We start from the raw sequence: 72089 nt of genomic DNA on the forward strand, positions 1-72089 counted from the left end.
TTTCATTTATTCTGTTGTTATCTTTTATTATTTTCTTTCTAGTGTTACTTGTTGGATCAGTTTGTTTATTTTTGTAGTTCTTTGAGGCATATATTTAGTATATTTATTTAAGGGTTTATTTTTTTGATTTAGGCATGTTTTTTGCTATGTATTTTCTTCTTAGAACTGTTTTTGCTGCATCCTATAGATTTTGATATGCTGTGTTTCCATTGCCATTTTTCCCAAATTTGTCTCAAATATTTAACATTTTTCTGTTGATTTTTCTTTGACCTATAATGTTGTAAAGGATCACATTGATTAATCTCCACCTATTTCTGAATTTTCCAAGATTTACTGTGTACTTTTATATGGTTGTGGTCAAAAGAGACATTTGATATGATTTCAATGTTCTTAGTTTGTTAAGAATGCTTTGTGGCCTAACAGATGATCTATCCTCTTCCAAGTTCACTAGACAAAAAAAATATTCTGCTGCTGCTGGGAGGAAAGTTCCATATATGTCTGTTTGGTCCATTTGGCTTAAAGTACAGTTCAAGATGAGTATTTTCTAATTAAAGTTCTCTCTGGATTCCTCTTAAAGTTCTGTCTGGTTCTAGAAGGTGAGGCATTGTCATCCCCACTGTGGCTATTGTGTTGTTATCTATTTCTTCCCTCATATGTATAAATAGTTGCTTTATATGTCTAAGTACAGTGGGGTTGGGTACGTATGTAGTTACAATAGTTATTGCCTTTTGATAAATTGATTCCTTCATTATTAAATAAGGACTCTCTTTGCCTGTTGTGACAGTTTTTGATGTGAAGTCTATTGTTTTTTCTGATATAAGTGTAGGTACCCTTGCTCTCTCTTGACTGTTATTTGCATGTGATGTCTTCTACAGTATCTTTGCATATACCATCTTCCCCTCCATGATCAGTCTGAAGCCTACAGGATCTTCTCCTTAAGAGGAAAACATAAGCAGAAGACCCCAATCAACCTCCATCACAAACACTGACTCCTTCAGGAAGTCCCCACAGGCCTGAAACCTAGTTTCAGGAGTTGCCTGGAACTTATGTGACAGCATTGCCCCCAGTGCAGGTGCCGATATTGTGCACCCCTTGCCTCCTGAGACCTAAGCTGCTATAGCATAACACCACCTGGGAACCAGAGTTTTTTTTAAATGTGCTCTGCTCTGGGGTCCAGTGCCACCATACCTCTACACCTCTGAGGCTTGGCCATCATGCTACCATGTTCACATGAGTGGCTGCAGTGTCACAGCTCCAGGTGTTCAGAGCCCAGGCCCAGACTATGGCTATGACAATGGCACCCAAGCCCACATTTCCCTCTGTTTCCCAAAGAACAGTCTGGCACAGCTTCAAGGCAAAACCCAGGCCAAATTAGCCAACATGCATGCATACCTCTGGCTGCAGAAGCAGCGTGGCAGATCCACAACTGGTGTAATAGGCAGTTCAGCCAACCCATCCTCCATGAAGAAGCCCCAGACCCAGCCTAGCCATTACATACATGCTTATGTGGCACCAACCTGAGAAGCAGCCTAGCAGACATACCCCTGGTGAGTCCTCCCAGCTGCCAGGTATGTACATCCCTGGCTTGAGAAGCAGCCTGACACACTGGCCCCAGCAAGCCTGTCCCTAAATCAGCTTGGCTGCAGTGTATGCATACCACTGAGAATGGTAGCTCTACCTAATGGCAGCCCTGCTCCTAAACTGACTCATTTTTTTAATGTGCACCACCCCACTACTACCTAGAAACCAGCCTGGCAGCCCTGCTCCCAGAAGCCTGCCCCTGAGCAAGCCGACCCACCATGTATGCACACATTTTGACCTAAGAACCAACCCAACACCATGTCCCCAACAAAGCTGTGCAATCACTGCCAGAAACTCCTTGCAGCCTGGGCAACAGAGGTGCTTGCAGACATCAACAGCCTGGGTTACAGCTAAAGAAAATGAATGTAAGCTACACTGTTGCACCCACCCGTAACCAAAGCTAACACACTCTACACAACTGACACCCTAGGGCCCACTTAAGGAAAACTTCTTTTTTCATGAAAATAAAAAAAAACAAAACAAAACTTTTTCCACAAAAAACTACTCCATAAAGTTAGAACCAGTGACTGTTCCACCAGCTGTGTGCATGTAAAAGTAAGGACACAGGAAGATGAACAAAAAAAAAAAAAAACAAAAAAACAAAGAAACAGTTTCTCAAAAGGACCACAATAACTCTCCAGCAACAGATCTCAAACAAAAGGAAATTCACAAAAAGCCTGATAAGAAATTCAAATCATAATCTTAAGAAAACTCAGTCAGGGCCGGGTGCGGTGGCTCTTGCCTGTAATTCTAGCACTCTGGGAGGCCGAGGCAGGTGGATCATTTGAGCTCAGGAGTTTGAGACCAGCCTGAGCAAGAGCAAGACCCCATATCTACTAAAAAAATAGAAAGAAATTAGCTGGACATCTAAAAATATATATAGAAAAACTCAGCCAGGCATGGTGGCACATGCCTGTAGTCCCAGCTACTCGGGAGGCTGAGGCAGGAGGATCGCTTGAGCCCAGCAGTTGGAGGTTGCTGTGAGCTAGGCTGATAACAAAGCACTCTAGCCTGGGCAACAGAGTTCAGACTCTGCCTCAAAGAAAAAAAAAGAAAGAAAGAAAGAAAAGAAAAGGAAAGAAAGAAAAGAAAAGAAGAGAAAAGTAAAGAAAACTCCGTGAGATGTCACAGAATACAGATAAATAATCCAACAAAATCAGGAAAAGAATTGATGACCAAGAAGAGAAATTCAACAGAGATAGATACCATTTAAAAAGAATAAAAAAAAAATCTTTCAACTAAAAATTCAACAAGTAAAATAAAAAATACAACCAAGGACTTCAATATCACACTACATGAAGCAGGAGAAAAAATTTCTGAACTTAAAGACAGGTTGTTAAAAATAACCCAACCGGGGAAAAGTATAAGAATAAAAAAAAAATGAAGAAAGCCTACAAGACACATGGGACACTATTAAGCAAACAAGAGTTCACAATTTTAAAGTTCCAGAGGAAGAAGAGATGAAGAAAGTTACAGAAGACATATTTAATATTTACCAAAATAATTGCTGAAAACTACTGAAGGCTTAAGAAAAATATGGACAGACACTAGGAAGCTCAACCCCCTAAATAGTTTCAACCCAAAAAGTTTCTCTAAAAGGCACATTATAACCAAGCTATGAAAAGTCAAGACAAAGACAAAATTAAAAAAGCACCAACTCACACATACGCATTAGACTACCTGGCCTCTCCTCACAGACCAGGAGAGAAGGGGATGATATATTCAATATGCCAGAAGAAAATAACCCCACCAGCCGGGAACACTACCCTCAGCAAGGCTAGCCTTCAGAAATGAAGGATAAACTAAGTTTCTCTCAGACACTAAAAAGCTGAGGGAATTTTTCACCAGCAGACTGGTTTTACAAAAAGTGCTAAAGTAAATGCTACAACTGAAAGCAGAAGGATAATTAGTAATATCATGAAAACGTGAAACGATAAAACTCACTAGCAGCCTTAATATCATAATCAAACTCAGAATACTCCTGTACAGTGATGGTGCTATGTTAGTCTTTCAAATATCTAATGTGAAGGTTAAAAGTCTTTGACTTTAGTCAAAATAACCACAGCTGCAGTCAGTTGCTAAGAAACACACAATAAATAAAGACAGAAATTAAGAAAACAAAAAGAGAACTTGTTAGTGTATTTTAATGCAACCAAAAGTAAATTGTTGTTAGCATAAAATGGTCTACTATAACTGCAAGATTATTTATGTTAGTTCCAGGATAACCACATAGAAAGAAATTTCAGCAGACATACAAACAACAAAGAGAAAGAAATCAAAACTTAACACCATAGAAAGCCATCAAAATCACAAAGTAAACAACAAGAGAAAAAGAGAGGAACCAATCATGTAAAAAGGGGGGAAAATTAACAAAACGGTCAGGGAAATTCTTATCTAACAATCATAACCTTCATTGTAAATGATTGAATTGCCCAATTAAAAGACATAGGGTGGCTGAATGAATAAAGATGAAGACTCAATGATATGCTGGCTACAAGAGACTCACTTCACCTGTAAGGACATATATAAACTAAAAGTAAAGGGAAGGAAGAAAGCTATTCCAAGCAAACACAAATCAGAAAGAAGTAGGAGTTGCTACACTTACATTAGATAAAATAAACTTTAAGTCAGGAACTATAAAACAAAACAAAGGAGGTCTTTACAAAATAATTTAAAGATAAATTCAGCAAGAGCTTATAGCAATTCTAAACATATGTGCACCCAACACAGCAGAACACCCAAATCTGTTAATGTAAAGCAAATATAACTAGACTTAGAGGAACAGATAAACTGCTATAGCATATTAGTAGGGGACTGCAACACCACACTGTCAACAAAGGACAGATAATATAGGCAGATTATCAACAAGGAAACATTAAATTTAAACTACATTCTAAACATAATGGACTTGACAGCCATTTATGGGCATTCCATTCAACTGGAGAATAGATATTTTTCTCAACTACACACAGAACATTCTCCTAGATATATCATATGTTAGACCACAAAACCCTCTTAGCACATTTTAAAAGGTAAAGATCACATCAAGTATTTCTTTTTTTTTTTTTTTTTGAGACAGAGTCTCACTTTGTTACCCGGGCTAGAGTGAGTGCCGTGGCATCAGCCTAGCTCACAGCAACCTCAAACTCCTGGGCTTAAGCGATCCTACTGCCTCAGCCTCCCGAGTAGCTGGGACTACAGGCATGAGCCACCATGCCCGGCTAATTTTTTTGTATATATATTTTTAGTTGGCCAGATAATTTCTTTCTATTTTTAGTAGAGACGAGGTCTCACTCTTGCTCAGGCTGGTCTCGAACTCCTGACCTCGAGCGATCCACTCGCCCCGGCCTCCCAGAGCTAGGATTACAGGCGTGAGCCACCGTGCCCGGCCAAGTATTTCTTTGGATCACAATAATATGAAACTAGAAATCAGGAACAGGAAAAAGTGCAGAAACTTTACAAGTACATGGGAATTAAATAATATGCTCCTAAATAATCAATGGACCAATTAAGAATTAAAAAAAGAAATTTAAAACTTTTATTAGATCAAGGATAATTTAAAAAATGGCATTATCCTATGTGGTACAGCAAAAACAGTCCTTAGAGGAAAGTTTATAGCAATAAACACCTACATCACAAAAACAGATTTCAAATAAGCAATCTAACCTCGCACCTCCATAAACTAGGAACACAAGAACAAAGTAAGCTAAAAATTGGTAGAAGAAAAGGAGTAATACAGAATATAGCAGAAATATACAGAACACAGTAAAAAAAATTCAACAAAACAAAAAGTGATTTTTTTATTTTGGAAGATAAAATCGTCAGCACATTAATTAGAATAACTACTAAATGAGAGATGACTCAAGTAAAATCACAAGTAAGAGAGGAGACATTTCAAATGTTACCACAGGAATACAAAAGTTCATGAATGGCTCTTATCAACAATTAACTCCAAGAAATTTGATAAGCTAGAAAACATGAATAAATTCCTGGACAAATAAAACCTATCAAGATTGACATATGGAGAAATAAAATAATCTGATCGGATCAGTAGTAACAAGTGAGGATATTGAACAGGAATAAAACATCTTTCATCAAAGAAAAACAGCACCTATCGTCTTCACTGCTGAATTCTACTAAACTTAAAAGAACTAATTCCAGATAATTAAACAATAAAGAATATTTCCAAACTCATTCTACAATGCTAGCGTTACTGTAATACAAAAGCCAAACACAAACATCATCAAATAACAAAACTGCAGGTCAGTATCTCTGATTAACACAGATTCAAAAATTCTCAACAAAATAATAGCAGGGCTGGGAACGATGACTCAAGCCTGTGATTGCGGCACTTTGGAAGCCTGAGGTGTGAGGATTGCTTGGGGGCAGGAGTTCAAGACCAGCCTGGGCAACGTAGTAAGACCCCCATTTCAACCTGGATGACAGAGTGAGTCTCTGTCTCAAAAACAAACAAACAAAAAACAAACAAACCAAAGAAAAGACAAAAGAAAAAGAAAAGCAAGCAATTCAAAATCATGTTAAAGAGATAATTCACTATGACCAAGTGGGATTCATCCCAGGGATGCAAGAATGACTTCACACATGCAAATAAAGAAATGTGTTACTTAAAATTAACAGTAAAAAAGAAAATGCAATATTTGACTAGATGAAGATAAAGCATTTGACAAAATACAGCATCCCTTTATGATAAAACTTTCAACAAATTAAGTATAGAAGCTACACCAGCAACACAGTAAAGGTCATATATGACAAGCAGAGAGGTAGCATCATAACATACAAGGAAATGTTGAAAGCATTTTCTTTAAAATGTGAAATAAAACAAGAATTTCTACTTTCACCATTTTTATTCTACATAGCTCTGATACTGCTATCCAAACCGATTAGGTAAAAGAAGGAAATAACAGGCATCCAAATAGTGTACAGGAAAGTCAACTTATTCCTATTTGCAGATATGATATTACATATAGAAAACTCTTAAGATTACCATAAAAACCTGTTATAATTAATAACAGTTAATTAAATTCAGTAATGTTGTAGGATACCAAATCAACATACAAATATCAGTAGAGTTTCTATACACTGATAGTGAACTATTCAAAAAAGAATTAAAAAGAAAATAATCCCATTTACAATAGCTACAAAACATAAGATCTCTAGAAATAAATTTAACAAAGAGTTGAAAGTAGATATTTCATGTTGGTTAATAGAAATATCTAATACTGCTAAAATGTCCACCCTCCCCAAAGTGAATTATAGATTCAATGCAATACTTTGCAAAATACCAATGACATTATTAACATAAATAAATAAAAACAATTTTAACGCAAATATGAACCACAAAAGACACTGAAAAGCTAAAGCAATCTTGGGGGAACAAAACTGGGGGCATCAAACTATCTGACTTCAAAATCTACTTCAAAGCTACAGTAAGGAAAATAGATAGCATGGTCTAGAAATAACAGACTATGAACAGAATAGACAGCCAGGATATAAACCCACACAGCTACAATCAGCAGATTTTTGTCAAAACTTCAAGAAACACACACTGGGAGAACGACAGTCACTTTAGTAAATGGTGCTAGAAAAATTGGATATTCACATGCGGAAGAATGAAACTGGACCCTTATATTTCACTGTGTACAAAAATCAACTCAAAATGAATTAAACATTTAAATGTAAGATGCAAAAACATAAAATCACTATAAGAAAACATAGGTGAAAAAGTCATAACATTGTCCTGAGCAAATTGTTTTTTGGATAAAACATCAAAAGCACAAGCAACAAAAGCAAAGGTAGACAAATGAGGTTATATCAAATCAAAAAGCAAGGAAAATAACAGAATAAAGTAATAAACTTCAGAATGGGAGAAAATATTTGCACACCATACATCTGACAAGTAGTTAATGTCCAGAATTAACACAAGCACGAATAACTCAATAGCAAACAAAAATAAAGAATCTTATTTTAAAATGAGCATAATTCCTTAGCAGAATGTCTCAGAAGACAGGCAAATGTCCAACAGGTATATAAAAACACTCTTCAGGGAAAAGTCTTGCTTCTGAAAACTCAGCAAATTTGATTTAATTTTTTTTTTTTTTTTTTTTTCGGAATAGACCTTATCCAAGTAGCACACTATGCCATTTTCAGGATATCAAAGGATATTGTGTTTTTAGTATAATAGTGACAATCTTCCTTTCAAAATGTTTTACTAATCAACCCATATTGCTGCAGACTGTGTCATCAATTGAATATTGTCTACCTTTTTTCACATGTATTTACTTCTCTTATTTTAATATAATTAATATGGCTGTTAGCCCAACCCTTTGTTCTTTATTATACGAATTGAAAATCTTATGTGTGGTTTCAAAACATAAGTATTGTCAATTTTTGATGCCTCATGTTGTTCAATAAATGTTATTTAACTAAAAAAAGAACCCCAAAAAAGAAAAAAAAATAACACCATTAATTATCAGGAAAATACAAATGAAAGGCACAGTGAGATATCACCTCTATCACTCCAGCTAGAATGGCTAATACTAAAAATTTTAAAAAGGTAAGTGTTGGCAAGGTTGTAGAGAAAAGGCAACACTAACACACTGTTGTTGGGAATACAAATTAGTATGGCCATTATGAAAATCATCGAGGAGTGTCCCCAAAACATTAAAAATAGAACTATCATTTGACTTAGCAATCCCACTACTTAGCATATTGCCAATGGAATTGACATTAGTATGTTCCTCTAATTTCATCCTTAAAGCAATATTTGCTGCTATGTATATTGCAGTAGCATTTACAATAGCCAAGATATAGAATAACATTAAGTGTCCATCAATAGACGAATGGATAAACAAAATATGGTAGACACACACACACAATGAAATAGTATTCAGCCACAAAACAGAATAAAATCCTCTCATTTGTGACAGGCTGGATGAAACTGGAGTGCATCATGTTAAGTGAAATAAGCCAGACACAGAAAGACATATGCCACATGTTCTCACTCCTATGTGGAAGCTAAAAGAGTTGGTCTCATAGGAGTAGGAAATACAACAGTGGTTACAAAGGACTAGAGAGGAAAGGGAAAGGTATGGATGGGGAGAGGATGGTCAGTGGGTGCAAGATTACCATTACAAAGGAAGAATAATTTCTGGTGTCTTATTGCATAGTAGAGTGACTACAGTCAATAATAAGATCCTGCATGCCTCAAAATAGCTAAATGAGAGGGTTTTGTGTGTTTCCATACACACACACACACACACAAGGTTTGAGGTGATTTATATATTAATTCCCCTGAATTGATCATTATACTCTGCATATATGTGTCAAGAATCAGCATTATACCCCGTAAATATGTACAATTATTATGCATCAGTCAAATTTATTTTTAAAGTTGTTCTCAATTGGTACAGAAAAAAAGCATTTAACAAATTTCAGAGTCTTTTTTCTTTTTCTTTTAATAAAAACTCTTAGCAGTTTAGGTATAGAGAGAAGTTCCGTAAGATAATAAAGGCCATCGGTGAAAAACGCATGGAAACATTTTAATCAACAGGGAACAACTGAAATATTTTCCACTAGGATATAACATAAGGCGGAGATGCCCACTTTCTCAACTTCTATTCAAAATTGTACTGGAAACACTAGAAAAAGCAAACAGACAAGAAAAAAGAACTAGTAGTTATCCAAACCAGAAAGCAGGAAGTAAAATTGTCTCTGTTTGCCAGTGACATGATCCTAAATGTAAAAAGCCCCAGACCCAACAAAAAAGAAAACTGTTAGAACTAATAAATGCAGTAATGTTGCAAGATACAAAATCAGCATACACAATTTTGTACCATTTCCATGCACAAATAATGATCTAGTTAAAAAACAAATAAAACCATTCCATTTATCATAGCATCAAAAAGTAATAACTAAATTTAACCAAGGAGATAAAAGATATTCACATTGAAAATTATACAACATGGTTGAAAGAAATTGAATAAGACACACTAAATGGAAAGATATCTGATGCCCATGGATCAGAAGAATTAACATTGTTAAAATGCCCATACTACCAAAAGCAATATACAGACTCAATGCAATTACTATCAAAATTTCAATGGCATTTTTCATAGAAATAGTAAAACATCCTAAAATTTGTATGGAACCACAAATAACCTTAAATATATAGAACAATAATGGAAATAAAAAATTGAAGACATCAATCACACATCCTAATCTACAACTGCATTACCAAGTTATTATATTCAAACCAGTATGCCGCTTGCATGAAAATAGAAACAAATCAATGGAACAGACTAGAAAGCCAAAAGTGAAATCCAAGCATTTGTGGTCAACTAATTTTTGATAAGCACTGGGAAAACTGGATTTCTCCATGAAAAAAAAAATTGACATTTACCCTGTAGCATACTCAAAAATAAACGCAAAGTGAATAAAAGACCTAAACCCTAAAACTCCCAGAAAAGAACACAGGAGAAGAGCTCCTGGACATTGGCTATGGCAATAATTACTTTGCTATCCTGCCAAAAGCTCAGGCTACAAAAGCAAAAATGAATAAATGGACTACATCCCACTAAAAGCCTTCTGTAGAAAAAGGAAAAAATGGAAAGGCAGAGTAACAACTGGCAAGAAATATTTTCCAGCCACGTATCTGTTATGGGCTTAATATTCAAAATGTATGAAAATCTCTTATAACTCAAGAGTAGAAAACAAATAACTGATTTTAAAAAAGGACCAGAACAGTCATTTCTCCAAGATATACATTAAAGAAATTGCCTCACCCATATATGAAAAGGTGCTCAACATTACTAATCATCAGGAAAACTCAAAACCACGATGAGAAACCCAGAATAGATAAAAAATGTTGGTGAGGGTGTGTCAAAAAAGGAATTCTCTTATACTGTTGGTGGCAATGTAGATTGGTTTAACTATTTTGAAAAACAGTATGGATATTCCTAAAGAAATTAAAAGTAGAAGTACCATATAACCCAGCAACCCCGTGGTTGCGTGTATACACAAAAGAGACAAAAATCACCACTTCATAAAGACATCTACACTTCCATGTTTACTCCAGCATTATTCACAATAGCCAAAATATGGAAGCAACCTATGTGGTCATCAACAAATGAAGGGATAAAGAAAATGTTGCATATATATATAAATGCATACATGCCTTAAAAGAGAAGAAGATTCTATCATTTGTATAACAAGGATGGACTAAAGGACATTATGATAAGTGAAATAGAACAGAACAGAAAGAAAATATCGTTATGATCTCACATGTGAAATCTGAAAAAAAAAAAGAAAAAGAAAGCAAAAAATAAAATGTCAAATATGCACAGAGAGAATAAAGTAGTGTTTACCAATGGTGAGTAAGTGAGAAAAGAAGAGGGGGAGATGTAGAGCAAAGGAGAGAAATTAGTAGATATGTAGAATAAACAAGACTAGAGATCTTATGTACAACATACAGACTATAGTTAATAAAATCATATCCTGTTAGGGATTTTTTGTTAAATAAGTAGATTTAGCTGCTTTTGTCACAAAAATAACTATGTGAGATATGTTAATTTGTTTCATGGACTAACCATTTTTACTATCTATATGTATCCCATAATGTCATGTTGTAAGCCTCAAATATACACAACAGAATAAAGAATAAAACAAAGAAACAAAAATAAACTAAAACAAAATAATAACCATCATAATGGCCATAAAAGTGGGAATCTCATTGTGGTTTTGATTTGCAAAGTTCTAGTGAATAGTAATGTGGAATATCTTTTTTTTTATTTTCAGCTTATCATGAGGGTACAAAAGTTCAGGTTATATATATTGCCCATGCCCCTCCCATCCCCCCGAGTCAGAACTTCAAATGTGTCCATTCCCCAGACAGTGCACATCACACTCATCATGTAGGTATACACCTATCCCCTCGCCCCACCCCCCACCTCTGTCTGATACCCAATTGGTGTTATTCCCAAATGTGCACTTAGGTGATGATCAGGGAAACTAATTTGCTGGTGAGTACATGTGGTGCTTATTTTTCCATTCTCGGGATGCTTCACTTAATAGAATGGGTTCCAACTCTCTCCAGGAGAACAAAAGAGATGCCATATCACCATTATTTCTTATAGCTGAGTTAGCAAGAATCCATTTAGAACTCAGGAAAATCAGTAAGAAAAAATCAAACAACCCTATCAAAACGTGGGCAAAGGATAGGAATAGAAATTTTTCAAAAGAAGATATAAGAATGGCTAACAAACATATGAAAAAATGTTTGACATCTCTAATCATCAGGGAAATGCAAATCAAAACCACAATGAGATGTCACTTAACTCCAGTGAGAATGCCCTTTATCAAAAAGTCCCAAAACAATATATGTTGGCGTGGATGCGGAGACACAGGAACACTCACACACTGCTGGTGAGACTGGAAACTAGTGCAACCGCTGTAGAAAGCAATATGGAGATACCTTAAACAGATTCAAGTAGACCTACCACTCAATCCAGCAATCGCATTATTGGGTATCTACCCAAAAGAACAAAAGTCATTCTATAAAAAAGACACCTGCACCCGAATGTTTATAGCAACACAATTCACAATTGCAAAGATGTGGAATGTCTTTATATGCACTGTTGGCCATTTGTATTTCTTCTCTGGAGAAATGGCTATTCAAGTTTTTTGCCTATGTCCAATTTAGGCTGTGTCCTTTCTTAGCGAAAGGAGTTCTCCAGATATACTGGATATTACTCCTTTATCAGATTTATGATTTTCAAATATTTTCTCCCATTCTGTGGATTGCCTTTTTCTATGTTGAGAGGGCCCTTTGATGAGCAAAACTTCAAAATTTTTACAAAGCCAAGTTTGTACTTTTTATTTTGTAGTTTGTTCCTTTGATGTCATATCTAGGCAACCATTGACAAATTTAATGTCATGCAGCACTTGCCTTAAGTTTTATTCCAAAAATATTATACTTGCAGGTCTTACATTTAAGACATGGATTTCATTTTCATTTAATTTTTGACTGTCAAGTAATAATTACATATATTTATGGAAACAATATGATGTTTTGATATAGGTATACCTTATGCAAGGATTATATTGAGCTAATTAACATATTGATCACCTCACATACTTATCGTCTTTTGACAGCGAGACTATTTAAATCTATCCTTTTAGTAATTTTGAAATATACAGACATTATTATTAACTGTGGTCATCATGCTGTGCAATACAGCTCAATGATTTATGCCTCCTGTCTAAAACTTTGTCCCCTTTGGTCGACATCTGCCCCTTCACTACTATCAGCCTTAGATTCTGGTAACCACCATCTTACTCTCCACTTCTAGAAGTTTGACATTTTTAGATTTTACATATAAGTGAAATTTCTGGGCCGGTCTTTTAGAATAATCTCCTCTCAGTTCATCCATGTTGTGGCAAATGACAGGATTTTCCTGCCTTTTAGTGATGAATAGTGTTCCACATATGTATCAAGTATATAGTCCACATTTGCTTTGAAAGACACTCAGATCAATTCCATCTTTTGGCTATCATGAATAATGCTGTAATAAACATGGGGAGAATATATGTCTTTCAGATACTGATTTCAATTTTGAGGGCCATATACCACACCCACAGGGGGGTTTGTGATCACACAGTAATGCTATTTTTTAGTTTTCTTGAGGAACCTCTATACTGGTTTCCATACGAATGTACTAGTTTACATTTCCACCACCAACGCATGAAAATTCTGTCTCCTTGCCCACACTTGCTGTCTTTTGTCTTTTTCATAATAGCCATTCTAATATGTGTGAAATAATCGCTCAGGATATTTCCTGGATGATTACTGAGACGAAACATTTCATTTTTAAATAAACCTGTTGTTGGCTGCTGGCATTCTTCTTTTCAGTGTCTTTGCCCATTCTTTAATTACATTACTGGTTTTCTTGCTATTGAATTATTTTAGTTTCGTGTATATTCTGGATATCAATCCTTGTCAGATGTAGGGTGGGCAAATATTTTCTTCCTCTCTATAGATTGTATTTTCACACTGGGTTTTTTTTTGTCTGTTCCCCCCTGCCCTCTCTGCGGTGCAGAAGCTTTTCAGTTTGATGCAATCTTATTTATCTCTTTTAGCCATTGGTGACAATACCACAGACCGATGTCAAGGTTTTTTCCTACCTTTTTTTTTGTAATTTTATACTTTACGCCTATCAACTGTGAGCTGATTTTTTTTTATCATAGTGTGATTCAATCCCGTTGTTCTGCATGTGGATATACATTTTTCCCAAAATTACTCATTACATACTTTTCTTTCTTCACTGTATGTCTAGAAATCACTGTTGACAATCAGTTGAACAAAAGTAAGAGGGTTTATTAACTTTCTTCCAATTCGTTGGTCAATGTGTATGCTTTTGCCACTTTTGATTGCTGTTTTGATTACCATAGCTTTGTAGTTTACTTTGGAATCAGACAGTGTGATGCCTCAGCCTTGTTCTATTTGTTCACATTTGCTTTGGCTATTCAAGGTCATTTGCGTTCCATAGGCATTTTAAGGTTGTTTTTTTCTATTCCTGTGAAAAATGCCAATATAATTTTGGTAAGAATTGCATTGTGTTTGTTTGTGTCTGTAGTATGGAAATTTTAACAATTTTAATTCTTCATAATATGGGCCACATTTTGAATTATTTACGTACATTCGATTTTTCTCATCAATAATTTATAGTTTCTAGTGTGGGTATCTTTCACCTCCTCAGTTAAATTTACTTCTCTTTTATTTTTATTAATTTTTATGCTATTTGTCATGGAACTGTTGTCTTAATTCCTTTTTTTTTTGATTTTTAAAAATTTCATGTTTTTATTTTTATTTGTTTTTTCCCTTTTTATTTTATTTCAGCTTATTATGGGGGTACAAAAGTTCAGGTTATAGATATTGCCCATGCCCCTCCCATTCCCCCAAGTCTGAGCTTCAAGTGTGCCCATTCCCCAGACAGTGCACATCGCACTCATCATGTAGGTGTACACCCATCCCCTCCCCCCACCCCCATCGCCCTGAGTCAGAACTTCAAGTGTGTCTATTCCCCAGACAGTGCGCATCTTTTTTTTTTTTGATAGTACAATTTTATTGCATAGAACTGCTACCGATCTTTAATTGATTTGGTATCCTGCAACTATAGTGAACTTACCAGTTCTAACAGAGTTTTTGGTAGAGTCACTAGGGAATTTTAGAAATAAAACCAGTTCATTAGGAACCAGAGACAATTTAAGGTTTTATTGGTTTTGTTTTGTTTTTAATTTAGATGCCTTGTTTCCTTTCTCTTGTCCAGTTTCTCCAGCTAGGACTTCTAGAACAGATATGGTGAGAGTGAATACCCTTGTCTTGTCCCTGATCTTACTGGAAAAGCTTTCAACTTTTCACAGTGGAGTATGATGTTAGATGTGGGCTCTTCATATATGTCCTTTCTTGTATTGAGGCACATTTCTTCTGTACATATATTTTTAGAGGTATGGGTTTCTTTTAAGTGTTAAGAGGATGTTAGATTTTTCAAATTTTTTTCTGCGTGCATCTATTGACATGTAGGTTTTGTTTTTCATTTTGTTAATAATGATGTATCACATTTATTGACTTATGAATGGTGAGTCATTCTTGCATACATGGAATAAATTCCCCTTTATCATGATAAATAATACTTTTAATGTGTCGGAGTTACCACAACGCAATAAAAATCATGTATGACAAAGTCAGAGATAAGATCATAATAAACAAGGAAATGTTGAAAACATTTCCTCCAAGATTTGGAATAGGACAAGGATGCTCATTTTCACCACTTCTTAATCTAGATCGCACTGGAAGTGCTAGCTCAAGCAACCAGGCAAGAGAAAAAGGCAACAAATGGGAAAGGAGGAATCAAATTGTCCCTGCTTCCAGACGATGTTATATGTAGAAAACCCGAGACGTCAGCAAGAAGCTATTAGAACGGATAAAAAAAAAAAAAATCAGTAAAACTGCAGGGTACAAAATCAACTTACAAAAAATCCTATTTGTTTCTATGTGTTAATACTGAACTATCTGAAAAAAGAATTCAAATCAACAATCACATTTACAATGGATTCAAAAAAATAAGATACTACTATCCAGAGATAAATTTAACGAATGATGTATCTCTACACTGAATACTATAAAACTTTGACAAATGAAATTGAAGAAGACACAGATAAATTTTAAAATATTTCATGTTCATGAATCAGAATCAATATTGTTGTTCTTCTTCATTCTGCTAATGTGGTGTGTCACAATTGTAGACTTGCATATGTTGCATATGTTAACCATCCCTGCAGTCCTTAGTTCAATTCCATGTGATGACAGTGTATTATTCTTTAATGTGTTGTTGACTTGCTAGAACTTTGTTAACAATTTCTATGTTTTCTATGTATCTATGTTTTCTCAGGGACATTGGCCTGTAATTTTATTTTCTCGCAGTGACCATGTTTCGCTTTGATATTAGGAAAATTCTGGCCTTGTAAAACGAGTCTGTAAGTATCTCCTCCCTTGAATTTTGGGATGATTTTGAGAAGGATTGGTATTCATTCATTTTTAAACGTTGAGTAGAATTCCACTGTGACACCACCAGGTACTTGGCATCTCTTCAATGGAAGATATTACTACTGATTCCAGCTTCTTATTTTTTATTGGCCCGCTCAAATGTTTCATTTATTCAAGATTCAGTTTGGTAGCTTCCATTTCTTTTAGAATATCTAATTTATAGGCATATATTTCTTCATAGTATTTCCTATGATCTTTTGTATTCCTGTGTTGTCAGTGTATTTCTTTTGTTTTTGTTTTTGAATTTATTTTAGTCTTCTAGCTCTTTATCTTGAGCTAAAGATTTGTCAGTTTTTTTATCTTTAAAAACAACCAGCTGATTGCTTCTTGGCCTTTTGGCTAAGATGAAGCGTAACAATAACCAGCTGTTAGTTTCATTGATCTGTTCTGTGGTTTTTCTATTTTATATTTGCCCTTTCTCTGTCTGATCTTTATTACGTCCTTCCTTGTAATCACTTTGTGCTTTGTTCTTCTTTTGCTAGTTCCCTGACATGTAACATTAGATTATTTGAAATCTTTCTTTTCTCTTTATGTATGCATTTATGGCTGTGAACTTCCCTCATTCACTGATTTTGCTGCATTCCATGAATGCATTCCACTTTGAAGAAGTATCTATTCAAGTGACCTTGTCCATTTGAAACTCAGACTCATTTTGTTGTTGATTTGTAAGACTTCTTTACGAATTCTGGAAGCTAAGTCTTTATCAGATATGGACCTGAAAATATTTTCTTCCCCTTGTATTTTTTTTTTTAATAGCCTGTACTTTTAGAGCAATTGTAGGTTGACAGCAAGAATGGTGGGAAAGTACAGCAGAAATAATCCATTGTTCTGAGAGCTCCCTGCTGAACTGAAGTTCCAGTACAGGCTTGGCTAGCAACCCTGCCCTAAAGGAAACGAAGAAGAGCCAATCAGGGTGTTTTCAGTGTGCCTTTTATGGGATACTTATTTTACCTGGCAGATGGCCTATGCCTAATTGTCCAACCCACAGCCACGAGGTCTCTCACATGAGACATTTGTTTAAACTGGCAGGCAGCCTTGTGGCTCTTGTTTGAACCTTGTCCAATTTATGCCTGCCTGACCTGGCCATCAATCCGGCACCGGGAGCCCAATCCCGTGTTCTCCCTGGTATTCTGGGGAAAACCCATGCTCAGGAACTCTAGGTGTTCACATGGAAGGCACCATCTCTCTAACAAAAAAGTTCAAAGAGTTTTACTCATACATCTTCAGAATGGAGGGTGTAAGGAGGCAGAAGGGCTGTCTTTTGTCCCCAAGTCATAACTTGCTGTGATGTTTATTGGGATTGGATTGAATCTACAGGTTGAATTAAGAAGAAATTAAATCTTGACAATATTGAGTCTTCCTAGCAATGAATGTAAAATAGCTCTCAATTTAGTTCTTTTTTAGTTTTTTCATCAGTAGATTCTGTACACTTTTTAAAAAGATTTATACCTATTTCATTGTGGGGGTGGGGGCAGGGGATACCCATATAGATAGTATTGTGTTTGAAATTTTTAAAATTCCACTTATTCATTGCTGGTATAGAGGAAAATCATTCACCTTTCTTTAATCCTGTAACCTCGCTATAATTACCTATTAGTTACAGGATTTTTTTCTTTTTTACTCTTTTTGTGTTTTCTGCATGGAGAATCAGATCATCTACAAACAAAGACAACTTTATTTCTTCCATCCCATAAATAACCCTTTTATTTTCTTTCCTTATCTTATTGCACTAGCAAGAATTTCCAGCACTATGTTGAAAAGGAGTGGTGAGAGGAGACACCTTTGTCTTGTTTCTGATCCTATCAGAAAAACTCCTAGGCTCTCACTGTTAAGTATAATGTTAGCTGTAGGGTTTTTGTAGGTGTTCTTTAACAAGTTGAGGATGTCTACCTCTAACCCTAGTTGGCTGAGTGTTTTTAACATGAATAGGTGTTGGATTTTCTCAAATACTTCTCCTCCATCTGTGACAATGTGACTTTTCTCCTGTAACCTGTTTAGGTGAGGGGGTGTATAACTGAATTCCAAATGTTGAACCATCCTTATATTCCTGGAATAAATCCCACTTGCTATGGTATACAATTTTTTTTTTTTTTTGGTATGTTCTTGGATTCATTCAGCTAATATCTTTTTGAGGATTTTTTTCATGTACGTCTATGATAGATATTGGTCCATTTTCTTTGTTTTTTTTTTCCCGCAATATGTTTGGTTTTGATACCAGGATGCTGCTGCCTTCCGAGAGGAATTTTGAAATATTGACTTTGATTCTACATTCTGGAAAAGATTCTAAAAAAAATGGTACAAATTCTTGATTGTATGTTGGTAGAATTCTCCAATGACCCATTTAGGTTTGATGCTTCTGCTTGGGAAAATTATTAATTGTGTTTAAATTTCTTTATTAAAAGTAAGTTATTGAAATTATTGTCTATTTCTTCTTGTGTGAGTATGGGGACAGTGTATGTTCAAGGAATCTCCCTTCTACAGAGATTATCCAATTAATGTGAATACATTTATTTAAAATATTCCTTTATTTTATTTTTAATATGCATTGGACCTGCCCTGATACTCTCTCTTTTAAATCTGAGATTAATAATTGTGACCTCTCCTTATTTTTTCAAACATAAATATTTTCAAATTTTTAAGTGCTTTCATTTTTATTTATTATAGGTACATAAGTAGTACTTATTTTTTATTTTTATTAATTATTTTATGTTTGTTTATTGTAGATATGTAAGAGTTGGACATATTTATGAAGTGCATGTTATATTTTGATTCGAGCAAGGAAGGTGTACTAATGAAATCAAAGAAACTGGTTTATCCATCATTTCGGTTTTTCATTAAATCTTATGTTGAGAGCATTTTCATTTCACTCCTATTGTCTTGAACTATACAATAAATTGTTAAGTATAGTTATTCTACTGTAATACTGAAGACTAGAACCCTTTTTCCACCCCCTGATCTACGTGGACTTCACTATAGGCCTTACAGCTTTGGCATTGTTTCAACTGACGATGGTAAGGAATGTTGGGCCTGTGCCCTCTAGTCCCCTAGGATTCTCTCCCCCCTTTTTTTGACTTTTATTTCAGCATATTAACGGAGTACAAATGCTTAGGTTACGTATATTGCCGTTGCCCCACCCGAGGCAGAGCTTCAAGCATGTCCATCCCCCAGACGGACCCATTAGGTGTCTCTCTCTCCCTTTTTAAAACTTTTTTACTTTTTGAAGTCTGTCATTTGATTATTGAAGCCAGTATGAGAAATTTCTATGCGTGTTTGGTTACCTAATCTGGGACAAAACTTTACAAAACCAAGACTTTCTGCCACTGCCTTTTTTATTAAACTACATGTTCCCCTCCATTTTGTTTGCTTCCCAGCACCTTCAGGGACTTGTTTATCATCAGAAAGAATGTCACTACAGCACTTGATTTTTCACTAAAAGGAATCCCAAGAGCTCTAAAACGTTAGGCAATGCTTGCATGTTTCTGACCCCTAAGATGACTGCAGGGGGTTGAAGCCTCCGCTTACGTCGTCCAACAGTTAGTTCTCTTTCCGATCCCCGTGCCGGAAGTATGGTAAAACGTCACTTCCTGTCTTTGGCTTCTAGAAGTGTAGGAGGTGTACGGCGACTGTGATGGCGGCGGCTGAGGACAGTACCGCCGAGGCGGACTCAGTAGACCGGGAGCCTCAGGAATCAGCGCCAACTTTGGCAAGCCAGTGGCGACGAGTAGAAAACTGTGAGGAAGGTCGAGAGCGGCCTCTGCGTCCTGGAGAGAGCTGGTGAGGCAGGAAGTCTGGCCTGTACAGGGACCAAGTCAATATTGAGGAAAAGGGGCAACTGGGGTTTTGATCCGGAGCATAAGAAAACATGACGGTGTTTGTCGCGGGATTGGAGTTGGGGGGTAGGTGGTGTGTGTGCCGGCAACCGAGGGACGGGGGAATATGTGACATTAAGTTGGGGACCGGGTGGGGAGGCAGTGGCCTTGGTAAGCGAGAGGGTGCCTATTAAGAAATCACGTTTCCAAGGAGCCTAGAGACCTTTGGAATCACCTAGGAATTAGGCTAGGTTTGGGAAGTAAGTGAGAGGAAATGGGTTTGTTTGGTAGAATTTGGTGCCTAAGAATAGAGCGGGATTTATTATGTAATGGGAAGTGGTCTGGGGTGGGAAAAGATGAGGGTTTTTGCTGACTGGGGTCTTCAGACTATATATTTGGAGTGTTGCTGTGAGATGGCATGGGCTCTCTTGTTACTCCCGCGAAATAAAGATCGAGAGTTCGGGTCTAGAATGTGGAAATGAACTCAGGAGCTGGGGCTTCAGTGAGGTGGCAAACCTTATGAATGGGGCAGCCTGTTGGAGGAGTCCGAAGTAGCTTCAGTCTGGGACCATGATTTGTCAGAAGGTTTGAGCGTGGGTAGCAGCTTTGAACAAACGTAGGCAGCATCTTTTAGGATTAGTTGTTTACATTCTTATTTCTACTGTGTGGTCATTTGCCTATCGTTAGTGTGAATTACAATGATTTGCTAATAGCAGACCTCTCAAATTATGGGGTTTAAACTACTTTGGTCTTTTTAAATATGTTGTCAAATTTATTTCGTAAAAATTAGGTTAGGACTTTTGCATGGATAGCTGTGATGTCTCCCTGTAATTGTTACAGGACTATCATGTAACTGTCTTCTGGTTTTTGGTATCAAAGATATGATGGCCACATAGAATGACTAATAGAATGGTCTTTATATTTTCCTAATGCAAGATTTTAATCATATTTTTTCTCAGAAGTTTGACAGAAAGTTCTTTTAAGGAACATTTGAACAGTACTTACAATAAATTGACAGCATTACTGTCATTACTTCAGATTGTTTTGTGCATTCTTTTGAATTACCTATTGTAGATTCACAAAATTTGTGAAGAACAATTTTGTGTCTTTAAGATCCATTTTTTCCTTACATCGTTGTACTATCTAGGGCATTCATTCAATGTAAGATAATAAGTGTAATAGTGGTTATTTGGATCTGTTCCTGACTTTAACAGAACTGTCTTAAAATTTCATCTCCAACTGTATCATTTCCTATGTGTTAGAGCCCTTAGGTAAGGAAAAGGCAAGCAAAAGTCACTTCTGTTCCCAGTTTATTAACAGGCTTTTATAAGGTTATGGTTTGTGCTTTAATTGTTTTTATATAAATTTAATTGTATTTAATTTTATAGATGAATTTTTCTGCAGTTATTGAGCTAATCCCATGATTTTTTTAATCCATTGATTCACAAAGTTTAATTATATTGAGAATATTTTGCTTAATTTCATAATTATTTTGAAACTTTAGAAAAAAGTTGGAGAAAATTTTAAGCATAACGTAACATCCAATATATTTAAGAAGTAAGTGAGCTCTTTTCATGTTTGCCTCACTTTGGTAAAATGTAAAACCTTGTAAATATGGTCTTACAGTATGAAGATGTCAAAATTTATTTGTGCAGTGTATTATCTATTTGTGTAGTCTAATAGAATCTTGTACTTCCTAATAGAAAATATAGTTGGCAAGCAGGATATCCAAAATATAGTAGTCAAAATATTTATGGAGTAATTTAAAAAATGCTACCCTCAATGTTTTTCTGATTGTGTTTTGGTTATACACACACACGAGCATTTCTGTTTGGTAACTACCTAGGAGTGGAATTTCAAGGTTACAGGGTGTTTATATGTTCAATTATTAATGTCAGAGACATCCAAAAAGTTTTCCACTTGCTAGGAACACTGTTATTGATTATTTAACACTCTTACTAAGTTTTATCTAGTAACCTTTCTGAATTTTCTTGTTGATTGTAGTAGTTTATAAAACCTCTTATGGTATTTATGTAGATAGTCATGTTTTTTGCTTTTTGGTAATACTTGTCAGTATTCTTGTCTTACAGCCTGGTTGATATTCTAGTTATTTTAATGTATTAACTGTGAGATAATGGCACATTCCACTCCGTACCTTTTTTAACTTAGAACGAATGGTGTTTTTACCTATCTCCTACAGTTTTTATAACTATTATAAGTTAGTGATCTAGAAAGTTTTTAGAATAGTGATAACCACATGGTAAAATAATTAGTGTCAATTGAATTGTTATCATTTTGTTACTCATTATTTGTGAGTAGTTATTTCATCATACTGATTAGTTCTCTAATGTAGATTATAGGGAGAGTAGAAATCTTTGACTAATTTCTCACTTTAGTGAGATTACTACTGAAGTTATTTTCCATTAAATATGATTTTTTCTGAACATTATTTGTTATTGGTAAGTTCATTTTGTAGGAGATTTACTTTGCATTATGTTGATAAGTTTGATAAAGAAATGATCCCTCAGAAACATTGTAAGTACATAATGAAAGGAGTCAAGTTAATGGTAGATCAGTGTTTGGTGGAAATTGATTTCATGAATTCTTGGTCATTGTGGTATTTTTCTTGTTTGGGTGACATTTGCCCATCTGCAATTAATAATGACAAGGAGTCACACAACTGACCGCCAGATAACCAGAGACCTTTGTTACCTGTCTGGACTACAGGTTCCTTGTAGAGCAGCACTGGTATAAACAGTGGGAAATGTATGTGCAAGGAGGGAACCAGGACTCTAGCACCTTCCCAGGCTGCATCAACAATGCTGAACTCTTTGAAGGTACCTGTGCTTCCTTATGATAACCTGCACAAATTCTGGACTTTTGTTTATCTCTATGAATGGTCACAAGCCAATCTTTTAGGCCATTGGTGGGTACGTGGAGTTCCCAAAATTATTCTGCAGACTTCCTACCCTTCTTCTTCTCTGTGGTCCCCAAAGATCAGGTGAACTGGCGCCTTAAAGAGTGGCTGGTGGAAGGTGAGGACTATGTGCTTCTCCCAGAGGCTGCTTGGCACCAGCTAGTGAGTTGGTATGGTCTGAAGCATGATCAACCACCTATTGAACGCAAGGTACAGTGGGTAGAGAGGGTATTTTGGGAGGATTGTTTGGAAGGTGTGGGAGGTGGTAGGCCCAGGGTGGGACCACACTTGTGTATATGTCACTGTAAATGCTGTGTGTAGAGATACATTTATACTTATTACTCTCTACTCTCACATATTTTTGTGGTTTTGTAGATGTGGTTACGTCTGTGTATATATGCTGTAAGACAGATACACGTGTGTACCTCTCTCCCCTTAACAGGTCGTGGAGCTTGCCAGCATGCGAAAGGTTGAGGTTTACCCATTAGAGCTTCTTCTTGTCCATCACAGTGACATGAACACACTTCATGAAGCTCAGTTTAGCCACACAGACACTGTTGGTGAGTCTAGGAAATGGGCCTTGATGACTTGGCTCAGGAGACACAGATTCAGACATAATTCCCAAAAGTGGGCTCAAGAATATGTTGGTTGGGTTGTAGAAGCCTGAAAGGGTATTAGCCAGATTTCAGAGAAGTGAAGAAACACTGGTGACAGTTGATGGTGGTGGCAATGGGGCCACTGATGAAATATAGGCTACTATATTTTGTTCCCTATGGGTACAAAACAAAGTACTAAAAATTGGGTGGCTTAACACAACAGAAATTTATTCCTTTAACAGTTCTGGAGGCTGGAATTCTGCCCCCTTTTACCACTACCTCCCCTAATTCATGTCTGGCCCCCCAAAATAATAGGTTCATCCTGTCTCAGCACATAAAGAAGTCTCTTCCACTGTGAACTCTTAAGTTCAAACTGTTATACAAATATCAATTCAGAAAGTCCCAGATGTAATCGTTGGAATTGTCTATATCCGGTATGAGTGAGACTCCGGCTTTGATTCATTCTGGGACAAAATTCCCCTTCATTTGTGAACCTGTGAAATGAGAAAACAAGCTATCTACTTTTAAAATACAGTAGTATTCTGAAAGGTGGAAATTGGAAGGAATAAGGGGATTACTTGTCTCAAACTCAGCAGCGCAAATTCTGTTAGTTCTCAGTGCTTGAGAATAATCCTCTCTGGCTCATTGCTCTGCCTCTGGGCTTGCAGAGACCACATTAGGCCTGGCCTCTGGGCCATTGCTTTGTCGTCTTTGGTTTCTGCATTTGTGGTTCTGCTCTTGGAGGCATTCTTTCTTCATTTTATCCTGTCTTTGTCTTTTTAAAGACAATGTTTCTACTTGTATAAAATTCTCAAATCTTTGTCAGTATTTCATGGATGTCAAGTGTATTTACACCGTCAGACAAAAGGGTCCTCCACAGATCTTCTTGGGATAAATACATCTCTATTCTGGTTTCTGTAGAGATGGCTGATTGTGTCAATGAGTCACATGTCTAGCATCTTTGACCAACTTTTATCCTGTCAGACTCTTGGTCCTATCTTCAGAACAAACTGCCTGGGTAGGCTGAGAAATTTTCAAATCATCAAGTGCTTGTTCCTTTTTGCTTTTGTGCTTAACAATCCTTTCCTCGATTTATGTCTTTAATTTTTTTTTTTTTTTTACTATAAGCTCCAAGGGTAAACCAGGGCACACCTTCGACACTTTGCTTAGAAATCCTCTCAGCTGAATGTGTAAATTTATCACTTACAAGTGCAATTAGTACTTCCTCCCAGCAGCAGAACAAAATCCAGCCAAGTTTTGTGCCACTTTATAACAAAGGTCACCTTTTATGGAGTATCCACTAACATATTCCTCACTTCCTTTGAAACTCTCATCAGAAGTACCTTTAATGTTTGTATTTCTGCCAGCATTCGGTTTGTGTTAACTTGTGTACTGTATTCTCTAAAATGATAGCATTTTCTCTACTGTGACTCATAATGTGTTTCTTACTCTCTTAGATCTGAGACCTCATGAGAATTGCCTTTAATATTCATATTTCTAGCAACAGTCTATTTGAGGCAATCTGGATTTTTACTACTGTGCACCTCACAACTCTTCTACTCATTACTCATACATCCAGTTGCACATTTTCATTTTATTTATTTATGTATTCATTTATTTTACAGCAGCAACCCACTTACTACTGCCAGGATTTGTATTAGTCTTTCTATGGTGTGAATGTGTCTTAATTGCCAATATGGTAGGATTAAGAAATGGAGGCTTTAGGAAGTGATGAATTCATGAGAGCACCCTCATGAATGGGATTAGCACCTTTATGAAATACATACAGGTGAGCTTGTTTACCTCTTCCAATGTTTGAAGATGCAACAAGAGACACTATTTCTGAAGCAGAGAGCGGCCTTCACCAGATACTGAATTTTCTGGTACCGTGCTCTTAGACGTCTCAGCTGTCAGAAATGCAAGGAATAAACGTTGTTTATAAATTACCCAGTCTCAGTTATTTTGTTATATACCAGATGGACTAAGACAGTCTTCTAAGGCTGCTGTAACAATGTACCACAAACTAGGTGTTTTAAAACAATAGAAACTTGTTCTCTTCGTTGTTCTGAAGGCCAGAAGCCTGAACTAAAGTTGTTGGCAGGCTCATGCTCTGTCTGAAACCTGGAGGAGAAATTGCCTTGCCTCTTTCTAATTTCTGTTGGTTGCCAACAACCTCTGGCATTTCTTGGCGTATGAATTCATCACGCCAATCTTTGCCTTCATCGTATGGTGTTCTGTCTGTATGTGGGTATATGTCTGTAATTAGGACTAGTATCCTTATAAGATCATGGAGAGACATAGACATACACACATAGACATACTATGACACTAATCCAGTGTTACCTCATTTTAACCTGACTATATCTGCAAAGACCCTATTTCCAAATGAGGTCACATTCATAGGTGCCAAGGATGTAGCGCTCAGAATTAACCCCAACCCAGTCTCCTGCTTAAAATAAACTCCAGCCTGGACAATAAACACAGTTTCCAAATATCCAGGTAACTTTATCTCTTGATAAGAGTGGTCCTAACCTTAACCTTCTATGCATCTACCCCAAATCTTGTTTTCCCCTTGCCTCAGGAACCAACCCTTACTCTTATTTCCTTCCTACTATGGCATTGTCAATAAGAGGTCGCTCTTCCCAGTGTGATGTGTCTTTACAGACAGTGAGGTGACATAGTCTTAGACTGAATATCTTTAGATGTTTTATTCCTTGTTAAGAGATAAAGGCTACCGATTTATATATATTTTGTTCCACACCTACCAAGTGCCTTGTGCACCAGATGCTGACGTGAACTTATTTATCTATATTTCTCAAGAACAGAAAGTGTGTTTTTTGAAATAGCACTAATCACTATGGATTTCAAAAACTTCAACATACCATTTTTGAGGACACAATTCAACCCACAGCTACTGTAACCCTTAGTCCCTAGAACATGTGAGCTGTATTTCTGTGGCTAAGGTGGCGTGGCACATCTATGGCATTCCAAGAGGGTCTCATATTTTAAGTGTGAATTAGTTGTTTGAAGACTTACGGTACCCAAATTTAGATATTAAGTATGTAGGCAGTGGGGAAGAGTCAGCAGTTTGATGCTGAGATTGGTCAGTCATTCTGGGTCCCAGGAAAACCTTGAATTTGCTCCATTGCCCTCTCTAGACCTTGTATTGCGCACAGCTCGGGAGCAGTTTCTTGTGGACCCTGAGGAAGAGACGCGACTGTGGATCAAGAACTCGGATGGCTCTTTTGAACATTTGCACAATACACATGACACTGTGCTTGACATCTGCCTCAGGCCTAGGCAGGTAAGTGTTAAGAAGGGCTTTTCTGCTCAGAGGAACTGGTACCTAGACTTAACTGGAAGTGGTTGGGTTGGGGACGTGAGGCCCCTGTGCCAAAAGGCCCCATTAGTACCTTTTTTCCTCTTTCCTTCCCTGGAACCCAGGTAGTGATCATGGAGACCCGAGACAAAGATGGCACTTGGCCTAGTGAAAAGCTGCACTGCATGTGAGTCCCTGGGCCTGGGTGTTTGACCCAGGGTGGGGTCTCAGTAGGAAGGAGGACTGAGCCCGTGAGCACATTTCATCCACATGTAGTAGGCCCTCAGCTAATACAATTTCTCATCCAACTCCAGGAGGAGCATTTTGGAGGATGATGAGGACTTTGAGGGCCAGCCAGGTGTCTGTGGCCTCACCAATCTGGGCAACACATGCTTCATGAATTCGGCCCTGCAGGTTAGGCTGTTGGGACTGTGTCTGGCAACTGCAATGGAATTCAAGAGCTGGGGGTTGGGAATAGAGGTAGGGGACTAGATGGCATGGCAGGGCAACAGATGAGATGGGGAGCTAGGACCTCACAGGTCTGGAATGGCATTGCCTACCCCATTTCTTCCTGAAATATTAATACCTTTAACTCTATCATTCACTCTTTCTTTTTCCTTCCTTTGTTACTACTACATTCTTCTAAAATATTGCTATCTTCTCTCCTCAACCTCCTGCCACTTCTCTTTCTCTTCCCCTTTTGTTCTTCTCAGTTTCTTTTCTGTGTTCTCACCTGGGCCATCTTCTCCCTCCTTTGCCTTATTCACGTGTCATCTGCTTCCTGCAGTGCCTCAGCAATGTACCACAGCTCACTGAGTACTTCCTCAACAACCGGTACCTGGAGGAGCTCAACTTCTGCAACCCTCTGGGCATGAAAGGTGAGATCGCACAGGCCTATGCAGACCTGGTGAAGCAGGCATGGTCAGGCCACCACCGCTCCATCGTACCCCACATATTCAAGGTATGACTCAGCCTTCCATGTCTCCTTCCCCTGTAACATACATGGATACATTTCTTTTGACTCTCCTGACTTCCTGTTTGATGGCCCAATTCTCCTTCTAGTCCAAGGTTGGACATTTTGCATCCCAGTTTCTGGGATACCAGCAACATGATTTACAGGAGTTCCTATCTTTTCTCCTGGATGGGCTGCATGAGGACCTCAATCGGGTCAAGAAGAAGGAATATGTGGAACTATGTGATGCCTCTGGGCGGTCAGATCAGGTAAACTACTCCTGAAAATCTTCCATACGGAAAGCCCACTGAAGTCACCAGAGCCTCTGCCTCAGAGATTCTCTGGCCTCCCTAGGAAATCCAGCACATTATTGTTCTGATAATTTATTCATGCTGATCTCAGCTCTAACCTTAGTCTCAAGTTTAGCTCCAACAGTACATCTACCCCACACTAAACTCAGAATTAACCCCAACACAGTCTCCTGCTCAAAATAAACTCCAGCCTGGACAGTAAACACAGTTTCCAAATATCCAGGTAACTTTATCTCTTGATAAGAGTGTCCTAACCTTAAACGTCTATGCATCTACCCCAAATCTTGTTTTCCCCTTGCCTCAGGAACCAACCCCTACCTCTTATTTCCTTCCTACTATGGCATTGTCAACAGGAGGCTGCTCAGGAGGCCTGGCAAAACCACAAACGGTGGAATGATTCAGTGATTGTGGACACTTTCCATGGCCTCTTCAAGTCCACACTGGTGTGCCCTGATTGTGGCAATGTGTCCGTGACCTTTGATCCCTTCTGCTACCTCAGTGTCCCACTGCCTGTCAGCCATGACAGGATCCTGGAGGTCTTCTTTGTATCCATGGATCCGAAGCTCAGACCAGAGCAGGTATGGGGAAATGGGCACATTATGAAGGACATATGGGCAGCCTTTTATTAATCTCTCACACTTCAGGGTTTCCTATATTAACCCACCGCATGCCTTTCTTATCCTTTGTGGATGCTTTTTCTTTCTCAGCACCAGCTTGCGGTTCCCAAGAAAGGCAAAATCTTTGATCTGTGTGTGGCTCTCTCCGAACACATAGGTGTCTCTCCAGGCAGGGTGAGAATCTGCAGAGGAAGAAAAGGATTGGATTCAGGGGAAGGGGGTGGAAGGGCATAGGGAGACCTTGTAGACTGATCATCCACTTTTCTGCATTCCATTTCCAGATGATGGTAGCCAATGTTTTCCGTCACCGTTTTTACAAAATTTACCAGGTAGAGGAATCTCTGAGTGGCATCCTAGACCGAGATGATATCTTCATGTGAGCAAGGCAACAAGAAACCTCCTGTTTCCTGCTATATGACACCAGCTAGGCCACCTTCTCTCTTTCTTTCCTCACCTTATTCACCTGGCACTCCCCAGTGTGATGTGTCTTTACAGACAGTGGGGTGACATAGTCTTAGACTGAATATCTTTAGATGTTTTCTTCTTTGTTAAGACACAAAGGCTACCAATTTATATGTATTTTGTTCCACACCTACTAAGTGCCTTGTGTACCAGATGCTGACCCAAACTTATTTATTTATATTTCTTAAGAACAAAAAGTGTGTTTTTTGAAATAGTACTAATCATAATGAGCTTCAAAAACTTCAGAACATATAAGACCTTTTAGAAAAACGGGGGTAAATTTTGGGGGTAATCAAACATTAAAATAGATCTTCGCAAATTGTGTAATTTTTTTTCAGTTATGTAATCTTTCCCAGTACCCTTATCATGCCAAAGCACTTTTTAGAACGATTATATAAACACCAAAGTACTGTGTAAAATTACCTAACACTTTGTGAAGCACAATGCATTTGGTGACCTTTCAGGTCCTTTAAAACTATTTTTAAGCTGTGAGTGTGTGAAATAGCTGGAAGAGAGCCAGGCAATCTTCATTTGAATGTCCTGATTGGACCTGGCCTGATTTCCAAACTCCCCTGCTTCACAGATACGAGGTGTCAGATAGGCCTGGGAAAAGTGAGGGCACGGAAGAGGACATTGTACTTCCTGTCTACCTGCGGGAACGCACTCCAGCCCAGGACTATGATGACTCTTACCATGGCCTAATGCTCTTTGGGTATCCACTCCTGGTGTCAGTGCCCCGGGACCAACTCACCTGGGATAGCTTGTATCACATTCTACTGCATCGGCTCTCGTGAGTGTGTCCTTTCTGTGTAGGGGGGGAAAGATGACGCCTGAACTCTGACCTGAATAACCGGTTGTTTGATACTTATCTTTCAACATCCAAAAGACATACCAAACTTAATGTGTATTGTATTTTCCTGTCTAAACCTCCAGCTGTACCACTTCCCCACTTTGTTGTTGAGGGTACAGAAATGAGCAAAAATCAAATACAGGCAACTTAAGCTTGTATGTAGTTGTCCTTAGAGAAGCGTGGTTAGTTGTGTTTTTACCAGTAGACTTTTGTCAGACTTAAATTTCAGAATCTTTTCCATGAGTAACAAAGCAGTACATTATACGGTTACTGGTTGTACATTAATCTCTCCTCCATCATTCTGTATTTTAGTGCCACTACTCAGAGTTGTTTCCTAATTGAAATGTGTAGCAATTTGTGTTTATTTACCACTGGCTTATTATAATACCTAAAGTGCATACTCCTGTAGCATACATTGTCATGTCATTGCTGATGTGCTTGCCTTCCGTGTGTTTGTATGTTAGTTCCTTGGAACTTCTAGGTGCATAATTAACACCTGGTTGTGCGTAGGCTGACCTCCTATAATAAGTCCTGGATTCTTTCTCTGCCCGTGTGCCCCTGTCTCAAGAGTGTCCTTCTCTCTGCTGGCAGACGCTATGTGACGAGGCCCAACTCAGATGATGAGGACAGTGGAGATGAGAAAGGTGAAGAAGAGGAAGGAGAGAGCATTGACAAGGACAAGGGCCTTTACAAGCGGTCCCGTGGCCTGAGTGAGGGTCAGGAGTTGGGGGTCTGGGGTAGGTCTGATTGACCCAGGGTTCTTTGGATGTACCTTGTAGTTCAGACTTCTGGGACTTACATAATTTCATATTTGAAATTCTCTCTTGTCTTAGGAGATACAGAAGAGAAAGACAATATCTCTAAGGCAGGGAAGACAGCAGGGGACAGTCCCCAGGACCCTGATCCGGAACATACCAGGGCCAGGTCTAGAGTCTGGGGTGGGAGGCAGGCCCCCTCAGGCAGCTCCCCTGGCCCATCTCGACCACCACGCAAGCTGCTGTTCACCCTGCAGACAGTGAATTCCAATGGCACCAGTGACTGTTCAGCCATCAGTGAGGATGGCCAGAGAGTCTCCTTCAGCTGTAAGCTGTCCAGGATAAGGGAGATAGGTGGGGGAATTTGTTGGCTGCTGGGTCTGTTGACTACCTACTTCTCACCTTTAGCCCAGCCATACATTGCCATTGACTGGGAGCCAGAGATGAAGAAGCGTTACTATGATGAGGTGGAGGCTGAGGTAAATAGGATCCTAGGCATTGGGGACACCCTCAGATGTGTCCCCTCAACTCTCTTTATGCTCTGCCTCCCCTAACTCCTGCAGCTGCGAAGGGAACTGGGATCAGGTTCAGGTCCAGTCCAGACTTGGAACCTAAATACCCATTGAATAATTCCCAGGGCTGCAAATTTCTGTTTCTCTTTTGGGGAAAAGATAGATCCTTTCCTGTGAATCTGTAGGGAGGAAGTGCAGTGAGAAGAGACTGTTAGGAAGTTTTCCTCTAAATCCTTTTGATTAGATTTTTTCTAGATATAAAGCCTTGTGTCTTTCTTTTTTAAAAAAAATCTATTGCAATGTCCAGTATCTTTGTAATAGTACTAGTAGTAATAAATAATAATGTCATATGGATATATCATTTTCAATATATGCTAAGTGGGCACTGTTCTAAGGACTTAACAAACATTAACTTTTAATCCTCAGAGGAGCCCAGTGAGCGGGCTATAGGCATCGTCATCCCAGTTTGCAGGTCAGGAACCTGAGGTACAAAGAGTGAAATAAATTATTGTAGCCAGTAAGCAACAGGGCTGCTGTTGAAACCTGGACATTCTAGCATCAGAGTTCATGTTCTTAAGACTTTTCATGTGTTGTCTACTCCACTCTCACTGTTCATCCACTGTGTCTCTCACTCAGCTGTCTATTTCTCTAACCCTAGGACTTTGTGAAGCATGACTGCATAGGATATGTTCTGAAGAAATCTCCGGTGTGGTTGCAGGAGTGTATTGAACTCTTCACTACTGTGGAGACTCTGGAGGAAGAAAACCTATGGTGAGGGGCCAGATAGAATCCCTGGGACTAAGCAAAAATCAAATACAGGCAACTTCACTTCCACAAAATATGCCCTTTCACATTCTCCTTCATGTGCTCATTTGTCCCAATGGCCTGTAACACTCCAGGTTATTGTAAACCAAAAGGTCTTTTTCTGGATTCATTTTGTCAGAAAAAGTATTTTCCACATTATCAGTAGGAACTTTTCCTCTTTACTTACGTCTGTGTTCAAAATCACCTTCTAAGGGTCTTCTTTACTACTATCAAAAATGTTCCCAGACTTGCCCATCATTGTTCTCCTTTCAGTCTCTCATCACTTTTTTCATTCTAGCTGTTGGTGCTTGATGTCATGCCATATAACCTGTTTAAAGACACTGTTTTCTCCATTAGAACATAAACCTCTTGAGATAGGAATCTTTTAAGTATGCTATGTGTTTCTCTTTGTAGCTGTTGGGCTGCAGTTCGCATTTAGTAGATATTTGGAGAATAAACAAATAAAGAACCAGGAAGACAAAGCCAGTCTTGAACAAAATTTTCGTGGACTGGATAGAGAATATAGTACCAAAGGGTGAAACAATAAGTCCTTGTGAATGAAGGAGTGAAAAAATAGGAAGGAATTAAACAGGCTCTAAAATTAGGCCAGCATCTCTGTAGAACAGAAAGAGCAAAATGACAGGCAGGATATGGGATCTGTATGGAGTAGACATGGAACAGGAAAGCCAAATATTACAAAGAGAATGTACAGAAAATGTCTTGTTTACTAACTCAGGTCCTGTCTGTAGGTACTGCCCCACTTGCAAGCAACACCAGCTGGCCACAAAGAAGCTGGACCTGTGGATGCTGCCTGAAACTCTCATTATTCACCTGAAGCGCTTTTCCTACACCATGTTCTCCTGCAAGAAACTGGAGACCCTTGTGGAGTTCCCTATTCGGTCTGGGGTTGGGGGAAGATGGTTGAGGGGAACGTAGGGAGTGGCCACAGTGACACTAGCACTAACCATCTTCTGATCCACAGAGACCTGGATTTTTCTGAGTTTGTCATCAAACCACAGAGTGAGTCGGATCCGGTGCTGTACAAATACGATCTGATTGCAGTATCAAACCATTATGGTGGCTTGCGTGATGGACACTGTATGTGCCAAGCTCTGAGCCAGAGGATCATTTTGAGGGTCTTGACTGGGGTAGTTAGGATATCCCGGGTGGGTAGCTGGGGATGTGAGCCAGTGGGTCTTGGTTGAGTCTAGACATCTCCCAGTGGCAGGAGGATGAGTTTGGATGGTCTCCTGCTCCCTTACAGACACAACATTTGCCCGCAACAAAGACAGTGGACAGTGGCATTACTTTGATGACAACAGTGTTTCACCTGCGGCTGAGAGCCAGATGAAGGTATCACCCCTGTCACTGCCTGACTGCCCACCCTTCCTTCTCCCAACCTTAACAGACTAAGTTTTCTTTCTTGTTGTTGCAGTCAAAAGCAGCTTATGTTCTCTTCTATCAACGCCAAGACACAGCACAGTGCTTCTCATCTCCTCCTGCACCTGGCCCCAAAGCATCACCCGCCCAGGGGTTCCTGTCATGTTCTGAGTCAGTGGATGTGGACTAAGGGAGGGACCTTAGCCCTTTTCATGTGGGAGAAAGCTACCTTCACCGTTTTTCTCCCTAAGTCCACTCTCTTCTCCCCTTCATTATCCCCAACCCTTGTAATCTGTCAGGTCCCTCTACACAACATTCCAGGCGCATTTATGGCCAATGTTTTTGTACCTTATGTGGAAAGGCAATGGGGATCCTGCTTGTTTTTAAAATTATAACGTCTTCTCCTTTTTCATGACTTGGGACATAATGGGGGTGCTTAACACAGTGTATTTCCTTCAAATATGTTTCTTTTACCTGTGCATAAAAAGACCCTCACTCAGCAGTGTCTGTTGTTTTTATTGTACTGATTAAGCTAGCTGTGTTTAAACTAATTATCAAGTGGTAGTTGCAAAAAGTACCATGCATCAGCTGTGTACTAAATGCTTTGCTAAGGATTTTTGAACAATCAACGACAGTAGCTCCCATTTACTATGATGTAAGTACCTGCAAACGCGACATCAGCTGGCCACAAAGAAGCTGGACCTGTGGTTCCTGACATCCTCCTCATTCACCTGAAATGCTTTTCCCACACCAAGTTCTCCTTCGAGAAACTGGACACACATTTCACGACCCCCAGTGGATGCCTGAAACCACAAATAGTAACTAACTCTTATTTTTTCCTATACCTACATACAGATGCTTAATTTATAAATTAATCAAAGTAGAGATTAACCCCACTAATGATAAAGGACAATAATGCAAATATACTGTAATAAAAGTTACAAGAATGTGTTCCCCACATCATCTGAAAATATTGTATTATTTTTGGACCATAGTTGACAGAGGTAACTGAAACCACAGGAAACAAAACTGGTAGGGTGCGGACTGCTGTATGCTTTTCAGAGAACTAACTGGTAGCCAACTGAAGATTTTCTTTAACAGAGGTAAAATTCATACAATGATCATGCCATGTTTGTGATATTTACAGAATGAACACAGGATGCCTTTCCATTTAAATTTTTGTTTTCTTTGAGCAGTATATTTAGTTTTTAGTGTAAACATCTGGTACTTTCTTGGTTTAATTTATTTGTAAGAATTCTTTTATCCCCTTTTGTTTTTACTTGACACATAATTGTACACATTTGTAAGATACAGAGTGATATTGTGATACATGCATACAATGTGTAATGATCAAATCAGGGTAATTAGCATATCCATCACCTCAAACTCTTGTCATTTCTCTATGTTGTGCAAATTCAAAGTCCTCTTTTTGAAAATGCACAGTAAATTATTTTTAACAGCATTCGCCCTACATTGCTGCAGAAAACTAGAACTATTCTTTCCATCTATCTGTAACTGTATATCTGTTAACCAACCTCCCTGTCTTCCCCTCTTGCCTACCATTTCCAGGCTGTAATAACCACGATACTACTCCCTACTTGTATGAGTTCGATTTTTATTTATTTATTTATTTATTTGCTTCCCACATACAAGTGAGAACATGTGGTATTTGTTTATCTTTCTGTACTTTTTGTTTCACTTACTGTAATGTCCACCAAGTTCATCCATGTTGCTAAGAATGACAGAATTTCATTCTTTTTTATGTACTCCATTTTCTTTATGCATTAATCAATTGTTGTACCCTTAGGTTGATCCAGATCGTGATTTTTCTCTTACTGCTTTTGGAATCCTTTAAGTTTGACTTTTGACAGTTTGAACTATAATATGCCTTGCCGGAAGACCTTTCTAAATTGAATCTATTTGGGATTTTTTTGAGCTTCCTGTGGATGTTTTATCTCTTCTAAGACTTGGAAAGTTACGAGCTATTATTTTACTAAATAGGTTTTCTGTGCTTTTCCCACCCTTTCTCCTTTTTGAGCTCCCCAAATTTGAATATTTGCTCCATATTTCATGTAGACTTTTTTCAGCCTTTTTCCCCTGAGTTATTTCAAAAGTCCTGTCTTCAAGTTCAGAAATTCCATTTCATCTAGTCAGTTGTTGGAGCTCACAGTTGTACTTTTAAATTTTACTCATGTAGTTCTTCAATATCAGGTTATATATTTGGTTCTATTGTTATGATATCTATTTTTTGAACTCATTGATAATCATAAATTGTTTTTTGAGTTTTTTGTATTCTGTATAGGTATCCGCTTGTATCTTGCCATGTTTCTTTAAGACCATTACTCTGAATTTCTTTCTAAGTATGTTACAGACTTCTTTTTCTTTGTGGTGTGTTGCTGGAGAATTATTGTGTTCCTCTGGAGGTGTCATGCTTTTTTGTGCCCACGCGTGTGTGTGTGTTTTCTGACATTAGTATCCTTATTTGGTGGACAATTGCTTATTCTAGTTTCATGTAGTAGCTTTCATAGGGGAAGATTTTCCTGTAGATTTATCTATAGAGTGGCTTGAGTAGAGTACTTTGGGTTTAGGTGAGTGCTGTAGTGTAGTATCCATATGATTTTTTTGAACTCATTGATATCACAAACTGTTTTTTTAGTTTTTTGTATTGTCTATAGGTGTTCTCTTGATTTTTTTCAGCTGTAATCAGCATCTGAAGTGTCTTCAAATTCCTCAGTAGCTGTGGAGTCCATGAGGCTTGCTGGCAGCTAGAGCATTAGACAGCGCAAGTGGTGTGGTTGGGCACTGTCTTTGGTGGAGACAGGACCAGGATAGATTGGTCCTCGGACCCCCAGGTGGCTCATAGAGGTGTCACCAGTGGTTCTGATGGGTCTCAAGTGAGCAGGTCTTCAGGCCCCTGGGTAAGGCATACGGCCATCAGTTCTGGCAAAGGCTGGCTTGTACTTGGGCCCCCAAGATGTGTGGGTATTGGCAATGGTGGGAGTGGGCCCCCAGATGGGTTCTCAGTGGGCTGGTCCTCATACCTCTAGCCAGTATGCACAGGCCTTGGTGGTGTTGGCAGGCCAGTCCTTGGTCTCGTATCTCCATACGGTACACGCAGGTGCCTATGGTGGCAGGAGCAGCCTGGGAAGACTAGGATTTGTTTCCACACTGTGGTGTGCGGTGGTCGTGATACTACTGGAAGTGAGTTGATTTCAGTGACAGCATGCTCAGGCAGTTCTTTTCAGGCTCTGGGGAGCATATGCTGTATTCCCCGTGTCTTATAGGCAGCTTCCCTGTTGTGCTGGAATTCCTAGGGAATTAGGGCACTGCATTGCATTAGTGCCAGGAACCTGTCCACGTTGCTGTCTCTAATCAACATTATGATGCTGGAGCACTCTGGGTGGATCTGGGGGATGTCAATGGAGCTCCAAGGATGTGGAGATGGAGGGGTTATTGGGACCCAGAGCAAGATGTAGTCCGGTGTTGGCTTTGCTTTCAAAATGGTGCCATGGCCATGGCACAGTAGCCTGGTTCTTGGAGTGAGTGGCACCACTGTGAGTTCCTTCTCTTACACAATGTAGTTGCATGGACTTTGTGCAGCTCTGGGTACTAGGCTAAGAGCCTGTAAGGGCTGCGGGAGTTATCTGGTAGCTAGGATTCCAGGCATCTGGTAGAAATATGACTGTTGGAGGCGTCTCACCTAGATTTTTTCCACAATGGGCAGTTCCTTCTGTCTTTGAGCCAACCTCAGATGGCTGCTTTGCTTCCCTCTCAATGTTTCTATTTTGAGATTTTATGCCTTATAGTGTCCTTGTCGTTTCTGTTCAGCTTGTGGTTATCTACTGGCTATTCTGGTTATTATTTGTGGAAGAGATGAATGTTAGGATCTTCTGGTCAGCCATCTTGATTGCATCCTGGCTATTATTTTTTATGCTATTATCAATTGACACTTTTTAAAATTTGCTTTTCAAATTCCTTATTGCTAATGTGCATGTATACAACTGACCTTTATTTTTATTTTATTTTTATGTATTTACTTTTCTTTTATTTTTTTTCATTTCAGCTTATTATGGGGGTACATATTTCAGCTTATTATGGGGGTGCAAAAGCTCAGGTTATATAGATTGCCCATGTCCCGCCCATCCCCCTAAGTCAGAGCCTCAAGTGTGTCCATTCCCCAGACAGTGCTCCTGGCACTCACCATGTAGTCATATCTCCATCCCCTCCCCCCAGCACCTGTCTGAGTCAGCACTTTCAAACATGGCCATTCCCCAGACGGTGCACAAGGCACTCATCATGTAGGTATACACCCATCCCCTCCCCCCGTCTCAGTCTGATATCCAGTTGGTATCATTCCCCAATGTGCATTTACGTGATAATCAGGGAAACCAATTTTCTGGTGAGTACATGTGATGCTTGTTTTTCCATTCCTGGGATACTTCACTTAATATAACGGGTTCCAACTCTCTCCAGGAGAACCAAAGAGATGTCGTATCACCGTTATTTCTTATAGCTGAGTAATACTCCATGGTATACATATACCACATTTTACTAATCCAATCGTGAATTGATGGGCATTTGGGTTGTTTCCACATCTTTGCAATTGTGAATTGTGCTGCTATAAACATTCGGGTGCAGGTGTCTTTTCTATAGAATGACTTTTGTTCTTCTGGGTAAATGCCCAATAATGGGATTGCTGGATTGAATGGTAGGTCTACTTGAATCTGTTTAAGGCATCTCCATATTGTTTTCCACAGGGGTTGCACTAGTTTACAGTCCCACCAGCAGTGTATGAGTGTTCCTGTCTCTCCGCATCCACGCCAACATGTATTGTTTTGGGACTTTTTGATATAGGCCAGTCTCACTGGGGTTAAGTGGTAACTCATTGTGGTTTTCATTTGCATTTCCCTGATGATTAGAGATGTTGAACATTTTTTCATATGTTTGTTAGCCATTTTTATGTCTTCTTTTGAAAAAATTCTATTCCTATCCTTTACCCACTTTTTGATAGGGCTGTTCGATTTTTTCTTACTGATTTTCCTGAGTTCTAAATAGATGCTTGTTATCAGTCCTTTATCTGATGTGTAGTATACGAAAATTTTTTCCCATTCTGTAGGTTGTCTGTTTACTCCCATGACTGTTTCTGTAACTGTCCAGAAGCTTTTTAATTTGATCAGGTCCCATTTATTTATTTTTGTTGTTGCTGTCATTGCCTTAGGGGGTCTTCTTCATAAATTCTTTGCCTAGGCCAATGTCTGTTAAGAATCTTTCCTACATTTTCTTCTAGGATTCTAATAGTTTCCCTCCTAAGGTTTAAGTCTGTTATCCACTGTGATTTGATTTTTGTTTTAGCATATTATGGCAGCACAAATGTTTAGGTTACCTATATTGCCTTTGCCCCACCTGAGTCAGAGCTTCCAGCATGTCCATGCCCCTATTAAGTATGAATATGCTCATCTCCTCCCTCCCCCCTCCCATCTGCCTGACACCTGATGAATGTCACTACTGTATGTGCACTTAAGTGTTGGTCAGTGAATACCAATTTGATGGTGAGTACATGTGGCGCTTGTTTTCCCATTCTTGTGATACTTTACTTAGTAGAATGTGTTTCAGCTCTATCCAGAATAATACAAGAGGTGCTAGATTGCCATTGTTTTTTTTTTTTTTTTTTTTTTTTGTGGCAGAGTAGAACTCCATGTTATACGTATACCACATTTTATTTATTTATTTATTTATTTAATTTATTTTGAGACAGGGTCTTGCTCTGTTGCCCTGGCTAGAGTGCCATGGTGTCAAGCTCACAGCAACCTCAAACTCCTGGGCTTAAGCAATCCTTCTGCCTCAGCCTCCTGTGTAGCTGGGACTACAGGCATGTGCCACCATGCCCAGCTAATTTTTTTCTATATATATAATTTTAGCTGTCCAGATCATTTCTTTCTATTTTTTTTTTTTTTAGTAGAGATGGGGTCTCGCTCTTGCTCAGGCTGACATATACCACATTTTATTAATCCACTTATATATTGATGGGCACTTGGCTTGTTTCCACCTCTTTGCAATTGTGAATTGTATTACTATAAACATGCAAGTGCAGATGTCGTTTTTATAGAATGTCCTTTTTTTCCTTTAGGTAGATGCCAAGTCATGGGGTTCCTGAATCAAATGGTAGTTCTACTTGTAGCTCTTTGAGGTATCTCCATATTACTTTCCACAGAGATTGCACTAGTTTGCAGTCCCACCAGCAGTGTATGAGTGTTCCTATCTCTCTGCATCCAAGCCAACCTTTATTGTTTTGATACTTTTTGATAAAAGCCATTCTCACTGGAGTTAAGTGTTGTCTCGTTGTGGTTTTGATTTGCATTTCCATGATGATTAGATATGTTGAGCATTTTTTCAGATGTTTCTTGGCCTTTAGTCTGTCTTCTTTTGAAAACTTTCATGTCCTTTGCCCCCTTTTTAATGGGGTTGACTTTTTCTTGCTGATTCTCCTGAATTCTATATAGATTCTAGTTACTAGCCCTTTATTGGATGTGTAGCATGCAAATATTTTCTCCCATTCTGTAGATTGTGTGTTTGCTCTCATGATAGTTTCCTTGGCTGTGCAGAAGCTTTTTAACTTGATCAGATCCCATTTATGTATTTTTGATGTTGTGTGTGATTGCCTTTGAGGTCATCTTCACAAATTCTTTGCCTAGGCCAATGTCTATACAAGTTTTTTCAACACTTCCTTCTAGAATTCTTACAGTTTCATGCCTTAGGTTTAAGTTTATTTTCCACCGTGAGGTGATTTTTGTGAGAGTTGAGAGGTGCGGATCTTGTTTCAGTCTTCTACATGTGCCTATGCAATTTTCCCAGCACCATTTACTGAATAAGGATTCTTTTCCCCAGTGTATGTTTTTGTCTGCTTTGTCACAAATTGATTGGCTGTATGAGGATGGTTTTATATCCAGGTTCTCAGTTCTGTTTCATTGGTCTATGTCACCTTCTTATGTCAGTACCATGCTGCTTTTTGTTACTGTAGCCTTGTAGTTTAGCTTGAAGTCTAGTAAATTGATGCCTCCCTCTTTTTGCTTAAGATTGCTTTTGCTATACAGGGTCTCCTCTGGTTCCATATGAAATGTAGAATTATTTTTTCTGTATCTGTGAAAAATGATGATGTTATTTTCATAGGGATTGTGTCAAATCTGTAGATTACTTTGGGTAATATAGGCATTTTAACAATGTTGATTCTGCCAAACCATGAGCCTGCTATATAGTTTTCCACCTGTTTAGATCCTCTGCTATTTCCTTCCTCAGTGTTTTGCTGAGGATTTTTCTATCTACATTTATATAATATATTGCTCTATAATTTTCCTTTTGTCTAGTGTTGATTTGGCTGTAATATATTCCTTATAGAATGAGTTGCAAAGTATTTTCTTCTCTTTTGCTGCTGGGACAATCAGAGAAGTTTTGCTGTGAATTCTTTAAATGTTGTTATAATTTCCAAGTGAAGCTATCTGTGTAGAGTCACTGTCTCCCTTTCTCTCTCTTTCTCTCTCTCAAGATTTCGATTCATTCTCTTCACTTACTAGTAAATCTGAGATTTTCTAATTATTATTATTATTATTATTATTGTTTTATTACACTGGCCATGGATTCCAGACACATTTTTAGAAGTTGAGTTCATTTTTTGTAGCTTGTGGATTTATATCTAGATTACCCCATTTGTCGGCATTAATTATTGATACTGTTTTCTTATAATAATTTTGATTTCTGGAGGGTTTGTAGTAATGTCACTATTGTCATAACTCATTTTAATTATTAGATTATTCTTTTTCTTTTCATCAGTTTATCTAAAGATTCTTCATCCGTGTCACTAAAGATTTGTTACTTTTGCTCAACTTTTTTAAAGAACCAAATTCTTGTTTTATTTATTTATTTTTCTTGTTTTTAATGTTGTTTATATTTTTCTCCAATCTTTACTGTTAATTTTGCTAGCTTTAGGCTTAGGTTGCTCTTTTTCTAGTTTCTTAATATGTAGAGTTAGGTTATTAATTTGAGATCTTTCTCTTTTATGTTTTTGGCTGAGTAGAGTGTATCTGATTAATGGTACCTATGAAAAAAGTGTATCTGTTTCTTCAGTGTCCAGATGGAGATTCTTTTAGTCAGTGGAGTTTCTTAGTGTGTTGGAGGGGGTCTCCAGCAGCCAAAGGCCTTTCCTTTACTTTAGTCTCTTGGTGGGACTAGTAGTCCAAGAGACTTGTGTTCTTTGAAGATCATGTGGGCCATGAGGTCTGCAAGTCTTGTTGCAGTTAAGTTCACTGTTATACAAGGAAATGAGTTTGGCAGAGTGCTTATTGAGAGCAATGCCAAGTCCATCATCAAAGGTGGAAGAGCGGTTGTTCCTGTTAAATTCATTGGTAACAATATGGCCCGTAATGTAGCACAGCATGTCCATTGGGGAACTCGGACCCACTTGCTTCATCACTTCTTTACTGTCAGCATATTTGGTAGGTTTTTGTGGATTGCATGTCATCTTTTGCTGACATACTGGGTTTGAGGACACAGAAGGCTATACCAGTGAACTTCTCATTCAAATCAAGGATGACCTTGCCTACAGTCTTAGCAGGTGCTGGAATGATGTTTTGGGAAATCTCATGGACATCCTGCCTTGTTTCCAATAAGAGCTATTCACAGTGTTCTGGATAGTGAGGATGTCATAGCCATGACTCTATCCATGATCCCAGAGTTGTCATGGATGACCTGGGTTAGGCAAATAGCAGTGCATTGTTGACAGTGACAGTCTTGAGGAAGTAGTCTTATTTCTCATGGTTCAAGGCCTACAAACTTGAGGGCATCAGAAGGGACAGAGATAGTGATCCTTTTGTCTCTACCTTATAGTCAGCACCATTAACACTCCATTTGATATTGGTTGGATCTAGCCCCTAGAAGATGAAGATGGGCATTCCATTGATGACAAGTTGCTTGGTCTTGGTTTTGATTATACCATTGACAATGTCATGTACACTATAAAGTTGAGATCAATGGACGGGTCATTGATGGTGGTTCTCTCTATTTTGCTGGACTTAAAAGTAACAGTAGTGACCAGGTGCCTGTCTTAGTCTATTTCCATTACTATAAAGGAATACTTGGGACTAATCAATTTAAAAAGAAAAGGGGTGTACTTGGCTCACAGTTCTGCAGGCTATACAAGAAGCTCAACACCAGCATTTGCTTCTGGTGAGGGAGTCAGGGAGCTTCTCATTAAGATGGAAGGCAACAGAGGAACTGATATGTCTCAAGGAGGAGGAGGTGACAGGCTCTTTTAAATAACCACTTTTTACATGAACTAATAAAATAAGTATTCACTCATTACCTCATGGAGAGCACCAGGCCACTCATGAAGCATCCAGCTTCATGACCCAGACACCTTCTGCCAGGCCCCACCTCCAACAGTGAGGATCAGACTTCAACATTAGATTTGGAGGAGACAAACATCTTAACTGTTGTCACTCCCACTGCTGCCAAATCTGTTTACTCCTTTATAGTCCTATCCCAGGGACATGGTTTACATGGCATGAGAAGAAGCTGATTATTAACTAGGAAGAATCTCAGAACCCAAGGTGGTTCTTTTCATTGAGATAGATTCCTAAAATTTTCTTTTATGAAGAATAAGATGATTAAAAATGTGTATTGTGGCTGAGCATGGTGGTTCATGCCTGCAATCTCAGCACTTTGAGAGGCTGAGGGGAAGGATCAGCCTCCTGAGGCCAGGGTTTCAAGGTTTCAAGAAACATATTAATAGCAAGACCTCACCTCTAAAAAGACACACACACACACACACACACACACACACACACACGTATGTGTGCACACATACAAAAAAATTAGATGGGCATCGTGGCTCATACCTGTAGCCCCAGCTACTTAGGAGGCTAATAAAAGGCGATCATTTGAGCCCAGCAATTCAAGGCTGTAGTGAGCTATGAATCTCACCACTACACTCTAGCCTGGGCAACAGATCAAGACCCTGTCTCAAAAAAAGAAGAAAAACAAAGAAATCATTGAAAATGGGAATTGATAACATATTACCTTTGGTAACAATGAAAAACAATCACTTTTTTTGTTTCAATTATTATTAACCTTTGTATAAATATATTTTATGATACTTAACGTTATGTTAATTCCTGGGATAAAACCTATTTTAGTATATAAATACTTGTCAATATACTGTGCACTTCAGCAATATTAAAGAAATTAATGTTGCTATGCAGCAGATCTTTAGAACTTTTTCATGTTGCAAAACTAAAGCTTTATATTCATTAAACACCAATTTCCCTTCCATGAGGCCTTACTGACATCACCTTTCTACTCTCTGAATCTATGGTTTAACTATTTTAGATACTTCCTGGGGGTGGAATCAGGCAGTAGTTATTTTCTGGCTTATTTCACTCACCATTTGTCCTAGAAGTTCATTCATATTGTAGCATGTAATTGTATGTCCTTTTTAAAAATGCTATATAATATTCCATTGTGTGTATATATGGCATTTTCTTTATCAATCATTTGTGCGTGGACAATTGGACTGTTTCCACTTCAATTTTGTAGATAATGCTATAATAAATATGCAAATATCTTGAGATCTTGCTTTTTTTCTGTTTTTGAGTATACATCCAAAAGTGTGATTGCTGGATCATATGGTTATCTTATTTATTTTATTTTATTTTTACTATCTTATTTTATTTTAGTAAGTTTTATATTATCTTACATAGTCACTATGTCATTTTACTTTCCCAACAACAATGTATAAGGTTTCCAGTTTCTCTGCACCCTCCTCACCATGTACTAATACTTACCATTGGTTTGATAGTGTTCATCCTAACAGATGTCAGGTGACATTGTGGTTTTGATTGCATTTTTCTATAATTACTGATGTTGAGCATTTTTTTAATATGCTCTGTGAAGAATTGTCTAGTTAAGTCCTTTCCTCTTCATTTATTACAATTGTGGTATTTTTGTTGTTGATTCACAGTTCTTCATGTATTCTGGATATTAACCCCTTATAGGTAATATAATTTGCAATTTTTTTTTGTTATTCCGTATGGTGCATTCTTTTTTACTTTGTTTGTAATTTTCTTTGGTGTGCATAAGTTTTAGAATTTGATGTCCTATTTGTCTGATTTTTTTTGTTGCCTGTGCTTTTGATGTCATATCTTAGAAATTACTGCCAAATTCAATGCCATGAATCTCTTCCCCTAAGTTTTCTTCTAGAAATATTATAATTTTAGAGCTTGCATTCAGGTCTTTAATCCATTTTGAGTTAGTTTTTGTGTATGGTGTAAATTAAGGTCCAACTATATTCTTTTGTATGTGAAGATCCAGTTTTTTGAATTAGTTTCTTTGTTTGTTGAAGAGACTATTCTTTCCCTATTTTGTCATCTTGGCATCCTTTTTGAAGGTATTTTAATCATATACATGAGAGTTTGTCACTGGGCTCTCTTTATTCTTTTCTTAATTGGATAAAAGGGTTATACATTTATTTGATCATAGTTTTGTGAGACATGGGAGACCTCAGAATGAAAACCCAATCCCCCAATCACTAATCCTGTGATTGGTGATGTTGAGCATTCTAAGTGTAGACGCTTATGCAGTATTCTGAGGTTACAGAAAGAATGGAGGCTCAGAGCATGGCCAAGACCAGGTTGTGATAGTGAATCACGTTTTAGTGGCAAGGCAGGTTACGGGAGCGAATGAAGAGACTTGGCCATCATAGATGTCTTATTATGTAGATGAAATTTCACAGGTGGTAGCCCTCAGAAAGAATAGATGGCACATGTTTCTTTCAGACCTTTAAAAGTGTGAGACTCTTAATCTTTCCTAGATCCTGATAAGAGCAGGCATGACTGGGTTCTTGCAGTTTCTTCATAGATATAAATTTCCCCCACAATAGGCACCTTTGCTGGGCCACTTCTGTTTGTTAGCCTTCCAGAAGCCATCTCAAAATATTTCAAAGAAATATATTTGGAGATACAATATTTTTATTTTCTTTAGTTCCCACTTTGAAACTGTAGAAAAAAAAATCCATATTAAAAGCTGAATAATAAAAGCTTTGGAGAGATTTAGGTTTTATGTTGTTAGAGATAGACAAAGGAGTAGAAAATAAATTAGGATAAGCAGAAAATGGAAAATTTAAATATATCATTCTGTATATTCTTTAGTCAGCCTCTTAGAACTGAGAATAGACTTAATGTTTAATTGAAACAGCATTCCTCATTCCAGGCAATAGCATTGCAGATGAATTAGGACTTCATAATATGATGCAGGCAAACAGATCTTTAATAAGAGGCATTTCTATGGAAACAAGAAAAACAGAGGTTGTAATCTGGACTAGTATATACACTTGATTTACTAGAGTCTCTGGAGCATCTTCATCTTCCAGTGGCAATCTGACAGATTTTTCTGGATTATAGTTTGAATCAGGTACTCATGTGAACTACTTGTGTGAGTAGTCTGTTAATGGAACAAGAAGCCAAACTCTGTAAAATAATTTTAAAGAGATTTATTCTGAACCAAATTTGAGGATCGTGACCCGGAGCCACACCCAAGAAGCCTTGAGCAAGTAGACTCATTGTGGCTGGGTGACAGTTTGGTTTTATACATTTCAGGGAGATAGGGGCTACAGGTAAAGTTATAAGTCAATATGTGGGAGGCATACATTGGTTTGGCCCAACAAGGTGGGCCATCTTGAAGTGGGGGCTTACAGGTCATAGGAGGGTTTAAAGATTCTTTGACTTATAATTGGTTGAAGACATGAAGATTTTCTAAAGGCTTGGAATGTTCCAGCATGAGGAGCTGTTTGTCAGAGACAACCCACTGGACATATATTTGCTGTGTAAATTGAGGACCTTCAGGTGTGTCTTGCAGATGCTTAGACCTGTTAATGGATTACAAAGGATGTCCCCAAGAAGAGAGAGGGACATGACAAGACATGCCTGCCCCTCTCCTTGTGGCAGGTAATTTAGTTTTAGGATATTCCTTTGGCCAAGAGGAGGTCCCTTCAGTCAGCCAGTGGGGGGTGAGCCTTAAGATTTTATTTTAGTTCACAATTTCCTGCTTTTGGCCAAGATCTGTCAGAGGCAGCATCTATATGGCCAAACTCTTATTTTGTCCCATCCATTGCCAGAGTAGTGTGACTACCTGCCCTGGGTCCATCCAGTCCCTTGGTGAGACCCTTGTGGCCAAGAGCATCGAAGAGCCAAAAGGGGGCTTACAGCCAATGAAATGTTTTAGGCCAAACAGGACTGGAGGTAGAAAGGCACTCATCAACACGTTAAAACCCTCTAGGTGACATAAGAGTAAAATCAAAATGTCAAAGGCAAGCTGCAAAACTAATTTATCTATAAGTGGTGAGCTACTATATTTTTGGGTTTAGCAGTAGACCTGTAGCAAATCTAAGCATCATTAACAGTTAAGCTAAGGGAATTTAGAGATGTTTATTGTGTCAAAATATTTTAATTTCTTCAGTAATTTATACCAAAGTGGCTGATAAATTACTCATTATATCTCCTTTTGTATAAATCCATAACTGAGAAAAATTATACTCAGGAAGTACTAAGTCTTTAGGAAGCAGGGAAAGAAAAATTTATGATTGGGGTGAATATCTGTAGCATGTGGCCTGAAAAGACAAAGCACCTCAGTTAGTATTCCTTTAGGCTTGCGTGTGTCCCTCCTTGATCTGGAGGGTCTAAACTAATTCTATCCCTCAGGATCGGCCCTTACAATCTCACACACCCTCTCTTCCGTGATAGTCCCTGGGCCTAGAGGGAGGATACTTGAACAGAGTTTTGGCAGATTCTATGGTTCTAAGTCCCAGAGATCAGGTAAACTTGGTATTTACTTAAAATTCATCAGGACGCTGGAAAACAAAATAAAAGAATTAGTAATGTTTTAGGCCGGGCGCGGTGGCTCACGCCTGTAATCCTAGCTCTGGGAGGCCGAGGCGGGTGGATTGCTCAAGGTCAGGAGTTCGAGACCAGCCTGAGCAAGAGCGAGACCCCGTCTCTACTAAAAATAGAAAGAAATTATCTGGCCAACTAAAAATATATATACAAAAAAATTAGCCGGGCATGGTGGCTCATGTCTGTAGTCCCAGCTACTCGGGAGGCTGAGGCAGTAGGATCGCTTAAGCCCAGGAGTCTGAGGTTGCTGTGAGCTAGGCTGATGCCATGGCACTCACTCTAGCCCGGGCAACAAAGTGAGACTCTGTCTCAAAAAAAAAAAAAAAAAAAAAAAAAAAAAAAAGAATTAGTAATGTTTTAAATGAAGAGTCTTTTTGTGAAAATTTTGTTGAATCTCATGAGGTTGAGTTAGCTATACTCATGGTCCTATCAGTTTTTTAATTAAAGTCGTGGAAGTTTGTTTTGTTTTAGTCCAATGGTATATAATCTCCAAAGTTATCAGAAGCCAGTATTCAAGTGGATTTGTCAGTCCTTTCCATGACTTTACTTGGAGAACCCAACTTTGGACTTAGCCAGAAAGAACCACTTTCTGAGATGAATCAAAGTAAAATAGTAATTGTCTGCAGATGGTAAAACTTGGGCTAGCCATAGTTTGAGATAACTGGCAAACCAAACTGGTTATTTTTGTGACATACAGCAATTTACATAATAACCATAATTATTACTGATAACACACACGAAGACATGTCAGTGTTTTACAATACTGGAACATATGTTAATAACATGTTTATACAAGTATAGCCTGACAAACTCAAACACCATTTCATATTTGACAATCTCCCCTGTATAGTTTTGACACACTAAATAAATCTAATGTCTGTCTCAGACTTTCAGTTGCCCTAATGTAGAAAAAGCTAGTTTAAGGTCAAAAGCCTGGATTTACAATTTAAATTTTGGAGAGGTTGTCAAATATCAAAGGCTTAAACCATTTGTTCAAATACAATCACAAACTACTATAAAATAAGAGTAGTTTACTTAACCAAGTCAGATCAGCATCAAAAGATTCTAAAGGTGATAAAATTATGTGGATGTAAACCTTAACCCTTTTAAAGTTTAGTTTTTCTATTTAGTCAAAACCTAATAAAGAGAGCATAGAGATTGTCTTGATAAAGCGTAAATTCTTTGCTTTTTTTAGGTTAGTTACCAAAATTAAAGAAAACCTTCTGTAGTGTGAAAAAAAAAAAAGAAACAGATTATAGAATCAAAATGAGTATATCATGTCATTTCATTAAATTAATATCTATAGGAAAGTTTGTTTTAACTGAAAAAAAAAAGAATTTTTTAAAATTATAGCCAACTGGACCACATACAAAATTCCTTAATAAATTCCCTTTTATAAACTTCATCCCAACCTGCACGTATCATACTCTATCTACAAAATAAGCTTGAAAACTTTCTGTTCTGTTCTAACATTCCCTGTTCCTAAATAACCAGTCATTTTAGGACAAAATGTTCCATGCAGGATCCTTTCTTTATATTATTCTTTCTGTTTAACTTTTCTTACCAAAAATACATATTTCTATATTCATTGCCTTTTTAGATCTTTCTCTCACTCACAAGTAAAATTTTATTTTCTTTCTAAATTTTATTTATTTTACTTCTGAATTCAACAAATTTATATATATTTTAAAAAGAACAAACTCTGTTTCTTCTATAATTTTTCTTATTAAAAACATATCTTATTCTTCAGTACACCTTATATATAGAATTGCATGCATTGACTAGAATTCTTATTTTCAGTGACTTTAAATTTTAGTGAAAGCTTAAAGAGTAAGAAGTCATGAGTTGTTCATCATAAGACACTTGTTGTCATGAAAGAAGACTGAATGTTACTATAAAATTATAGCCAAACTGATAATTCAAGTATTTTTTGAAACACAAAATTCCTATTCTTTGAGAGAGGAAACTCAGTTTCTAAACAAGTATAAGACCTAATGGACTGGAGTACAAGTTAATGAGGAGGCTGAATCCCCATCTTGCCCTCCTTCTCTTCCATTTTGCAGTTTATTAAAAGGTGAATAAAATAATCATTTGTTATTCCTATTAATATCATAGAAAATCTAATTCAAAAGAGAAAGCAAAATTTCATTGTATTAATGATAAAGTTAGTTTTAATAAAATCTTATAAACAAATCCATCTAATTTTAAGCAATGTGACTGTAAGTTAACACTTTTATAAATCTTTTATAAAGTTTCACTTTTATATACACTTAATTTTTAATGATCATTTACATATTGAATTTTAAAGTACTTTTAAAAACCAATAAATTAGTCAAATTATCTTTTAACAAAACTAATACTTATGTCTTATAACATTTTTATTAAAAATTTTTATATAGAATTGTTTGTCTTTCATCTAGAATTGTCAGTTACATATACTAGTAATAATGTCAACTCGTAGAAAAACCTAGCAAGTTAAAGTAACTTTGAAGTGTTGTCACCAGTTTTATTGGTATTCCTAAATATAAAAATAAGATATCAAGGTATAAGTTTAAATTTATGTTTAAGAACTAATGGGGTTTTACAGTAAAACAATGTAAAAACAAAGTAAGTCAGATAATTACTTTATAGCCATTTTACATAGAATCATTTTAGGTTTTATGGCTAGCTTTCAGAAAAAGGAGTTCTGACCTTTACAACCTGCCTTGGGTTGAGAGATTCTGGTTTTCATGGCTAGCTTCAGAAAGAATTGGTACAAGAGGCAGGCAGACAAGGCAAGGTCAGAAAATTTTTGCTTCTGAAGCCTTCATTTTAAGTTAGTTTTCTGAATCCCATCAACATAAGATCACCTGACTGTAGACAGAGGAAAAAAAATAAAACTTCACCACCAATCCTTAGCACCGCAAACAATGATACAAAGTGGTAACATGCTTTTTACATGAGGATCAAGATTAAGCTGTTTTAAAAACAATCTAAGTAGTGTCAAAACAGTTTTTATTCCTTGGGTGTAAACTTAAGTACATGAAGTATTTGTAAAGAGTAAGACTGTTTTGAGATTCTCTTTGGATTTCAATGATCATTCACTTTTTTTTTTCTTACTTTTTTAAAATTTCAGCATATTATGGGGGCACAGAAGTTTAGGTTACATATATTGCCCTTTTTTGTCTTAAAATAAATTACTACACAAAAATTAATAATTTAGAAATTTTTTCCTAGGCAGAAACTTTGTTACAGCAGTATAATGTACACATAACCGGCTAGCTTGTAAAGAGTAGGACAAAAATGGACAAGACTAAGGGAAAATAAAGCTTCCAATTTAAGCTCTGCTAACTACAACTTCAAGGACTTTGAATCCCTAACAGTACCGTTAACATTAGATGATAGTGAGTTAGAAACTCATTTTGTGTGCCTCTCTACAGATATTGAATCAGTGAGAGTAAACTGTATCTGCAGTTAGCATTAAAAGACCAAAATCAAAGTATTTTCATAAATCTTTGACCATAATGTTTAATTTATTCTAATTTGCTGACACTTAGGCACATTTGCATTTTTACCTTAAAGTGAAACACATAGATATTTTTTGTTTTAACTCAGATTTAGTGATCATCGTTAAATAAAATATTAAATGTATTTATCAAAAATCACACCTTATTTTGTCTTTGGCTGAGTTTATATTTTCATAACCTCTATGTCAAATCTTGACACCTCAAGAACATAGAAATGTCCAGCAAAACCCAGGCAAAAACAAATGTATGCTGACAATTTGAAAACATTTTTACTATTACTTTACTAATAACACCTTTTTTTGTTAGTAACAACCCAGCTTATTTATTAAAGATTACTAAATTCAAGTGAATCATTTGGGTTTGTTTAATTTATGGGCATTCTGTTATTTTTAAGCCAGTCTGGAACCATGTAAGCACAAACATGTAATACATGGACATACACAAAACATACCTAAACATACACACTCTCACACACACGCACATAAAGTTCTCATAGATACCCTAGAACTCTAGCCATGAGATGGTAACACAAACCCACCAGTCTGTGAAAGAGAGCTGGATCCAAATTTCTTCTGATGAAATTGGAACTTGTTCACATGGCAAACTTTAGTTGCCCTGATAGGTAACTGAATTGGGCTTATGGATTAACTTTTTGGGTAAAACAGTTTCCATGGCAGTTTGATTTTAAAAAAAAAACCTTTACCCCCCTTTTTTTTTTCTTCAGTTCAAAGTGAGTTTTCAGTGTTTCCATTTTAGCTAGAACTGGCTGCAGGATCTCCAGGTAGCCTTTCAAATGTAAATACCATAAACAATGAGTTACCTTAACATCAGTAGAAGAAGTTAGCAGGTTTTAGAGTAGCCAGAAAAGAGAGAGAAATAGTTTGAGACATTTTAACTCTATAGTGGTAGGCCAACCATTTGAGCTCCGACTTTTCTTTGATGTAATTTGCCCTTTCATAAAAATTCATGCACAAGAATTAGCTATAAACTGCTGGAGCCCTAGAATTGTTATGGATCAGAGTGTGCTGATTGTGGTTGGGGCTCCTCAATGTTTCACCACTGTGTCAGTCCGCCCTCTTATGTGTCTCAGTTTCTCTCTCGGGGATCTAATACCTCTCAGAGGGGTCTCAGTTTCTCTCTTGGGAGTCTAGTACCTCTCAGAGGGCTCAAAATGCCAAATGATCAGCTCTTATATGTATTTCCTGGATGAGCCTTCTTTTAATTAATTTGTTGGAGGGTTCCCCATAGGGCCACTTGTGCCTCAGGGAATCACCCCTGACAATTCCCACTCAGGACCCTCATCACCCAGGGTTGCCAAGGCTGGGAGGAGATTAAGATGCCCCATCTCTTTGGAGCTGAAGAACTCTGTCTCTCATTTATCTGCAAACAAGACAGTTCAGTTTCCTCTTTCAAAAATGCACAGAATAGCCAATTGAGATTAATTTTAGGATAAAAAGACAATGGAGAAGACCCTTAGAATGCACTTTTATATCCAGATTAGGATCCCAAACAACAATACCTGTGAAAAGGGCAGGCTCAGAGTAAACCAAGACCATCAACCAAAAACAGAAGGTCCAGAGCTCAGGAGGACTTACCAGTTCCACCAAAGGAGAAGCTCAGAGTCAGAGGGCCCAAAAAGGGACATGCTGGTACATGGTGCTGAGTTTGGGCTACTCCTCTGGTGGTCCTGAGTCTTCTCTGAAGCCCCACATCTGGGCACCAAACTTGTTAACAAGAAAAAAGCCAAACTCTGTCAAATAATTTTAAAGAGATTTATTCTGAGCTAAATGTGAGTATCATGACGCGGAGCCATGGCCAAGAAGCCTTGAGCAAGTAGACTCACTGTTACAGTTTGGTTTTATACATCTCAGGGAGATAGGGGCTACAGGTAAAGTCATAAGTCAATATGTGGCTCGAAACAGGTGGCTTTAAAGATTCTCTGACTTTAATTGGTTAAAGACATGAAACTTTGTCCACAGGCTTGGAATGTTCTAACATAAGGAGCTGTTAATCAGAGACAATATGTTTGTTGTGTAAATTGAGGACCTGCAGGTTTATCTGACATACACTTAGGCCTGTTAATAGATTACAAAGGACGTCCCCAAGAAGGGAGAGGGCCATGATGAGACATATCTGACCTCCCTCCTTGTGGCAGGTAATTTAGTTTTAGGATAGTCTTTTGGACAAGAGGGGATCCATTCAGTCAGCCAGTTGGGGGTGAGCCTTAAGATTTTATTTTAGTTCACAAATTCACACACCAGCAGGCACTGAAGCTGTTTATGTACAAGTTGGTGTGATTCCCTGAAGTTTATTTAAGTTGTCTAGCTTCAGTTTGCATCGTTTCAAGAAGGGTAGTTGTAACGTTTAGTGACTCCAAGTCAGATAAATGAAAGAAAATATAGAAAATATTAGTTTGGAGACTTGTAACCAGAAAAGAATTCATGATCCAGTCCAAATTGTTGGCAAGTAATAAGAACTCAAAAACAATGGACAAGATTAGTATGTAATAACAAGTGTGCTATAATTTTCTTTCAAAACTTACTTTTTATCTCTCCAGTCCTCTATTTCTACCAAAGACAAGTTACAGTTGGGCCAATTTAATATCTATAACATAAGTTTTATTTTTATTCTAATTGGCCTGATTATTTGCATAAAAGGCAGCAAGAATTGTGATTGGCCACATAGGCTTTTTGAAAATTGGCTTTGCTGGAACTTTTTAAAAAGAGCTTGAGATTACACTTTTAAAAGCTTCAGGGCTAGAAAGTCAAACCCAGGATTTTCCATCATACTCTCTGCAGCACCTATAAAAATCAGGTAAATTCTCCTCTTCTTGAGGTTTCAAAATAACTTGAGATCCCTAAGTCTGTTGGAAAGTGACATTCTTTGCTTACCACAGCTTAGAAACTTTATAAAAGGTCTACAAAGATAACGTACCAGATCAGTCTTTCCAAGAGGCTTTTTATAAGCTCTATAAAGTCAACCTTAATTTCTCAATACAGTCTGTTCATATCTGAAAATAGACCATTCCAGTCAAGGCCTTGATAAAATAACTAGCTACTTCAATTTTGTCCTGTTACAAAAGAAAACGTTCAGAGTGAATTTATGCAAATAGTTATATTGCCATAAATTAAGACTACTCACAAATAGTTTCCAAACTGTATAAATCAAGTACAGAGACAGATAGATGATTTAAATTTTACTCACAAAAGTGCAATTTACCCAATATTTTATGAGCTATGTATAGCTCAAAAAGGAAAGTTTTCTTAACTTTAGAAAACAGAATATTAAAAGCATTAACAATCGTTCAAACAAAAACGTTATAAAAAATCTTGGTAGTCATCTATCAGTTCAGATCTGCATAATTAACTCCAGTTCTGCTTTATGTTGGGTTAGCAATTCTCATGAACACATCAGACTTTTTAATTAGTCATAGGAGTTTGGGGTTTCTTCCCTCCAATCCAATGGTATTATCGCCAATGTTAATCAGAAGTCTGTATTCAAGAGTACTTTTCATGAATTTCCTTAAAGAATAAGAAATCTTGGACTGTAAACTTCTTTTTGAGAAAAATCAAAGTAAAATAGTATCAGTCTGTGGATGAAAAAAGTCTTAGAATAGCCATGGTTAAAGACATAGTTGATACGGAAATTTGTTTATTTTTATACCATATAACAATTTAACATAATCATAATTTCTACTGATAACATATGCTAAGATATATCAAAATTTTAGGAATCTCGAACAATTTTGGAACACATACTAATAACACATTCATACAAATTTAACCCCAGACAGTTAAAACATTATTTCATATTCAACAGTGCTTCCTGTATGATAACATAAAAAGTGAGGCCAATATGTCTCTTTTGGATTTTCAGGGGTGCTAATATCAAAAAGTTAGTTTGAAATTTTAAAAAGACTTAGTTTAGAATTTAAAATTATATTTTGGAAAGTTTGTCAAATAGCAAAGTTTTAACATACTTACTCAGAATTAGATCACGTTACTGTTAAATAATAGTGATTCATTTAGTCAAAGTGAAAATTTGAAGATTTGTAAAAGCAAAAATCTTTACTCTCTTTGCTAGAGAGGAGAATTAGTTTCCCAAATATTAAGACTTATAAAAACACCATAAGACAAACAAAATTTTCCTCTTCCTCCTCTCTTTGCTTTTTTTTAGTTTATTTATAAGGTAAACAGAAATCTTTTACCTACACAAAAATCTATCATTTGCTACTACTACACAAAAGTCTTATTCAAAAGAAAAAACTAAATTCTACTGCCTTTTTTATCCCCCCTCCTTTGGCTTTTTTCCCACTGTGGCAATGGGTCTGGTCGTGATCTGTGGTATATGTACCATGCTCTGTAAATCTATATCCTGCACTTTCTCTATAATTCTGTAAGATTGTTGGGAGGATCGTGTAGCCCCCTCTCCTGCTACAAACCCCTTTGTCCTAAGCAGTGAGTCAGCTCCACTTTTCTGCTTGAACAAGCACCTGGTCCTACCAAAGCCCAGCCACATCCTGTGACTGGCAGCACACCTAGCACCCATGCTGTCTACCCAGCCCTAGAGACATCCTGTTGCAGCCCCAGAGACATCCTGCTTACTGAGAACTTGATAATCCACTTAAACAAACATCTAAAAAGCAAGCCCCCTCCACTTATGCCCCTCACTGCATATAAATACCCTTGCCTCAGTCCCAGACAACTGCCACTCCCGGGACCCGGGAACCTCACCCGGGGCCCCTCCCTTGTGTCCCATTACCCTTACCCAGGAGCGCTCCAATAAAGCCTCTTTCTTTCTCTTGCACCGGCCATCCAGAAACCTTACAAATTCTACCTTTCTCTCCTCAATAAACTTCATTTTTGCGCTTGCTTAAAAAAATTAAAAATAAAATAAAAGTAAATTCTACCTTTGGATCAATGTGCTATTCATGCTAAACCTAAATTTAATAAAACTTTATAAACAAATCTATCCAATTAAAATCATTTTTGACTATAAGGTAACAAGATTTCCCTAAACCTTTTTTAACTTCTTACAATTTTCTTTCTTGTGTTGGTACTCTTACAATTTTCTATTTTTTTCTTTCTCAATTTTTCTATATCCATTCCATTCTACCATTTGTTTTTCAATTAAAACAACTTTTTAAGACCTCCAAACTAGGAGAAATTATGTCCTTTTAACAAAAACTACATTCCTCTGGCTTCTTATAACGATTTTTTAACCAAAAATATGTTCTAATTTCCTTATATATTTTGCATATAGAATTGTTTCTTTTATATCTAGTAGTTTTAATTACATATATTAATTATAATGTTAACTCTCCATAGCCCTATTTTTAGTGAAACAAAACAAAACAAACAAAAAAAACCTCTATAATGTAAGCAATTTCAAGTATGTACCAGATGTAGTGTCTGTCCTTCATATGGGACAGAGCTATAAAGAATGCCTGGAGGATCTCATTCCCTCTTGCATGGCCAAGAGGCATAAGACCCTAGGAGAATGAGATCTTAGTGTTGTCCCCAGGCCTCACCATGGTCATTTGCCTACGGCTTGGAATCTAAAGTCTCAAATCCAAAGATAGGCTCAGAACTTAGGCAAGTCTCAAAAATATCACTGAAGCCACAGTGTTATGCTCTTAAATATTTAGCAAAGAGTGTAAACCTTTCTGAATAACAGACCGAGACAAGAATATCTACATTAAATTATGAAATTATTTTCATTTTGTTTTACCATCAGTTTTAGAACTATATTTAGGAAACGCTACTAAAATCACATGAATTTGAAAAACATTTGGGCTTATTTACTTAATTTATAAGTACCTATTTCTAAGTCAATGTGGTACCAATGGAGACATAGTCTACACACACACACACACACACACACACACACACACACGCGCGCGCGCGCGTGCGTGCACAAGCATGATAGATATAGATAGACACAAAGGCTTTATAGTTTTTATTTTAAAATTTTCACTATGAGACTGGTAAGGCTCACTAGTTTAAAAGGACAGTTGTACTCAAACTGTGTCTTTGTAACTTTATTTGCCCCACATAGCCAAAGTTCTTACTGAGTTTTAGAGACAACAGGATAGCAAATTTACATACCAAAGCACAGAGAGTTTTTAACTTTTTCAAGAAGAGATTTGGATACATTAGAGGAAGATTTAAAATGGATGCCAGTGTAACACAAAACCATAGGAAATTGCCATAGAATTTTAGAATGAGCCCAATTTTCTTCAGATAAGTAGCTTTTATTAATAAGTTAGTCTGTGTTTTCCAACTGAACCACTGGGCTCAAGGTAGAACCCAGTAAGGAACATGGCCAAAAAAGTATCTGTAGTTTTTAGAGGCTAATAATTTACATATGTGAAAAGTAGGTGCAGTTGAAAGGCAGAGTATTTAGAACACTAAAAATCAAGGATTTTACTCATACGCTGAAGTCCCAACCCACCAAAAGAGGGAAATGCATGGGACCAGACCATAGTACACTTTGTCACAGGACATTTCTCTAAGTGTTTGCACCACATTTTTCTTATCTAAACATGCAAAAAACTTAGTAACCCCCTAGAGTTATAACCATTCACTGGAAGCAACTGCTGCCAGCCTTCTCCAAAAATGCATCTCTTGCCAGTGACTCACGAGCCATCACAGACACCAAGGTCAAGTTCTCTTACATGGTAACATAATTTCTGGTACCCCAAAGCCAAGAAGATCAGGTAATAAAATCTTTTTTATTCTCTACAATCTATACCCTAGTCTTTAGACTCCACAAGAAGATGAAAACCCCCCAAACATGTTGAATAGCATCTGTTTTCTTGTGTCTCTTAAAGGGTGTGAATCATCATCATATGTCTCCTTTAGGTCTTTTCATACCCAAGAGGGAGAAAGAGCAGGGAGGAGTAGAAGTAAATGAGAGACCAACTTTTGAGAAAGAAAGAAAATCAAGGAACCAATCACATAATTTAAAAAAAAGATCTAAGTAGGCAGGAAAACAATAAAAAACAGGATACAAGAGAGAAAAAACAGAAAGCCTTTTAAAACAAGCCGACTTTTAACCTTAGAGCTCATCAAAAAAATCCTTTTAAACTTTTTATTATCAAATTTTTGCCTAGACAAGCAACTATTTCCAGCTTTTGACTTTTTTAAACTAAATGTATCCTCCCAAGAGAAACCAACAAGTAAGATTATGACTTAAACAAGGAAGCACAAACCATACCCACAGAGGTGAATGGGCACCTCAAAAAGTCAAAAGTCACATAAATATCAAACCTAAATTCACTGGCTCCTGACTAGGAATCGAACACAGCTTTGGTAGTAAAAGCACAGAAGTGAACACTCAGACTAAAAGGTGAGGGCAGCCTGCATTATTAATCTCTCAGGGAATCCAAATAAGTCAGTTTGAGCTTCCAACGTATTTGAAATTTGTTTTAGGTTAGATTTTTGCTCTTTAATTTAATCAAGAAAGTTTAAGGCTAGCCAGAACACTATCATGTGTCTTTCTTTTAATGCAGTCTTTCCATCAATTATGTACAGTTGGAGATCTCTAAATCTCTCTCTCTTTTTTTTAATTTCAGCATATTATGGGCATACAAATGTTTGGGTTATGTATATTGCCTTTGCCACATCCACCCAAGTCAGAGCTTCAAGCATGTCCATCCTCCAGATGGTGCATGCCACATGCATTCAGTGTGAATATGCTTATTCCCTCCTCCCCTTCCCACCTGCCTGACACCATGTAAATGTTATTACTTCTTTTGATTGCTATGGTTTTGCAATATGTTTTGAAATGAGGAACCGTGAGGACTCCAACTTTGTTCTTTTTTCAAATTGTTTGACTATTTCATGGTCCCTTGGGATTTCATATTAGTGTTAGGTTTTGTTTTTTTTTTCATGATTATTCTTTTTTTCTGCTCAAGTATGTTCAAACCTTTTGAGTTAAATATTTTATCTCATTTATTAGACCTTTTGTCTTTAGAATTACTATTGCCTTTACTTTTGTAAGTTCTGGTTCTTCATGGTCTCTGTTTGGTTAGATACCACTCTCCTGGTTTTCTTCACTTCTTATTTATAGTTTTAAAAAATTCTTTGAGCATAATTAAGATAGTTGATTTAAAGTCATTGCGTAGAGGGACAGTTTCTGTTCTTTTTTTCTCCTCTAGAAGGGATGCACATTCTTAGATTTTGTTGAGGATTGGACAGTTTGATTATACTGCAACTCTGAAAATTAGATTCTACCCCTTCCCATGAAATTATGCTGCTCATTGTGGATTGTTGTTTGCTTGCTTAGTGACTTTCTAAACTCTTTTTGTAAAATCTGTATTCTTTCTGATATGGATCATGATAAAAAACAATTGAGAAACCATTCTCATAGCAAGAACCTCAGGGTCCTTCTTTTATATGCCAACATGTTACATACTTTATATTATTCAGCTCCTATTTACCATAATTCAGTCTCAGTGTTACCCTTGATATTGGCAAGATTCATGACTGTATTACTTGTGATAAGTCCACCTAAAATTGGATGAAATTAAAAAAATAAAAACACAGTAATTGCAAAAACTAACATCATGCATGGCTGAATCCAGGCTGACACCTGAACCAGATCTTGAAAGCTGTTCTTTAATAAGAATGGACCTATGAGTTAACAACTGTTGTTACCCTCAGTTTATAAATAAATGAATGTGTGTGTGTGTGTGTGTGTGTGTGTGTGTGTGTGTGTGTGTGTGTGTGTGTATACAGTTACAAGTTTTTGGTCAAATATTGGCTATACATATACAGTAATATCATTGCCATAAGTAATTAATGCCAGGTAAAGACCACCTAAAATGAGCCTATGTAGATTTATTTTACCATTAAGAAAATAGATGCCTTGAAATAAGCCAATTTATGAGAGAATGAGGACAAAATGGCTGATTAGAGACATCAGTTGCCAGATCATCCCAGGGGGAAGGAAGGATTTCAGATAAAGGAGAGCAGGAATAGGCACAGCTCAGGTGTAGTTCAGAGGAATAAATGTTGGAGCCTGCTGGTGAATTCACAGAGGGGATTTCTAAGCAGAACAGAAAAAGGATAAAGAAGAAAGTATTTTGGTGAGAATCAAACCCAGAAAGGCTTGGAGTCTAGTGAAGGTATAAGGGGGGATTTTGTTTCTCCTTCCCAGACACCTTTGGTTAATCAGCAAGCTATTGAGTTGTTGGGAAGCTTTTCCTCCCTTATGAGCCCAAGCATTGCCGCAGCTACTGAACTGTGTGGAGAACCTGTGTGATCCCAAAGTTTGGACATTGTGTGTGGGCTTCCTTCCAGGGAGAGGGACCAGAGGAGCCAGGAACTTTGTTCCCCTTCATTCAGAATCTTTCACTCCCCTATCCCTCATCTGCCCATTATAATCAGGAGAGTAGACAGAGCTGAGAATTCTGCAGAGACGTGCCTCTCATCAGCTGGAGTGTCCTCCAGTCTGAGGGTGCCACAGAGACTAGGGCTCACACTTTTTCCCTTCAGGACCTACAATGTACCCAGGGATGCCAAGTCTGGGAGTTCGCTGCCTGCTGGCACTCCCTGGAGATATACACCAGTGGGTCAGATGTGCAGACCAGATTCCATGCTACCAGGACTTGAGAAGGTTGCTAGGTGGGACAAGAGAGAGATTGAGAGCTGACTCTGGAGACATGGGAGTGCATATGGGCAGAACTGGTGGGAGAATACAGTTCAAGTCTGAGCCACAGTGATCTGGTGGAGTGCCCATCCTCCTACAGGAAAGTTGTGCTGTTGTGTCAGGGTGGGGCCCTCGTGGTGAAGTTTCCAATCTGAGGCAACATTGCTACTTATGATGGTGCATTCCAGTGCTGGCTTGCAAACAGACACTGGTAGGAGACTCAGGAAAGGGGTAGTTAGAGAGGGGTAGAGCTTACTCCCAATAGCCAGGCAGTGAGTTACAGATGCTGCTACCCCAAGAGCAGTCTTTCTAGTTTGGAGAGATCACTGGAGAGGTACCCCTTTCCAGCAACATTTTTAGAGGCCTGGGAAATGATCTTTGAGCCCTGCTGAGACTTTGCAGAGCCTTTCAGGTTCGCCCAACCTAACTCTGTCCAGCCTCACTCCTCTACCCATCCCTGCTACGGTGGATGAAAAGCAACAGCCTGGGCGTTATAGGGTCCCTCCCACTTCCTGGGCTATTCCAATGTTTCCCCTAAGGTGCCAGAGCCTATCATAAGCACAAAAACTTCTCTACAGTAGGCTCTTCCCTGCAAGCATCAATCACTGACAGGGTGCACAACTGTATAGCTCATTATAGCATGTACCAGCTGAATCAAATAGGGCCTCACTGATTTTTACAAACACCACCCACCAACTCAGAGATTAAGCTGGGGGTCTCAGTACAATTCGCAATGCTGGGAAGAGGAAAACACATCAGGATAGAAGCAACTTTAGGGGGCATTGCTTTTAAAGAGAAGATAAAAGTTGAAGAAACCTTGAACTGTGAGCGGTCTCCTTCCTCCATGGCAAATGTCTGAGTTGATCAAGCAGCTGTTCAGAGTATGTGCAGAGACATTCCACTGGAGAAAATGTGTGACAGGGATCTGCTGGTTGCCAATCCTGGGTTTCTGCAACCAACACAATCCTGACAGTTTTGATGCATCAAACCAGGCCTGCTTGGGGCTCAGTCTTCCAGAAGTCACTTTTGAATTGTCCCCATGGGGCTGGGGAGGGAGCATACAGAATAGAAGCTCCCCCATATTGTGGCTATGAAACGGTGCTGAGCACACCTTTTCTGGATTGGATCTGAGCAGAGGAGGAAACTCAGATGCCACAGGCACCACCTGGGAAAGCTTGGGCAACAGCTTCAGTGGGTCCTAGGTGTGGGGGAAGAACCTTGAATGACCACCAGGTCTGGCCCACCTATGCAGTCTCTGGGCCACTGAGAAAAACTCCTGCCTGCATGATAGCATCAGCAATCTCCATGCTTCCAGAATAGTGCTCCATATGTGTGGCTCTGCTTCCATAATCCCCAGACACAGCTCTGAAGCCCTTGATGTACCGAAGCCTGAGGCTCTTCCCCTCTAACTCCAGGACCCCTGCCAGGATAGCAACACCACCGCTGAGATTCCAGAGTTGAGCCAGTGCCTGAAAACCTCACCACTGAGTCCCCATCACTGATGCTGGGCTAGCAGAACCTCCCCAAGGTCTGGCCATTCACTCAGGACCCCCCTAGCCTGGAGCAGCCATTATTCCTGAACATGATCAAGCAAATGCACACTGCCTATTCATTCATAACCACTGCCTATATAGACTCACCCAGCTGCCCAGTATCATCTCCACTGGGTAACACTGGACAAAGCAATATGACACAACAACACTAACCATGAAGAGGGTCACCATAAGCCCTCTACATGAATTTCTAATAACAAAATGTGGAATGACTCTCCACTCTCCACTGCACAGGAAGACCATCCAGCACTGGCTTACACTGTGCAAATCATATGAGAATGAACAACTGTTTTACAGGCTCTCAGTGTACCCACCCTTCACCTGTGAAGTCAGCATTCCAGTGTAGGAGACAAAAGCTCCATCTGGTGTCCTCCCTTTTCCCTAACTAAATAGGAAACATCAGTAAAGGAGAACAGGTGTTCTACAACCATATTAACACAAAGCTGAGAGAAGAGGAGACAGATGATAAGAAACCAGCAAAAGAAGCCTGGCCCCACACACACACACACACACACACACACACACACACACACACACACACACACAGACAAATAGTTTGACACCCCCAAGGGAACACACTGCAGTTACACTAGGACTGCACCTACAAGGAAATTGCCAAAATGCTAGAAATGGAATTCTAAATATGGACAGAAAATAAGATGAATGGAATGGAAAAGAAAGTTGAAAACCAACAAAAAGATGCCCAAAACATATTTAAGGAAATCAATTAAAAAGTTGCCAAAAAGCTAGGCAACAGAAGAAAGAATATAACAGAACTTAAAGGACTGAAAGAGTCATTTAGGCCATTTCAAAAAACAACACAAGGCTTAAACAACAGACTAAACCAAGAATAACGAATCTCAGAACTTGAAGACAAGTCATTCAAAGAGGCAGAGAAGAGTATAAAAAAGTCTTAGCAGTTGCTGAAAGAGAGATGGAACTAAAATTTGAAGTATACTGTACCTGAGAGACAGGAGGAAAGAACTAAAACATGGAAAACCTATTTGAGAGAATTATTGAAGAAAACTTCCCTGGTATCACTAAAGATTCAGATATACAGATACAACATGAACATCAACTCCTGGAAAGAGTAATAGCCAATAGGACGTCTCCAAGACACATAGTGATCAACCTGTTAAAAACAAAATGAAGAAGAAAATTCTGCCAGCACCTAGACAAAAGCAACAAATAACCTATAAGATAAAACTCATCAGGCTAACTGCAGGCTTCTCAGCAGACACCTTATAAGCCAGAAGAGCATGAGGCCCCAGATTCAATCTTTTTAAACAGAACAACTGTTAGCCTAGAATCTTATAATCTCCAAACTAAATTTCACAGTTGGTGGAGAAATTAAGTACTTTGCAGACAAGGAAATACTGAGGGAATTTGCCATGACTAGACCTGCTTTGGAGGAAATAGTCAGAAGAGCACTGTACATGACTCACCACAACAAACACCCAACAGTGTCTAATCACCCACCCCCCCCCACCAAAATCACAACTCTTATAAAACAATGATACAGGGGAAATACAAAGCAATAAGGTACTATCCAACAGGATGAATAGCTCGACATTCACTTACCAATTCTATTACTTACTGTTAATGGTCTGAATCCTCCTCTCAAAAGACATAGGCTGAATGAATGGATGAATAGACACAACCCAACTATCTGCTGTCTCCAGGGAACATATCTAAACTACAAAAACACACAGAGACACAAGGTGAAAGGATGGAAAACAATATTCTACCTAAATGGAAATCAAAAGAGAGCAGGTACAGCCATTCTCATATCAGATAAAATTGAATTTAAACTAGCAAAGGTAAGGAAAGACAAAGAGCATCATTTTATAATGGTAAAGGGAGCAATTCAACAAAAAGACATAACAATTCTAAATGGTTATGTACTTAAAAAAGAAACTCCCAGGAACATAAAGCAAATATTAAGGAAAAATAGGATAATAATAATTGGCGGGGACCTCAACACCCTACTATCAGAGGTTGACAAATCATCAAAGCAGAAAATAAGTGAAGAACAGTGAACTTAAACCAGACAAATGAAAATCTGAAGAAAGATGCAATAGTTGCCCCAGAAGGGAAATTATCAGCAAAAGAACTTTGGAAGTATGAAGAATCAAAAGGAAAGACACTGCCAAAAGGAAACACCAGCTCTCAAGTTATGGATACCAACCAAAATCAGAAGACTGAAATGACAGAAGAATTTCAAACATGAATTGTAAGAAAATTCAATGAAAAGCAAGATAAAATGGAAACCCAAAACAAGGAAACCACTAGAAAAACAAAACAAAATAGGAAATGAAAAAGAAAATTCACTAATAAATTGAAATATTAAAGAAAAATCAAACAGAACTTCTGGAAATGAAGAATTTATTCAAGGAATTACAAAACACTGTGTAGACCCTCAAGAGTAGGTGAGATCAAGCAGAAGAATCTCAGCAATTAAAGGCAACAGCTTTCAATTAAACAAGTCAGTTACAGATATACAGCAGAAAAATAAGACACCAGAGCAAAGCCTGCAAGATATGTGGGATTATGTGAAGAGGCCTAACACAAGAATCACAGGCATCCCTGAGGGTGAAGAAAAAAATACACAAGAGTTAGATTATCTATCTGAAGAAATAATGGGGGAAAATTTCCCTGGCCTTGCTAGAAATCTACATATCCATGTACAAGAAGCTCAAAGAACTTCTGGGAGATTGAAAACAGGGAGATACCATGACAAACACTCAGCCAGAATGACCACAAAAGAAGCCCTCCAATAGGACATAAGCAAAAGCAGCAGGTAACATACAGAGGAAAATCCAGCAGATGAAGTGCTGACTTCTCAACTGAGACCTTACAAATAAGAAGAGACTTGGGCCTGGATTTCATTCTTCTCAGACATAATAATGCACAGCCTAGAATTCTGTATCCTGCAAAATTAAGTTTGTTGTATGAAGCAGAAGCAAACACTGAGGAAATTCATCAAGACAAGACCTGCCCTCCAGGAAGTACTCAAAGTGGTGTAAAACATGGATCAGTACAATACACATTCACCAGTGTAAAATCACCCAAAAGCTAAAGGTCAAATGCCAGATGCCATAATGGCTCAAGAGAGAAAGCAAAGCAACACAGTTCTACTCAACAGCATGAACAGAAATCCACCTCCCTTATCAATTCTTTCAAGAAATGTGACTGGCTGGCTTTTACCGCCCACTAAAGAGAAATATGCTGGCTGAATAGATACATATACACAAGCCAAGTATCCAGTGTCTTCAGGAAACACATCTAAGCCACAAGGATTCATTTATGCTCAAGATGAAGGCATGGAAAACAATAGTCCATTCAAATGGAAACCAAAAGAACACCAGCATAGCAGTTCTGATGTCAGATAATTTAGTCTTCAAAACATGGCCATTATATAATGGTGAAGAGTACAATTCCACAAGAAGACGTAACAATCCTAAACATTTATGCACCTAACTCAGATGCACCGAGATTCATAAAGAAAATCCTACTGGACATAAACAAAATGATAAACAGCAAGACAATAATAGAAGGAGACTTCAACAGCCCTCTGATAGAACAGGGCACATTCTCCATAGGAAATAAACAAAGACACAATGGACTTAAGGGGAACTCTAAAACAAATGGTCCTGACAGACATTTACAGAATATTCTACTGCAAAACCACTGAATAGACGTTTTTCTCATCAGTTCATGGGACATTCTCTAAGATTGATGATATGCTAGGCCACATCTTCTCGGAGCATTGTGGAATAAAATGAGAAATTAACTTCAACAGAAACACACATTTCTACACAAAGTCTTGGAAACTATAAAACCTTCCACTGAACAATTATTGGTTCAAAGAGGAAATTAACATGGAAATCAAAAGGTTCTTTGAACTGAATGAAAAACGGGTCACAAGTTATCAAAATCTGTGGGGCACAGCTAACGCAGTCCTGAGGGGAAAATTTATAGCCAAAATAGTCTACATCCAAAAGACAGAAAGATCACAAATCAAAAATCTAATGAATCATCTCAAAGAACTGAAAAAGGATGAAACAAACAACCTCAAACCCAGCAGAAGAAAGAAATAACCAACATCAGAGACAACTAATTGAAATCCATAATGAAAAAGCTACACAGAAAATAATTAAAACCAAAAAGTTGGCTCTTTGAGAAAGTAAACAAAAATGCTGTGCTGCTTGCTAGAATAATAAGAAGCAGAAGAGAAATGACTCTAATAATTCAAGCAGAGATGAAAAAGGAGAAATCACAACTGATATCACAGAAATATAAAACATGATCTCTGAATACTATAAAAACTACTATGCCCATAAACTTGAAAATATAGAGAAAATGGACAAATTCTTAGAAACACACAGCCTGTCTAGATTCAATCAGGAAGTTATAAAATTCCTGAACAGACCGATATCGATTGCCAAAATTGAAGCAGCAATAGAAACTGTTTCTTAAAAAAAAAAAGTATGAACTAGATGATTTCACACCGAATTTTACCAGACCGACAAAGAAGAACTGGTGCCTATCTTGCAGAAATTATTTTACAACATTGAAAAGGAAAGAATCCTCCTGAACACCTTCTACAAAGCCAGTCCTAATACAAAACCAGGAAGGGAATCACCAAGAAAGAAAACTACTGCCCAATATTCTCCATGAATGTAGATAGAAAAATTATGAAAAATATCCTAGCAGACAGAATTCAACTGTTTATTAAAAAAAAAAAATCATGACGAAGTTGGCTTCATCTCAGAGATGCAGAGATTGTTTAACATATGCAAATCTATAAATCTAACCCACCACATAAAAAGTAAAAACAAACGCCATATAACCCTCTCAATAAGCAGATAAAAAGCATTCAACAAAACTCAGCACCCTTTAAGATAAGAGTGCTTAACAAAGTAGGCATAGATACAACTTGCCTCAAAATTATAAAAGCCATATACAAGAAACCCACAGCCAACATCATACTGAATGGGGAAAAATTAAAGCTCTCCTGCTTAGCATTGGATCCAGACAAGGTGGTCCTCTATCAGCACTTCTATTCAACATAGTGCTGGAAGTCCTAGCCAGAACAATTGGAAGGAGAAGGAACTCAAACACATCCAAATGGAGGAAGTCAAGTTCCCAAAGTTTGAACTCTGGCAGACTGATTCCTCCCAATTTGTTCCTCCCAATTTTCGCTTAATATTTCTTTGGCTATACAAGGTCTTCTCTGGTTCCAGATGGAACATAGAATTATTTTTCCTAAATCTGTGAAGAATGATTTTGGTATTTTGATAAGGATTGCATTAATTGTGTACATCACTTTAGGTAGTGTGGACATTTTAACAATGTTAATTCTGCCTATCCATGAGCAAGGTAGACTTTTCCATGTCTTTGATGCTACTGTGAAATATGTTGCATCTTTGATTTGATTTTCAGCTTGACTGTAATTGGCGTATATGAATGCCACCAATTTGTGTGCATTAATTTTGAATACTGAGACTTTATCGAATTCATTTATCAATTCTAGGAGTCTTTTTTTGAATCCTGGGGATTTTCTAGGTATAGTAGCTTATTGTTGGCCAAAAGTGAGAATTTGACCACTCTGTCCTCATTTGGACACCCTTAATTCCCCTCTCATGTCTGATTACCCTGGCAAGAACTTCGAGCACCATGTTGAATAGAAGTGGAGATAGTGGGCAACCTTGTCTATTTCTTGTTTTAAGTGGGAATGCTTTCAGTTTTTCCCCATTCACGATGATATTGGCTGTCTGTTTATTGTATATGGTCTTAATAATTTTAAGGACTGTCCCATTTATGCGTATTTCATTACGAATTTTTATCATACAAGTGTGTTGGATTTTGCCAGATGCTTTTTCTGCATCTATTGAGAGAATCATATGGTCGTTGTTCTTGCTTTTATTTATGTGGTGAATTGCACACAATGGAATGAGACTAAAATTGAAACCAAAAATAAGAAAATTACTACATATTTGGCAATCGAACAACACAATTTTATGTAATCAATGAATAAAGGAGTTAGTCTGAAGGAAATGTAAAAAATATTTTGAACTAAAGGAAATCCAAATGTTTGATATAACACAATGCTTAAGAGAATGTGTAAAATGAATACTTATATTAGAAAAAAAGTCTCAAATAAAAAACGTAAATTTCAAGTTAAACAATAAAAAAGAAACTAAAATAAAACTAAAGCAAATGTGTAGTAAGAAATAATAAACATGCAATCAATTTAATTAAAAGAAACAGTAGAGAAATCAATTGATCACGCATTTAATCTTTTCATAAAAACACATCCACATGCACGTTCATGTGTGAACACACATTGAATGTATAAAACTATTTTATTTGTCTTTGTTCAGTTGCAATCTATTATTCATCTACTGTAATTGAATTTATATTTATTAACAATTTGGCAACTTTTAAAGAGCTCTTCTAGAAGCAAATGTTCCTAGTCTTTTCTGCATATACAATACTGATTAATAATTTTTTTGTTACACCACTTGAAAAAATTTTATCATTTTTAGTGTCCCTGGTCAGATAAGAAATATGCTTTTATTTGCGTTATTTTTTACATTAGGTAATGCATTACCTTCCTACGTGATTTCAAGTTTTTGTAATCGAAATAAAATTAACATGACATGAAATTCACTATTGTAGAGTGAACAATTCTGTGTCATTTCATGCAATCATAATGTTGTGCAACCAAAATTTTATCTGAAAAAATTACACTTATTAAATATGTTTCCAATTCTACACTTCCACCTCCCCTTAATAACCACAATCTACATTCTATCTCTATGAATTTACATGTTTTGTGTATTTCTCCGAGTACAGTCATACAGTATGTGATCTTTTATATCTGGCTTCCTTTGTGTTGTACAATGTTTTCAACACTTACCTATATTGTAGGATGTACCAGAACATTTGTAAGAATATGTTGTTTTATTTCCAAGTATGTGCAAATTTTCATGTACTGTGTGCCCATTGCATATATTTTTATGTTGGTATAAAAATCTAGTTCATACCATTTTGCACAGATAATATACATTATTATAATTTTAATTGTTTAAAGTTAATTGTCTTGTTTTGTGATTTAGCATATGGTGTATCTTAGAGATTGTTCCACACACAGTTAAGAAGAATGTGTGTTCTGCTGTGGGTGACAGAGTGCTCTCAACTTATCTCTTAGATCTAGTTTATTTATAGTATCATTCAAGTCATATATTTTCTTATTGTTTACATTTTTCTACCTATGAGTATTGAAGGTGGAGTACTAAAGTCTAATTATTACTGTAAAATGATTTCTCTATTGAGCCCTGTAATATTTGCTTCATATATTTTAAAGGTTTTGGGGGGTGTTTATATGGTGGTAATAATTATATCTTTTTTTTATATTAACACTTGTTGTTACATAATGTTCTTTTTTTATACATAATGTCCTTTAGGACTTACAGCTTAATGTTTTTTGAATGTATGCCATCCATTGTAGCTTTTTTTAACTTTTTTTTAATTTCAGCTTATTATGGGGGTACAAAAGTTTAGGTTATGTATATTGCCCATCCCACCCACACCCTGAGTCAGAACTTCAAGCGTGTGCATTCTTCAGACAGAGCGCATCAGAGTCATTATGTAAGTATACACCCATCCCCGCTCCCCCGACGTCTGCCTGACACCCAATTGGTGTTATTCCCAAATGTGCACATAGGTGATGATACCATGGAGTATTACTCAGCTATAAGAAGTAACAGTGATATAGAGTCTCTTACATTCTTCTGGAAAGAGTTGGAACCCATTATACTAAGTGAAGTATCCCAAGAATGGAAAAATAAGCACCACATGTACTCACTAGCAAATTGGTTTCCCTGATCATCACCTGCAGTTTAATTTTTGATATTCATTTAGTCATCACAGCATTCTGCTGATTGTTATTTACATAAATATATTTTCAATCCTTTCACTTCTATGCTATTTGTGTCTTGAAATCTGAAGTGTCCTGCAGTCAAAATATAGTTGAATTGATTTTTATTCATTACGCCAACTTCAACCTTTTGATTAAAATTTAATCTAGAAAAAGAGGGGAGAGAAAAGATGGTGGAGTGGAGGTAACCTCCTGGATTCCTGCTCCCAGAGAGGGAGGCATAGATCTCAGTCTGCTACACATGAGTGGATCATTCCCCCACAAGAACAGCATTGCAAATCAACAGAGAATCAGCATGGGACACAAAAAGCAAGAAAAAGAAAAGGTGAATGGGAGATAAGATAGAAAAAAATCTGGAGAGTGCAAGAAAATCAATAGAGAGAAGAGCATGGGATGGCTGCACCAGCCTTGCCAGCAAGTGAGGTGGGATCCATCCCACAGGAGAACGTCTTGCTTACTCACTGGCCTCCAACACATTCAGACAGGGATCTGCCTGAAGTCAGTGCAAAATCACTGCAGGAGGTGTGGGGCTCTGTGGAGAGGACACATTAGCGTGAAGCATCTTGAACTCCCCAAGCTCTGTGCTAGGCCTGCACTGGACAGGGGAGGAACTGGTCTGGGGTACCACTGGATGCAGTTAGGAGACAGGTAAATTGCCTGTACCACTCAGCAGGTCCAGATCAATGGAGGTGAAAATTAAATAGGGAAATTTAACCTGGAAGCCACTGAGAGCTAATAGGCCCATTTTGGGTGGATCAGAAAGAGTGAGAGCTCCTGCTGAACAGGCATGAGATTGTGGGAGGGCAACATAAAAGAGACAAGGGGGCATCTTTATGACTCAGGCCCCTGACCCGGCACCTGCCATCCCCTGAAAAAACATCCCCTAGTACTGGCAATCTGTGAGTGGGCAGTCACCATTTTTGAGGTACACAGCCTAGTTGCCATAGTGTGATATGGTGACAGGTGGCTCCCTTCCCCTAGCCTGGGAACTCTGATGATGAACTCTGCCCTTACGTGACCTAATGTCAACAGACCTGTTTTGATGTGTGAACTCTGAGTGCTCCCCCAATTGTGAAAGACTACCACCTGGATCTTGCAGGCACTGGGGAGGGGGAGGCTATCACCACTGGAATTTGCAGCCCCTGGGGCACTGGGCCAACAGGGGCACCACCCCCTCCCCCTAGCCAGCATCGTTTGCAGAGAAAGTGGTAGACACCACCTCCAGGGATAGGAAGAGACAAGAAAAAGCCACTTTCTGCAACCAGTGTGAATCTTGGCTGCAGATGAAATGTCATCAGTCCAGAAACTTAACTCCTCAGACTAATTTTAGGTCAACAGATCAGATCAAAACCCTAGGGCTGAAATTTTACCTCTAGTCAGCTGCCAAAGGTGGAATCAGCAGCCAGGGGAAAAGAAAAATACCTAGCAAGAGGCCAAAACATGTTTTCCAAGTAACCCCTCCCACAAGGAGCAGCCCTCCAACTGTGGTAGAAGAACCCTGAACAACGCATAAGCATCTCCCCCTAGTGACAGAGGAAGCAACACACCCAGGCTTTTAGATAGCAGCATTGAACTGCTTTGCCCCTACAGCATCCACTGGAACAGAGCCTGCACAAAGCAAGTTACTTTGGAAACAAAAGGTGAAAGGTGGGAAGCAACCATTGATCCATATGGAAAGGATGAAGTGAAAGAACTCTGGAAGTATGAAGAATCAAACCAAAAACACCCCCCCCCCAAAAGGAACACCAGCTCTCTAGCAATGGATGTTAACCAAATTCAGAACTCCAAATTGACAGAGGAAGAATTTCAAACATGGATCATAGGAAAACTTAATGCTATGCAAGAAAAAATGGATAACCAACACAAAGAAACCACACACACACACACACACACACACACACACACACACACACACACAATCTAGGACTTGGAAGAAAAATTCTATAAAGGAATCAAAATATTAAATAAAAATTAAACCAACCTCCTGAAAATGAAGTATTTATTCAGGGAAC

The 72089-nt window shown here is 37.8% G+C and overlaps 1 protein-coding gene across 1 annotated transcript; it reads left to right on the plus strand.

Annotated features, from left to right (window-relative positions):
• Positions 1–19829: 19829 nt before the first annotated feature.
• Positions 19830–33675, plus strand: LOC123629035 (ubiquitin carboxyl-terminal hydrolase 11-like). The gene is made up of 21 exons (XM_045538968.1): positions 19830–19975; positions 22738–22847; positions 23007–23137; positions 23370–23487; positions 26682–26827; positions 26968–27029; positions 27157–27256; positions 27630–27803; positions 27905–28063; positions 28459–28683; positions 28813–28896; positions 29004–29098; positions 29768–29974; positions 30626–30678; positions 30871–31116; positions 31198–31268; positions 31960–32072; positions 32855–33004; positions 33088–33203; positions 33370–33458; positions 33541–33675. The coding sequence occupies exons 1-21, from the start codon at positions 19830–19832 to the stop codon at positions 33673–33675; spliced, it is 2730 nt and encodes a 909-aa protein (XP_045394924.1).
• Positions 33676–72089: the final 38414 nt, after the last annotated feature.

Source organism: Lemur catta, chromosome Y (assembly GCF_020740605.2).
Source record: "Lemur catta isolate mLemCat1 chromosome Y, mLemCat1.pri, whole genome shotgun sequence".
Lineage (NCBI taxonomy): Eukaryota > Metazoa > Chordata > Mammalia > Primates > Lemuridae > Lemur > Lemur catta.

What these genes read in the sequence shown, in the direction of transcription:
- LOC123629035 (XM_045538968.1), top strand. Translation starts at nt 19,830, where the DNA reads ATGGCGGCGGCTGAGGACAGTACCGCCGAGGCGGACTCAGTAGACCGG. An exon ending in TCATGAATTCGGCCCTGCAG is followed by an intron (nt 27,257 to 27,629) that starts GTTAGGCTGTTG and finishes TGCTTCCTGCAG; the next exon opens with TGCCTCAGCAATGTACCACA. An exon ending in GGACAGTGGAGATGAGAAAG is followed by an intron (nt 30,679 to 30,870) that starts GTGAAGAAGAGG and finishes TTGTCTTAGGAG; the next exon opens with ATACAGAAGAGAAAGACAAT.